General features: G+C 39.0%; 6 protein-coding genes and 1 non-coding gene across 10 annotated transcripts; 6 read left to right on the top strand and 1 right to left on the bottom strand.

The window, feature by feature from the left end:
• Positions 1 to 2164: 2164 nt before the first annotated feature.
• On the bottom strand, positions 2165 to 8092 carry LOC102704225 (polypyrimidine tract-binding protein homolog 1). Its single transcript, XM_006650071.3, has 10 exons — positions 7790 to 8092; positions 6426 to 6635; positions 5634 to 5696; positions 5479 to 5552; positions 5281 to 5376; positions 3659 to 3713; positions 3447 to 3551; positions 3283 to 3364; positions 2869 to 2981; positions 2165 to 2714 (listed from the first exon to the last, which is right to left on the bottom strand). The coding sequence occupies exons 1-10, from the start codon at positions 7985 to 7987 to the stop codon at positions 2310 to 2312; spliced, it is 1401 nt and encodes a 466-aa protein (XP_006650134.1). The 5' UTR covers positions 7988 to 8092; the 3' UTR covers positions 2165 to 2309.
• A 3263-nt stretch (positions 8093 to 11355) lies between these two features.
• Positions 11356 to 15910, top strand: LOC102703946 (KH domain-containing protein HEN4). 4 transcript variants are annotated; one of them, XR_005811342.1, is made up of 9 exons: positions 11356 to 11628; positions 12168 to 12743; positions 13032 to 13454; positions 13549 to 13806; positions 13894 to 14160; positions 14242 to 14300; positions 14496 to 14568; positions 15369 to 15436; positions 15545 to 15910. XR_005811342.1 is itself a non-coding variant. In XM_040521741.1 (8 exons), exons 2-7 carry the CDS (start codon positions 12171 to 12173, stop codon positions 14542 to 14544), a joined length of 1629 nt encoding a protein of 542 aa, XP_040377675.1. In that variant the 5' UTR covers positions 11356 to 11628; positions 12168 to 12170; the 3' UTR covers positions 14545 to 14568; positions 15369 to 15908. The 4 variants fall into 4 exon arrangements, 2 of the variants coding, with proteins under 2 accessions (XP_040377675.1, XP_040377674.1); XR_005811341.1 differs by having other exon boundaries at positions 15539 to 15910; XM_040521741.1 differs by having other exon boundaries at positions 15369 to 15908.
• A 39-nt stretch (positions 15911 to 15949) lies between these two features.
• Positions 15950 to 16023, top strand: TRNAI-AAU. The gene has a single exon. It is a non-coding gene; the product is annotated as a tRNA-Ile (tRNA).
• A 3635-nt stretch (positions 16024 to 19658) lies between these two features.
• LOC102703663 (RNA-binding protein CP29B, chloroplastic-like) lies at positions 19659 to 22439 on the top strand. The gene is made up of 4 exons (XM_040522131.1): positions 19659 to 20089; positions 20609 to 20710; positions 21827 to 22108; positions 22214 to 22439. The coding sequence occupies exons 1-4, from the start codon at positions 19754 to 19756 to the stop codon at positions 22277 to 22279; spliced, it is 786 nt and encodes a 261-aa protein (XP_040378065.1). The 5' UTR covers positions 19659 to 19753; the 3' UTR covers positions 22280 to 22439.
• An 11099-nt stretch (positions 22440 to 33538) lies between these two features.
• Positions 33539 to 37080, top strand: LOC102717509 (cystathionine gamma-synthase 1, chloroplastic). The gene is made up of 11 exons (XM_015834430.2): positions 33539 to 33996; positions 34098 to 34201; positions 34294 to 34367; positions 34473 to 34641; positions 35232 to 35291; positions 35381 to 35584; positions 35658 to 35744; positions 36134 to 36241; positions 36333 to 36428; positions 36521 to 36639; positions 36718 to 37080. Exons 1-11 carry the CDS (start codon positions 33591 to 33593, stop codon positions 36836 to 36838), a joined length of 1548 nt encoding a protein of 515 aa, XP_015689916.2. The 5' UTR covers positions 33539 to 33590; the 3' UTR covers positions 36839 to 37080.
• Positions 37081 to 39055: 1975 nt separating this feature from the next.
• On the top strand, positions 39056 to 42576 carry LOC102703379 (transmembrane emp24 domain-containing protein p24delta9-like). Its single transcript, XM_006650069.3, has 3 exons — positions 39056 to 39828; positions 42057 to 42133; positions 42225 to 42576. The coding sequence occupies exons 1-3, from the start codon at positions 39373 to 39375 to the stop codon at positions 42367 to 42369; spliced, it is 678 nt and encodes a 225-aa protein (XP_006650132.1). The 5' UTR covers positions 39056 to 39372; the 3' UTR covers positions 42370 to 42576.
• Positions 42577 to 45360: 2784 nt separating this feature from the next.
• On the top strand, positions 45361 to 49117 carry LOC102717232 (probable polyamine transporter At3g13620). The gene is made up of 2 exons (XM_040522806.1): positions 45361 to 46451; positions 48182 to 49117. Exons 1-2 carry the CDS (start codon positions 45551 to 45553, stop codon positions 48772 to 48774), a joined length of 1494 nt encoding a protein of 497 aa, XP_040378740.1. The 5' UTR covers positions 45361 to 45550; the 3' UTR covers positions 48775 to 49117.
• Positions 49118 to 60948: the final 11831 nt, after the last annotated feature.

The raw sequence follows: 60948 nt of genomic DNA, 5'->3' as shown, positions 1-60948 counted from the left end.
TTTCATATTTCCTTAAGACAGGCACGTGAGAAATTTAAAGTCCGTTTGGAAGAGCCGAAGATTCTAAGAGAGGAGAGTACACTGTACTAGCAGTGTACAGCAAAATGATTTCCACTTCAGCCTTTTCTTTTCACCGATAAAAAACCTCTCTTTTCATATAGGCATATCCAAAAGTCACAAGAAATATTTGCTACAGTCTTTGTACTAGCTCTCATGTTGAGATTTTATTGGGTTTGATCATGAATCCAATTCGAGTGCAGAGAACACGAGATAGGAAAAAGAAAATGCATTGTCACCAAGCTCTGGCCATTGACCGAAACTTAAGTTTGGTGACAGATAGACGTCCCCATCAAATTGGTTGATCCGTATGGTTAGTATCACAAGATTCTGTCTAATGTAACCATGTACTGAATTCAAGTTTTTTATTTAACGACATTAATTTTTAGGTCATGTTTAACTATTCATCTTATTAAATAATTAAATAATTATTAATCATTTTGTTATGATTTAATTTATTATTAAATACACTTCAAACATAACTTGTAATTTTATATATTTATAAAAAAACTGAATAAGACAAATGGTTAAAAGTAAATCAAAAAAGTCAATGAAGTTAAAAAAGAGAACAGAGAGTATGCAGTGACCTACTACTCCATGACAGTAGGCCGGCTGTTGTCTCCTCAACTGTGATTCCTGGTTATTTTATAAAAATATTGTGGTGTTGGCATTGCTAGGTCTTCAAAAACCGATGAGGATGCAAATACACATATTGACAGATGTAGATTGCAACATGACATGATAGGTTGGGGCACGGAGAAGTCGTTCTTTTTATGATGTTTTGTTTGAAGATAGGTGAGATAAGATGACCCTAACATATGCGAAGTATCCATCCGATAGGAGTAGGAAGTAACCGACCGTTGAGTGCTGCAACAATATGCCACATCTCTAAACAAATGGAATCATATGTAGTACTGTACCACCTGTAGTACTGCCACATATCAGTGAGCAGTACTGTACCTTACTGTAGGATTTAAACTCATGTTCGGTGAATTTGTCCAAATGAATATGTGGTGCATATGGTCAATTCGAAACACAGCCGTCCATAACACGTGCATGCTCATCCCTATAAACACACGTACATGTGTCTTGAAGTTATTATGAGTGCACATATCTGCGTGGTGAAGTCATTACATATGCACATATATACATCCTAAAATTGGATTGTAATAGTATATGTTTTGATCGCTCCCGTTTCTTGTTTCTGGTATTACGGTATGGCCCAGAAAAAGAAGAGAGATCAGGTACAGAAATTTTTGTTTACATTTAAGACGGTCGACGACAAAATTATGAATTGCCCGGTGAATCTAATCTGCAGTTCTGCACTCCCTTTGTTCTTGTTCTAAAATATAGTAAAATTGAAGCTTTTTTCGAGAGAGAGCAATGTAGAATTGCGCCTCACTACACTGGGTGAGGTCAGGTGCAAGAGCCAGTAGGGTTGGAGTTATGTGGGAGTTTTGTGGATCTCCTAAGTAGCTATATTTGGGGTGAATTTAAACTATAAATGTAGCTATACTTTAAGGCAGATAGAGTATTTGACACCCCATTCGTTTCCAACTTTCCAAGTACGTCACTAAACTAATAAATACTCCAGTTTCTGTCCTCATTTTTTTACCCTTTCCATTTTAACAATTAATAAATTTACAAATACTTCAAAAAAACTGTCATATTATCAACCTACGCCCGATATAAATATAATAACCATGTGAGTTTTGTTCAATTTAAAATTTATCGAAGGTCACAAGCACGGTGACAAGTATGGAAACAGAAGGAAAGCTAAATTCCAAGGAAACAGACCGACGAGCTGGAAAGCAAAAATTTGAATATTCAAACTTATGTTTAGAGTTGATTTTTGAGGGTTTTTTCCATTATAGTTTATTTTCTAGCATTTGCTTTTAGATCAAAAAACACGTATAAAATAGTTTTACACATAAACTATCTTTTAATATTTAATAAGTGGTTTCACTTATGCTTATAATCAACAAAGCAATGACGTTTGATAATTCCCCTAAATAATATAAGGCCTATACCAAGTTACCTTCGGAAGAGAACTATGTTGAGTTTCACCGCAATTGAAACCCCTCATTTTGTGATGCGGATGAAAACTGATGAAAAGTTTATTTATAAATAAGGTTCCATAAGAAGGGAGACAAGGAAAAGCAACTGGTTTTGCCCTATTGAAGTATACAAATGCCAGATCAAACTTACTAATTAGATAGGGCACAGTACCAGCTGTGAATGGGAATCTAAATTTAACGGTAATACGGATGTGGTTGCCCGGTTCCAGGTGCACCTGCTGATCCAGGCTGATTTCCATATTGAGGCGGCGGCGGCATCTGCTGCGAAGTATGCAGCTCAAGTGGTGGAGCAGCAGGAGGAGCGGAGAAGGCCCCTGATGCGCCATACTGCACCGGAGAAGAGTATATTTGCCCTGGATATGCTCCTGAAGCTTGAGCATACCCAGAGTTCCCAGGATTCCAATTCGGCAATTGCCCTGTTGTGCCGTGGTTTGGAGCAGCAGCTCCAGGTGGCGCATATGCGCCAGCTGCTTGAGGATTACCTTGCCACCCAGTGGATGTTGGTACACCAGGCGGTTGTGGTACTGCTTGCATTGCACCTTGTGGGATTGTGTAATCCCTGCTCTTGTCACTATGTGCCTGAAGGACAAACAAACACATGTATTCATAATTCATATGATAGGCAAATCTGAGTTTGAATACAAAACAAAGGGTTTTATGATGGTAGTTAATCATATCGTCTAGACAGATTCCATGCCCACAATGCACTAAAGAAAATGCACACCTATTATACCTTTACATTGAGATCAGTATGACGAGAGTATGACAGGTGGAGCTTACAGTAGCCACCATCGTAGATGCAATGCCCTTCCAATGCTTCCTTCGCAACTGAAGCTGTAGTTACATCTGAATGGTAACATAATGAATGAGCCAGATGTATGGAGAATTGTAGCTGAATTAAAAAACACGAACTCATAAACAGAAGCAATCGCATTTATATCAGTACGGTAAAGCTTGTTTGCATTGGTTACTTTCCATAAATACTGAAGATTTACATTTACTTCTTCAGTTAGAGAAATAGGTAAATGATTTCGGTAAACGAAATAACCAAATCAAACTTTGTTGGACGGTTGGTCAAAAGTTGAAAATGAAAGCAATAATTATTTGTTAATTCAAAATCTAAGTTGACATATTCCAAGGTTCATACCAGGGTACTGAATCAAAGCTTGTGTTCCACCATTCTTTTCAAAAATAGCTATTTTCTGGACTGTACCAAATGCAGAGAACACCTGGAATTTATTAAACTTATCAGCAAAAAGTAATTACACGACAATAAAAATCTTCAAATAAGTTCATCAAAATTTAACTTACAGTGTGGAGAACATCCACTGTGACAACATACTGCATATTTTCAATTGATGCTAGAAGAACATTGCCCTCAGCCTCAACTTTCCTTCCATCAGCACCAACAGTAGGCTGTAAAGGACATCAAATGACAGTTCGTGTCAATAGGCAGGTTCAGATAAATGGAGAAAAGACATGAGTACAAGATTCAAATGTTGATAACCATTCAATAGTAGTACCTGCAACGTATCTATAGCAGATGAATTAACCGGGAGGTAAGGGTTGGTGTAATCCCTGCCAAATACAAAGAAAAAATTGCTTAACAAGGTACAGACTAAGAATTTTGATCTAGGATAATACAAGCCAAATAGGATAAGGGACGCAGATGGAAAAGACAAATCCGCTAACAAATGTAGACTTATAACTATACACCACTCCCTCCATTCAGATTTATAAGGGCATGTAGAGATTAAGATTTGTCCAACAATATAAGGACGTCACTGCCTACTTCCTCATCTCAACCAATCAAAATCATCACTTATTCAATTTTTCGACTGACTTCCCCCTCTCAACCAATCACAACATCCCTTCCCTCAACCATAATTTCATCAAAAAGCTCCAAGCATCCTTTTATTGTTGAATAGAGGAAGTACTACAAATGGAAGTCCCCCCCAAAAAAGCAAGAGGTTAAAAGAAAAGGAAGTACTACAGATAAGCATGCTCTCAACCCATGAAAAAGATTATTTTGCTTTAGCTAATAATTAGATTTCAGGTGCAAATGAGCAAATCTTGAATCTGGCGGTTGAGGGTCACTATTTTACGAGATTTTCAAAGTTGCCACATCTGTCAGTATGCAATGGTAGGGGGGTTGGTGAGAAAGAAGATGGTCTATAACCAACATCAACTGGTTGCGGTATAATTCTAATAGAATTCAAGAAGTTTTCATATCTTCCCCTGATAATGTAAATCATTAACTGTTGACAATCTGTCCACTCTTTGGCACGTGATCTATGTATGGTATGGATTCATTCACAACTGATACAATTTCCCAATGAAATAGGGACACACCTTCAGGCTAAAAGGGGTATTTACATGTTTTGCCACACCAAAGAGTGACATTTAGTGATGTACCACTGTAGAGATTGCAATTAGTTATTACCACTGCAAAGATCAAGAAATTCATCTGAAACCACTTTATAACCATAATTCTCCCTCATGTTCTTCCTGTAACTCCTTCTCTTTGGCCATTGTTTGACAATAAGCAAGTTGCTCTTCAGGCTCCCCAGGCATGAGAGCTCCATCCCCAACTTCCAAATTAAGCCTTCCCTCAATGATGGCATAATAGCAATTTTCTCTCCCTTTGAATGTCAATATCCTTATGACCCCCATGTTACCTCCTACTCGACAGTCGACCCTACTATTTTTGTTTCCAGCGAGTAGTGGAGGAATCGCTGGCTATGCATGCAACCTTGATGAATCTGAGGATGTGGATCCTTGTAGGGAACAACAGAAATAATTCTAAGAAAGTTTTGATCTCTATCTTTCCATCAATCATCACCACACTTATCCTTTGGAGAAACAAAACCATCTCTGTCACTTAGCAATTCGGAGCAGCAGGATAAGCGTGGAATATGTATAAAGGTAAAATGACCACAATGTAGCAGAACATGTGTTTCTTAAGTGTATTGATATGAGTGACAATCTTCCCATACCTACGCATACATTTTAATATCTAGAAATCCCACACAAAATAACCGGTAGTGTATTGATTGTACAATCTTCTTAGACACGTAGAGAGCCATCTACAACCATGAAATTTAATCTTGCAAACCAACTCAAGCCAAAAGGATATAAATGATACCTGCTGCGGTGTGACTGGAACTTGATGTTCAGATCCTTATGTGCAGAGAACGAAATTCTCAAACAACAGGATGTTACATGCTCTGGAAGCAAGTACCTACATTAAATTGAAGTTTCAGAAATTCAGTTTATGAGAGGCACAATCGCACAAAGCACGAACATTATCAAGCGACGGCATACAAAGAACAAAAGATGTCACCTTGGGATGCTTCTTCCATCTAAGGCTTCTCTTGCTGCAGAAGCTGTTGCTGCATCTGTGTACTGGATCAGTGCCTGAGGGAAAAAAAAAGTTACAGTCGGAACATTGCCTTTGTAAGAAATCAAGTATTAACAGAATTAAAAAATTTAAGTAACCTGAAAACCAGCAGCCTTCTCAAAAGTGGCTATTTTGTGAACAAATCCAAAAGCCGAGAAAACCTGCAATATAACAAAAGGGTCATATATAGGAGTAAAAGAGAAAAGTAGTCCGGGAACTGTCAGCTGATCTACCGCGAACAAATGGCACATATAAAAATCCTGTAGTACATAAAATCAATTATTGAATATTATTGCCTGCAGGAAACTATTAAAGATTATCCCTTTTCAACCAAAAATACAAAGAAGATCCTAGACGTATAAACCAGTGACAAATGAAACTAAACTGCATTGCCAATAGCTGGAAAAGGAGCACCACAAAATGATCACAAAAAGAAGCACCATAGATGTACTAACTTTCTAAAGGTTGGGAATTTAACCTTTCATCAATAACTTGGATAAACAGGGAGGTGCCCTACACCGTGGAAAAGCGCGATGATGAAGGATAATTAGAAAAGGGCATCCCCAAGGACTCATAAAAACTTCAAATGTAATAGTTAGAAGACAGAGGCAGCAAAACAAACATGATATCTCTCCAACTGCAGTTGTTGATAATGACATTTTCTCCGTGTTAACATGGGCCTGCTGATTCATGCAGAATACGTTACTACGAGATGAAAAGCTATGTAAAATTTTTGATTTACAAGGATCAGGTCAGGTAGACTCCCTTGGATCCATTCGGTCAATGGCAATCAATATAGCAACAATCACACTTTAAATTTGTCATGATTTTACTAATTCACCCATTGAAATACTTTCATGGCAGAAAAGTAATTAAAATGTAGAACTCACCAGATGGATCACATCGATGGTGACATCATTTGCTTGAACACCCTCTATAGTGACTAGCAACACATTTCCAGCAGTCTCTCCAGGGCTCTTGTTGTTAACTATTTCTTGTCTATTTGAATACTGAATATAAACAGTTTTGCCTCGGATTTGTGCTGGTTCCGAAGATGATGCAAAGTAAGAAACCATTGAAATAGCTTGATTAATATCGGTCTGCAAAGAAGAAATGGCTTTGCATAAGTAATATTCATACCCCCAATCTTTTCGCTTATGCTTATGCTTATAAGCCATAATTTGAATTTTCAACCTTAAATTTGGAGTTGATTTTGTGGTTTTTTCACCGAAGTTTATTTTCTAGCCTTAGCTTTTAGATCACTAAGAATACGTATATAAAAGTTTTATTCACAAATTATTTTTTGTTTGCAAATATGTCGTTTGGCTTTTTCCATTAAAAAACCAAACAATCACCCCCATGTAGTATAGTAGCATTCATTACAAAGAAAACATGATTAAAGGTAAAAAAAATAGAATTTCTAGCAAGAGAAAGATAACAAAAGCTTTTCTCAGAAATATAAAGATGCACCGACGTTTACTAATAACCAAATAACCAATCTCACAAATAGAATTTGCTCTAAAGTTACTAATGACGCAGAATGGAACTTTTCTGCAGTCATTTAAACACTCTCGCCACCATACATCTAAGTCCCAAAAGATCAAAACCTTGTAAATGTAATAGAAAAATAAGTAACTAAATTCTGCAAAGTATCCTATCACCGAACAAAATAAATAGCACTACAGAGATCCAGTCATGTAGATAGATGGCATATCTGAGTATGACACACATAGATTCTTGACAGATTGATAGAATATAGCATTCCACTATCATAAACTAACCTCGATTGAGTCCAATCATAACCCCAACAATTCACCTGAAAGTCCAACCCACCCAAAGACTTAAACATTGTTAAACAATGGTGCTGTTAAATATCCAGTCTAGCGTGAATCCTACAGCCGCATCTGATCAATCCTAAAACCAATTCCGTCTACACCATTCGCGTAGCAAACCGCCTAGAACTAAGCAGTAGATGTGAAGATGGCATGTGATCCACTGACCCATCTGTCACCCTAATTACGACTCCACTACTCCAACCCATAGCCGCCGCAGCGGAAACAAAATTCCCTATTCGACGAGTAAAACAAGGTGGCTAGATCGGGCGATTCACCCGCGACCAGATCGATAGATCCCATCGATTCGACATGGCAGCACAGCAAATCGGCTAATAATTCACCCCCGAACCGCCCGGATCGGATCGATTATGAGATGGGAGAGAGCGGGCTAGGATGGGAGGGCGGGGTGGGGGGCTTACGAACTCGACGAAGGCCTGGTTGCGGTTGGCGCCGACGCCGCACTTGGTATTGACGATGCGGCCGAAGGGCTTGCAGAGATCGACGAGCTCCTCCTCGGCGCACTCCCACGGCAGGTTCCGCAGGTGCAGCACCTTGGACGGCGTCTGCGTGTACCGGAACTGCTGCCCCCCGCCGCCGCCGCCGGCCGACGACGACATCTCGCCGCGCGCGCTCGCGTGGAGAGGCAAAAGCTAGGGTTCGAGCGTACGTGTGGGCGTGGGTGTGGCTGCCTAGACACAAGATGAGGAGAGGCGAGGTCCCGAGGAGCTCAAAAAAGACATATTTAGCAATCGTTTGGGCGTCTGAGTTGCGTGCGAACACTTTGGCCCCATTCGTTTTGCCCCTTTATTCCGACATTACCTCGTTTTTCACGCGCCCACTTATCAAACGGTTAAATAATATGTTTTTATAAAAAAAATTATATAAAAGTTATTTTAAAAATTCAGATTATACCATTTTTAATTTTTATAATTAATAATCTATTAACCATGTACTAATCTATTACCGTATTTTTCACGCCGGCTAACAACACTCACACCAAATACAACCTTTATCTTGGATTGCATATACATCTATACTCCATATTTATTAACATAGAAGTACATATAAATCTATCTAGTTAAAAGTGAGAGGTCATAACTATGTATTGGACACTATACGAGGAAACATTGTGGGTTAAAGATGTGGCCTTACAATAGGAATAGGGTCGCATTCATTTTAGGTAGTTTTTAGGTAAGTTACCTGGCGCGAAAACGTAGTAATAGATTGGTACATGATTAATTAATTATTAAATTTAAAAATTTTAGAAGTATATTAATATGGTATTTTAAAGCAACTTTTCTATAGAAAATTTTCGCAAAAAACACTCCGCTTAGCGGTTGGGGAGCGTGTGCCCAGAAAAAAAAAGGAATCTGAGTTATTAGTGTTACTGTCGAATGCAGCCTAGGTTAGGTTATGCTAGGAGACAAAAGAAATAAAACATTCCTCGATCTTGACTTTTCAAACTGGTTCATACAACACGAGAGAAAAGAAACATGCCAAACAATACTCGCTCGGGACTAACCTATCATATGATGGTTTAGTTCGTACTAGAGATGTGCTTGGGTACCATACGGTCTAAAAACCATTATTGTATATGGAACTGTATATAGGCTACTTCCATATTTGCCTTCAGTATTTTTTTTAAGTGGAGGGTGTAGTTATTTCTATCGGGCATCCTCTCTACATGATTATTACCACATTTGCATAATGCGCTAGTCGGCTAGTGTATATAAATCTATTCGTCCCAATTCCACCCTAACAAAGTGGCACCGAAGAAGAAACACTCCTCATAATGACGAAGGTGTAGTTCATTGTCTCGTTCAACAATACTATTCACTACACAACAAAACCATCTTGATGATGATCTGACTGTTCCTTGCAAATGTAATATTGTATGTCGTCCGTGGTCCATGTCTATATGATGTCGTATGCTCTAATAAATATTTGTCATAGATGATCCCATAACTTCAGATAACTTTCTATTATGTTCTTTTACACGCACATGCTTAGATTGAATCTTGGTCAAAGAAAAATCCAAGGCAGGATATATGTTGCTTAGGTTTAGTTCTGTGACATTGGCCTCATTTGGAAGTGATGAAGATTTTGGTTTTTTGGATTATCGTTTTTTATGATAGCTATTTGAGGGTATAAATAACTAAAATTCTAGTAAATAGTAAAAATATTGCTTTATAAAGATTGGATGATATACTTTTATATAGAAATATTTTGCACAAAATGTATTGTTCATGAGTTTACAAAGCATGTCGGTAAGAAACCGTAGTCTAGCATCTATCTCAAACACAGCATTTGTCCTCTTGAGCAGCCCTCGTGATCTCAACACGACTTGTTGTCATCACAAGGCCTCTTCGAGGCAGGGCCGACATGACTTGCTACCTAGAGAACATCCTGTGCACATCACACGTCGATGCACACTAAGTCATATAAAAATTGTTGCACACTAAGTCATATATAAATTGTTGGACCCTCTCCCTTTTGCTGCTCACAGTGCGTTGCATGTTGCATCTCTCCTTCCCTCATCAGTCTTCGTCATCTCTCATCCTCCTCTTCTACTTGCAGGACTAGTAGTAGGCTGACGGTGGCAGCAATAAGTGCCAAATTCTCCCATCTTGTCTGGCTTGCACCCGGCCCTCAACTTGGCGTCTGGTCGCATAGACCAGTTCCGTAGGCACTGTTATATGTTAAGTTAGGTTGTTTCAAATGCTATCGGATGTTGTTATGAAGTGGAGAATAGAGGTTTCATGGGTGTTTGTATGAGTAATGTTTGGTCGGGGGTGATGCTCATGTAACGAGAGTGGTATAGCTGCTCAAAAGAATCAAGAGTACTTTTAAAATTGGTTTTAGGCTTATTTGTCTTCTTAATTAAGACTTTTTAATTATTTTTGGGAAAACTTTGTTTGTCATTAAATTGTGCGGAGGCTCAACGAAGTAGTAATCATGGACTGACCTTTTTTTGGTCGGCAAATATGTACCCCTCTGTTCCTAAATGTTTGACGCCGTTGACTTTTTTATACATGTTTGACTATTCGTCTTATTAAAAAAATTACATAATTATTAATTATTTTTATATCCTTTCATTTTTTGTTAAATATTTTTTATGCATATATATATAGCTTTACATATTTTACTTAAACAAATAAATAAGACGAATGGTCAAATGCGTATAAAAAAGTCAACGACATCAAATATTTAGGGATTGAGGTAGTAGTTCTTAATGGCAGACCTAGAATTAACGGGAGGTTTAATTTGTTTTAGAAAATGATACTATATCTAGTGATTATTAATATTATAAAACTATTTTAATATTTTTATTTATTATTTTACTTCTAAATAGATATTGAACTTAAAACACATCTTATAATTTTATTTATTATCTACATTCTATGCTATAAGTTACTTAAATTTCCATCCTAAACAAATCTCACTAAGTTTAATAAAGTTAATAAAAACCCACCAACATATACACTATCAAATTAGTTTTATTAAATCCACAATAAAATATGCCTTGATGATGCATTTATTAGTTACTATGAAATATTTTATATAGCATAATTATAGGAGCTATATGATTGGAAAATGTATATATTTATATTTTATAGGAAGTTTCTAATATAAAAATAAATTTGTGTATTCATGACAATAAGAACGTAGAGTCGATATAGGTCATTTAATCGGTGTAAATGATTCTAAATCGTATGATTTGTCACGGGTAGATAACAAATCATCATGGGTTACCTTTAATTGGTGTAGATGAATCTAAATCGTTAGATTTGTCATGCGAGACCATGAGTAGTCACACCTAGTGCACGGGTAGATAGTGAACTCTCCTATTTGCAACCGTATCAACTTTTAGTTAATTGTTCTAGAAAAAAACTTTTAGTTAATTTTAATTAATTACGCATAAACTTTCCAGTCATGAAAAGACCAAAGTACCCCCGTCCTTTGCTATTCAACGTCACCAGATCAATCTCCTCGTCATCTCTCCTTTCTCCGTCTCCTCTCTCACGGACGCGGCACCGCCACGGAGGGCAGCGCCTCGCCACAGCCGGCCGGCGAGCTCCCCCCCCCCAACCCATCCGCGCTCTCCCTTGCGGCGACCCAGGTCGGGCTCCTCCTCTCATCCAGCTATTCTTCTCGTCGGCGTTTGCTTCTGTCTCGTTTCCTCCCGGCTTCGCTCGCCGCCCGAGGCCTGCGCCCGATCTCCCGCGAGCAGGGGCGCTGTCGTCCTGCGTCCTCACCGGTGAGCATCCATCCATGAACGTCCTCCTTCTCATCTCTCTATCCACGCGCTTTTTTTATTTCTCTTCTGGAATTTGCAGCATGAACCCTAGATAGGTTCTCTTCTGGATCTGGCTTAATTTCCCTTGATAACCTGAGATAAATAACATGTTTTTTGTTCCCAAAAGGCTGGGGGTAGATCCGCCCCTGGTAATTCCCTAGTGGGAAGAATCGGAACATGATTTTTGTTGGTGTGGTTTAGGGTTAATTTTTTTATGTCGATTTGGTTGATGTTGCCCATGATGACATTGCCATCATGCAGCAAATGACAAATGTAAGGGATGATTAATAGGCGCTTTCCTTAAGAATATGAAAGGGTGGTACATGTGCTTTTAGTTGGTGTACTTTGGTAAATGAGAATTCCATTAGGGTTTGATGCGGAAAAGCATTTTTGAATTAATTATTGTGAAAGGTGTCCTTCATGCCGAAGGACATTTTATTTGGCTTCCATTTATTTCACCCAATACTCCCAATTGCTGACTGTTCTATCTCTGATTGTAGATAATGGTTGGTCCTGGGCATAGGAACAGTCATGGAAAGCGGCATTCGGATTATGCCGAAAATGGAGGTGGCAAGAGAAGAAATCCTGGTGATGATACATATGCTCCTGGTCCAGATGACACTGTCTATCGCTATCTTTGCCCTTCTAGAAAAATAGGGAGCATTATTGGGAGGGGTGGAGAAATCGCTAAGCAGTTGAGGGCCGACACTCAAGCTAAGATAAGGATTGGTGAGAGTGTCCCTGGCTGCGATGAGCGAGTTATCACAATATTTAGCTCAAGCAGGGAAACTAATACCCTAGAAGATGCTGAAGATAAGGTTTGCCCTGCACAAGATGCCCTCTTTAAAGTTCATGAAAAGCTCTCAAGCGATGATGATATTGGTAATGAAGAAAATGATGAAGGCTTAGCTCAAGTCACTGTTCGGTTACTTGTGCCATCCGATCAGATTGGGTGCATTATTGGAAAAGGTGGGCATATCATACAGGGAATTCGCAGCGATACTGGTGCGCAGATACGAGTTCTTAGTAATGAAAATATCCCTGCATGTGCCATCAGTGGTGATGAACTCCTCCAGGTTGGCAAAAGATCTCTGTTTCCATTTTTGTCCTGCGTTGCATTTATGTCTGTTACGGCGTGGGCATTTATGTCTCTACTTGGTCTTTCTATGACAGTAGTTTTTGTGACATGTCTGCAACAGTTTTTTTTTGGTGCAGTCACTTATTCAATGATAACTATTTCCACTTCTCATTTAACTGGGAAATAACTATTTATTGGTTTAATTTATTATTCACTTGACTTTTTACTATGTCATATGTCAAATAGTCAATATTGTTAACCAACTCTTTTAACTTTTTGGCACTAGATATCTGGGGACTCAACAGTTGTCAGAAAAGCTCTTCTTCAAGTGTCATCACGTCTCCATGACAACCCATCTAGGTCACAACATCTTCTTGCATCCAGCATCACGCAGCCTTATCCAGTGGGCTCCCACCTTGGTAGTTCCTCAACTGCACCGGTTGTAGGGATTACTCCTTTAATTAGTCATTACGGTGGATACAAAGGTGATGCGGCGGGAGATTGGCCTTCTATATATCAACCACGGAGAGAGGATAGTTCTCCGAAGGAATTTAGCTTACGTCTTCTTTGTGCTGCGTCAAATGTGGGAGGTGTAATTGGGAAAGGTGGTGGAATTATCAAACAGATTAGGCAGGAGTCTGGAGCTTTTATCAAAGTTGATAGTTCAAATTCTGAAGATGACTGCATTATTACTATTTCTGCAAAGGAGGTAACTTTTTTCTCCTAGAGTTCTCTGCTCATCTAGTATCCATGCTAATATTCTATTTTAGCCCTGATCAATTCGCTCCCTCTTTCCCATGCAGTTCTTTGAAGATCCTGTCTCCCCATCAATAAATGCCGCAGTTCATTTACAGCCAAGATGCAGTGAGAAAACTGATCCAGAATCAGGGGTCCCGTCTTACACAACACGCTTGTTGGTGTCAACATCACGTATTGGGTGCCTTATTGGCAAAGGTGGTTCAATCATTAGTGAGATACGGAGAACATCAAGAGCAAACATACGTATCCTTTCTAAGGAGAATGTTCCAAAAGTTGCAGCAGAAGATGAAGAGATGGTTCAGGTATAATTTCAATGTATGTCTTACATTTTTACTGGTCTTTTGTACTGTGGTTAAGTTCACCATTGTATTTTTTTTCTTGTACAACAGATCAGTGGAGACCTTGATGTTGCAAGACATGCTCTTGTGCAAATAACTACTAGGTTGAAAGCCAATTTCTTTGAAAGAGAGGGTGCTTTATCAGGTTTCCCGCCTGTGATCCCTTACCATCCTCTGCCAGCTGGTGTTTCTGAAGGGCCAACTTATCTAGGCAGAGACACTAAGCCTCTTGGGCGTGATTATCCATATTCAAGTGGATATCGTGGCTCAGATGATATTGGTCCTGTTGACAGCTATGCAAGTTATGGCAGCTCCCAGGTATAGCTTTTCCTTCACTATCTGTTCTTCCATATTCATACCAACAGCTTCTTATGAAACCTTAAACTGAACTTTATCCAGGTATCTGGAGGAGGTTATGGGGCTTACGGTGGGTACAGTGGTCGTTCTGGCAGCAGTGGGTAAGCACACCTGTACTTTATTAGTCAGCAGCATAGGTGGTCCCTTTCATACTAGCAAATATGAAGGTTTCTGTACCTGAGGAAATGATTCTTTCTAGAAATTAGTGTGTGCTAAATTTGTTTCAAGCCTAGTCTACATAATATTTCATTAACATTATATCATATGTTTTACTCGTTTAGCACATTTTTCACCAGGTTATCTGGCCCTAGTTCCTTTTCCTATGGAAAGCGACATGGCTATTAGGATTTAGATTGTCATATACAACAGGTATGGTTCGTCCACCTTGTCTTGAAATGAAAAGAATGATCATGTGATCAGACTTTCTCCTTACTGCACTGCCTTTTAAACACACTTAACCCAGCTCAGCTATCTTCTGATGGTCCTGCTCTTTTCGCCTTTGCCCCCTGCCCACCTCCCTTACTAAAAACAGCCAAGACAAATGAATGCCAAGACCAATGAAGTATGGAGCCTGCTTATTGGAGCCCCTTCCCAAACCAGATGACCAAGAGTATGACCCCAACCTGGAAGCTTTACTTAAGAGGACCTACCTGGATGCCATAAACCATCTTAATTTCCCTAGTATACAACATTTGCTTATATTTTCCTCCGGGACTATGTTTATTCCCCGTAATACATGTTCTGAACCTATGTATTGAAAGTTCACAGTTGAGACTGCGTGTATGTGTTATTGTGCAACCTGCTTCATCCTATTAGTTTGTGTGGAAGGACTTGGTTCCCTATTTACCATCCAAAGCCCACATGCTACTTGCCCTTGCTTTAAAGGTGTGGATTACGTCATCCTTGGCACTCATTCCTATCTGCACATTAATCCCCAGAGAAACTGTACCTCCTCAATGAGCTCAAAACATGCAAACATAAGCATAAGTTTACCCGTAAACCAATCTCAGCATGATCTTCAGTATCAACCTGTCTGGTAAGCTGTTTGACTGGTAGCATGATGTTTGGTAAGCGATGACTAAGTATCGTGAACTGCATTTAGCTGGAAGTTGTTTTGCTTTTGTTGATTTGTATAGATCATAAAAGCGCTAACTATGCAATTGTGCAAGGCATGTACATGGTCTTAGTGGGGATCTTGGCTTGATGTGCATGTGATCTGATGCTCAATCGAGCGCGGGTAAGTTTACAGAGAAGCTCTCAAGTTTAACAGGGTCGAGATTCTTATCAAGTTGAGTTCCTTTTGTGTTTTGGAGTCGCCTTCTTTACCCTTATCATGAAGGTGCAGGAGCATACACCGTGTGCAGCTATTGCAGACTTGTTTCACCGCTAGATGGAACGACTGCTGGAGCTAGATGGAACGACTGCTGGAGTCACAGAACGTTGCTAGGCGGAGTCACAGAACGTTGCTAGGCGGTAGCAGGACAGTGTTGTATCGTGTTGCTTTCAGATGTTTGTCCCATTTAGTTGGTTTATGTATGTAAATGCAATTCTCACCATTATATTCGAACAGATTGGTCGAAATAGCTGATTGTGCATCTTTCCTGGATTTACCCTGATATTCACTGTTGTTGGGGTACTGTGATTGGCTGGTTACTTTTGTTTTTTTCTGTGATTTAGCCAGATTGTGTCAACTAATTGTTATACAGAGCTGTATCGTATTAGTAGGAAAAATATGCAACAAATATCACATGGCCTATTAGCTCAGCTGGTTAGAGCGTCGTGCTAATAACGCGAAGGTCGCAGGTTCGAGACCTGCATGGGCCATTTTTTTCCTTTTTTTTATCTCGCGTCGCAGGTTCGAGACCTGCATGGGCCATTTTTTTCCTTTTTTTTTTCTTGAGATAGATTCTTGGCTATATAGGCCCTTATCAGCGATAAGATTTCTTGAGTAAAATTTTAGCGTGTGTTTGTTCCTTTTTTAAAGCCTTCTTGAGATAAATTCTTAGCGTGAGTTTGTGAGGAAAGGAAACATGAAAAAGATATATAGACCCTCATCATTTTTTTTTACTCTGAAAGCCACTTTAACTCTGAAGGTCAAATGCCATATTTACATAAAAAAAGTTTCATGAATAAAACTTTTATATATTTGCTCTTAACGATAAAAAAACAAAAAACAAAAAATAAACTACGATGAAAAAACTCTAAAATCAACTCAAAATTAAAGGTTCAAAATTTAAATTTTGGCTTATAAACACGAATAGAAGCGATAAGATTTCTTGACTAAATTTTTAGCGTGTGTTTGCTCTTTGTGAAGTCTTCTTGAGATAAATTCTTAGCGTGAGTTTGTGAGGAAAAGAAACATTTAGAAGATATATAGACCCTCATTTTGTTTTTTACCCTGAAAGTCAAACGACATATTTATGAACGAAAAATAGTTCGTGAAGGTCTTAACGACATATATATATGCTCTTAACGATTTAAAAAACAGAAATAAAAAAATAAACTACAATGAAAAAGCTCCAAAATCAACCCAAAATTGAAGGTTAACATTTAATGGCTTATAAACATAAATAGAAGCGATAAGATAGGGTTGATATAAAACAAGGTGAGTCTTTAGTGTATGACTAATTGAGTACTAGTTGTTTTAAGTGATTAATATGATTTTAGAGCAAGTATTATATGTATTTTTTTAAATATACACCGTGTAGTAGTTAAAAAAAGCATCCTAATGTAAAACGAGCGATTGCGAAAGGGCCTGTGACCTAGTGGTGTTAGGTGCTGGGTTCGACTCCTGGTTGGAGCGAATATTTCAGGATTTTCTAACGGCTTTGTGCTTTCTGGGGTAGGCGCCGTCCCTGTTGATCAGGCTTCGGAGATGGTCATAGGGGTAGGGTGAGCGTCTGCGTTGTTCTGTTTTCTCTAAAAAAAGCTATTTTCTCTCGATGCTTTTCTGCTAAACACTGTCATAGGGTGAGTTTGCCTATGGCAGAAATGAGAGTTTTCCCAAATTATAAAACAATATATTTTTAAAAATTCTACAGATAAGTTGCTTTAAAAATTAGATTAATTTATTTTATTTAATTTAAAACAACCACTACTTTTTTTTGAACTCATACGAGTAAAGAAAAATATACATGTCATGAGTATTTTTCGACACCGAGGATTGAACTGCGTGCATCAATAGTTTTACAAAGAGAGTCCTGGAAGATGACCAAATTAATCTAGGCTCATGACTTTTGCCTCATAGGACTTTAGAAGAAAAAAAAAGCAATCAAGTCCTTCTCCGCCTGGACAAAGACACCTACGGTGACGGCGATGGTGATTTGAAGACCACAAGCAGCTGCAGATGAACGTCAAGGAGGAAACCCAAACAGGGCATCCGATGAAGGTTGAAGCTTCATTGACCCCAACAAGAAAGTTCAGTTACTCTTTGAAGATTCGTCTCCGTAGACAAAAAAATGTCAACGTTTTTGTGAATGTATTGCCGGAGATGAAGCTGAAGACCGGCACAACCCACTAAAACGCAATCCTACAATACATCCAGTTGAAGACGCCATGAAAAAACTCGAAGTTGTCACCATGAGAGATTAAAACCATGGTTTTGCACCGAGACAAGGGGAAGCGACGCTGGTGACCTTTTGAACTGCACAGAGAAAGAGAAACATAAACAAAACAAAAGGATTAATTCTACTAAGAATATACCCGTCTACCTGAACCTCCCATCGCCGACGAGCGAAGCCGCCGGAATTAGAAGGGAAAGGGGGCCAGACGAAGGCCGCTCTCGCGGCTGGCATGAGCTCGGGCGAGCCGGCAGCGCCGGCACCACGGCACACGAATAAAACAACCACTACTTAATCAATCATGTTGACCTCGTTTCGTCTGATATTTTTCTTCGTTCTTTTCCTTCACGCCCAAACCGAGCTTTTTCTATGAAGCTCGAGGGATTCGGCTGGCTGGCTTCCATCCCATTGCACACCATCTTTTCTAAGTATTTCTCACTGTCCCTTCACCTTCTCCTACAACTATTTTTTCTCTATCTATCTCATCAATATCTTTTATTGAGTGCTAATTTATATACTGATATGCAACGAAACATGTTTATGAGGCTCCTCAGAAACTTCATTAGTGCCGAAAAAGCAGCAAGGAAGGTGACACCAATGGCATCTATATTTGATAACCATGGCTACAACAACATGATAGATAGTATAGATGGTGCCCAAATTTGAGATTGTGATCTTGGTTGATGTTGAATCGTTGATAGCAATAAGGTGAGCAATATGAATGACACATTTTAGACTAGACACTCTGCCAAATATTTATCGATACGTAGAAAGACACAACTGGTCACATTTAGAAAAAAACACAACTGATATCTAGAAAAACACTATTAGTCGTGAGGCTTGGAGGGTGTCCTTAGGTTCCACATTGTTCACTGCAAGTTATTGAGACTATTGCAAGCACATTCTTGATATGCTGTATGTTGTTAATTTGCTTCGGATTGGACTATCACGTTTGATCTTGGAATCTTTTGTTCTCTGATTTCAACATGTTTATATAGATTAGAGATATACATATGTGCTATAAATAAATACATCTAGAACCAAATTTCCATCATTTATAATATGAACACATGGTAAGTCCATTTAAAAAGAAAATCTCTAATAGAGATTAGTAAATGTATGTATGCTCCTCGGAGTGGTGACGGTGGTAAATCTGCCACTTATCCTATTATCAATTCCCTCTTTTTTTTTAAAAAATAATTAAGAGCTACTCCCTGTCCCAAAAAACGAATTCTTCGGTTTTTGTGTCCAACGTTTGATCATCCGTCTTATTTAAAAATTTTTCAGGAAATTAGAAAAAAATTAGTCACACGTAAAGTACTATTCATGATTTATCATCTAATAAAAACAAAAATATCAATCGCAAAAAAAGTTAAATAAGACGAAAAGTCAAAAATTGAAGGTAAAAAATAAAAAATTGGTTTATTTTGGGACGGAGGGAGTACTTTTATTAAGGTGGTGTTTGGATGTGGCTTAAAAAATTTTAGCCCCCTGTCATATTGGATGTTTGGAAATTTATTATAAATATTAAACGTAAACTATTAATAAAACTCATTCATAATCTAGGACTAATTCATGAGACGAATCTATTGAGCCTAATTAACCCATGATTAGCTTATGTGATGCTACGGTAAACATGCACTAACTATAGATTAATTAGGCCTAAAACATTTATCACAGGAATTAACTCTCATTTATATAATTAGTTTTATAAGAGTTCTACGTATAATATTTATAATAAGTCTATAAACATCTGATATTACTGAATTAAAAATTTTTAATTTCGTTACAACGCAGGGCGATATGCTCAAAATATCTGGCCATGCCATTTGGGCAGCCCTACATCAGGATTGCCGTTGTTATATAAACCCCACGACTCTGGTTACTCTCTCTACTCAGTTTGCTTCTTCTCTTCTCTTCCTCGCTCAGCTTCGGCCACATCGCCTTATCCCCAAAACCCTATCGATCCACCCAACCCAACCCAACGCTCACCCATGGCGGCCACGCTCTTCTCCCTCTCCCTCTCCCCGCAGCTGCTCCCCTTCCCCGCCTCCTCCAGGCTCGCCCCCTCCTCCGTCTCCTTCCCCTCCAGCAACAGGACGCGCCCGCCGCCGCCGCTCGCCGTCGCGGGGTGGCGGAGGTTCCCCTTCCTGCCGCTGGCCGTGGCCGTCTCGGAGGATGTCGAGACGGAGCAGGAGGAGGAGGGCTCCGAGGCGGAGGAGGAGTTCTCCGAGGACCTGAGGGTCTTCGTCGGCAACCTGCCCTTCAGCGTCGACAGCGCCCAGCTCGCCGGACTCTTCGAGCAGGCCGGCTCCGTCGAGATGGTCGAGGTATACGCCCTTTTCCTCGCCTTACAAGCATTTCTACCTCTGTCGAGTTGGGGGCGATGCGGCCGTCATCCGCCCATTGCTAGTTACTTACTTGCAGTGCATTTTACACAAATTCATTAGGATGCTAATTGTGTTTTCGTCCATTTTTTACATGAATAATGTGCTTAACTGAGGGAAATAATAGTCGGTGTTTTCCAGCCCTCTGGTTTACTTCTGTTGTAGTTTAGCGGAAACAATGATAAAATTCGGTCGCATGTTCTAGTGTGGGCTGGTTAGTTCTCATTCTGGTAAGGAAAAAAATATTGGTTGTGCTCATTGTGAAGTTAACAAAGGAGATGTTCAAGAAAGAATGCAGTAAGCCTGCTACTTTTAAGGTTATATTAAATCTGTCTTATATATTAAGCCCCGACTGGCAAAAGATTCAGGAATACATTTTTCATGTCAGTTGATACAGTTATGCACAGCTTTGGTTGCTTTTTCTTACATTATACTTTAGCATGCTCAACTGCCCTGTCACAGGTCATCTATGATAAACTGACTGGAAGAAGTCGTGGATTTGGATTTGTGACAATGTCTACTGTTGAAGAAGTTGAGGCAGCCGTCGAGCAATTCAATGGCCATGTGAGTATGCTTACGTATTTTTGAACTGCTGCAATTTTTCTTTTGTTCCATGTTGGTATATGGTCTGGCTAAAAATGTTGCATACAGTGCACTCATATCTCGTCTCTGCAGTTTGCATATTGTTCCTTCCTCAATATTTACCTGCTTGCCTGTCTTGGTCCTTATTTTCTTCAGCTTTTTCATTAGTAGAACTAGTCATCAACCCATGCACCCGCATGATCATGCCTTTTGAATTGGTGGAATATGCCAATATCAATACATTTTGTTAATTTTAACGATTTATTTATGATTTCAAACGGTATTTTTGTCAAAACTTCAAATAGTTATCCATTTATTATCTCATTTTAAAAATATTTTGATAGATTTAATCCTGAATATGATCCAACCTTTGCATTTTCTTGAATGGATATACAAATTTGAACAAAAAGCTTTTATAGACTGTCATTTATAATTTCATCCGAATTTGCATATATTTGTGTGAACTGTAAAATACATTTTATACCGCTGATCTAGTATGCGTAAAATTAAATTTATGGACCAGGAGGGGCTGTAGGTCAGTTGACTTGATGTCACTGATCTAGCATGCGTGCATAGAGTCTGTTGACCCATTCACAACCTTCCCATCTTTGTTGTATGAAGTTTATCAATCTGTCCACAACCTTCTCAATCTTTGTTGTTTGGTTATCCAAGTCTAATTAGGTTTTGGACCCTCGTTGTTGCTTTCCTTTGCCCAAGGATGATCTATTCTTGTTTATTCGAATCCTTTTTAAGCTCCATACTTTATTTTTTTGCATCCTATTCGGATCTAAGAAGAGATGTACACAAACTCCAATCAAAGTCCTACGTTAAATAAAATCTACACCGTTAATGTTTTTCGATATTCTGTTTGGATGGATACGGTTTTTTCTTTTTTCTCGGAGTAATGAGAGAATTTCTAGCATTTTATTGTCTAGGATTAATGTGAGGGCTCCCAGGAGAGCCTCAAATTAGTATATATAAAGGTTTGAAGTTTGATTTACTCTTTGCTGGAGTGTCGCTCAACATATATTGTGTTATGCCCATTCATCATCATGAAACTGTGCTTAACTTATTTGCTGATTTCATTTCTTAATACAGATACTTGATGGGAGATCTTTGAGGGTTAACTCGGGGCCACCACCACCAAGGGAGCAATCATCGCCAAGAGCACCCAGAGGCGAGGCCAATAGGGTCTATGTGGGTAACCTTTCTTGGGGTGTTGACAATGCAGCTCTTGCAAACTTATTCAGTGGGGAAGGGGAGGTCTTGGAAGCTAGGATCATCTATGACAGGGAGAGTGGCAGGTCAAGGGGATTTGGATTTGTCACATATGGTTCTGCTGAAGAGGTTGAGAATGCAGTTTCAAATCTTGATGGCACTGTGAGTTTTCACTCAGAAGCCTGGTTGCTTTCTTATGCTTATATGCCTTTCAGCATCGTTGTTTGTTTAGTGTGCGCTAAAGCAAACTTCTCCATTGTTCTGCAGGACTTGGATGGCAGACAGATCCGTGTCACAGTAGCAGAATCTAGACAACCTAGGAGACAATATTGAAAGCCGATGATTTGAAGCCTATGGTTAGTCCAGATATGAATTATACCGTCGCCATGATTTGTTCTACACTATTGATGGAAACTCTAGTGGTCACTTCCACTATGCGGATTCAATAGATTTTGGTTTGGTGATAGGATATATTTATATGATTTGGCTTTAACCTTCGAAATCCATCTTTTGTGTCATATATGTCTCATCCCTTGAATTATATGTCCACGCCTGCGTTTCTATATTCATCTGCACTTAGAACTTGCCATCTCTTTGAATCTGGTATTGGTTTCAATATCTTGCATTTGCACTTGATTTGTGTTGGGAACATTTGACTGGTGCCACTCTAGTTGGGCCACAACTCAGAGCATCTCCAACAGCTTATCGATCTCATTCTCCATCATAGAAATAGAGGATAAAGAGTAAAAATTGAGCTCCAGCAGATCATCTATCTCATCATCTATTTTTAGATGCCATCCATATTAGGAGAGAAACTCTATATTTAGATGTTCTCTCTCCAATCCTCTAAATAGATATAGATGATGCCATATATAGATGATTTGCTGGAGTACAAAGGGAAGGATGAAAGTGTTCCAGATGATCATCCAAATAAAGATATGGATGACCAAATTTAGATGAGCTGTTGAGGATGCCGTGGATGCTCTCACAATTAGGCGTGAAGTCTGCCTATGATTGCCTGCTGCCTAAGATGGGCCAATATTACTATCCTGACAGGTCGAAATTCGTCCATCGACGGCCGAATCTACGCGCACTTTGGGCCGGGTTGCATTCATGCTGAATCAAGCTTACCTATGGGCTGAATAGACGCTCATCGGCAGGCCGAATTCTCGCGTAAATACGCATGTTTGAATTTAACACGGATGCTTGATGTTTTCTCCGCCTCCCTGTCTTTTCTCTATCTTATCTTCTACTCCACCTGAGAATCCAACATGTACAAGTGTCAATGGTCAAACGAAAAAATATACTGTAACCCATTTTTGGAGCTAACGTTTCAATCGAAGACTTTCTTACATGGATCCAAATCCTTGAACAGAATTCCTCGTTGAGCGCAATATATTTGGATTTTGGCAATAAGATGTACTTATGGCTAACAATGTGCACAATGCAAGCCACATCTTACATTGGGCTCGGGAAAAAAATGAGTATGTTATATAGGACGAACTGTATTTAAGACACTTCCCTAGATAATTTGCAAGTCAGTCCTTATCTTATTCATTGCACACCTTAAGATTATTTGATATTTGTTTTTTGAAGAAATTTGTAGTTGTCCAAACACTCTAGGTTGAAAACAATTTAGTCCAAACCCTGACATTAAATATCAGCTACACTGTAATGATCTTACCACCCCTCCTCTCGCCACTCTCTCTCTCTCTCTCGTATATTTCTCTCCCCAGCTCTGACGGCATCAACACCACTTCCACCATCCGAGGTCACCGATGACTCAATCAACGACTCCTCCCTCTGAGCTCATCGACGCTGCTTCTTGCCCCTTCCATTGCTGCTCCCTCCACTACACTGCCCCCTGAGGTGTGGGTCGACGAGCTCCTGAGCAACAATGCAACACAAATCACAATGATTGTGGGTTGGCTAGCTCTCTAACGGTGCAGATCAGGGGTGGCATGGGCTGACCAGTTCTCCGGCAATGAAGATTATGTGCGGTGTGGGTTGGCTAGTTCCCTCATGATCCCCTTAATTTCTTCCCCTGGCCCTTCGTTAGTGTGTCTCCCTCACCTCACTATCTCCTCCTTCCTCCCTCTCTATCTTTCTCTTGCTGCCTTGCTAAGAAACGTCACATAGGGCTGGGAGCGAACGAGTCGTGCGAGTGCCAACACACCACACTCAACACCCCTTATGATATACGCAATGCTCCTACGTGGCGAGTGGCTCCGGCTCACTAGGTAGGAGCCACGGCTCCAGCTCGGCTCAGCCGACAGACCTATAGAGCTCGTCGTGACCTACAGAGGACATACGAGCCTCGTTTTATGGTGTAGGTGAAGCCGCTCAGGTTTGATGTTCGCTCCGCATTGAAGGCGATTGTGGCTCCAGCCTGAGCTAACAATGACAGTCCCTAGAGGAAAAATGTCCTCTTTCGCTCCCTTCATAGTATGGGGAAATCTTGGCGCGAAGCATGTGCCTTCCCTCCCCAAATCGTCCCCTTCGTGCCATGGTGAAAAGCGCAGAAGACCGATGTGGTTGCCATATCTTGGAATTTGTCGTTGCCATGGGTCCCATGCATCCCCTTATCATGTTCTTGCATGCGGCGTCGTCAGGTGGTGAAGGAGAGCAGCGACGAACAACCTTTCTTCGTTGGCACACTGATCAGAAGGTAAACCCTAGAAACTCAAGTATGCAAAGTAGTCAAATCCATGATTTTTTTTCTCGCCACTATCATCACCTGGTACCTCCGCCAACCCAGATCGGCCCACAAACTTCCTCCGAAGCATGGATCCATGCCACCGACCTCACTCTTCATGCCCCCCTTGTTTGCTGCGACCTCCTGGACTTTTGCGCCTCATATGAATTCGGCATAGACAACCCGCTCCTTAGCCGCATTGTTCTTCCTTCTCACTCGAACTCCATCATGGGGCACGACGACGACTTAGCATTAGATTGGATAAGAAGCCGAGAAGGAGAGGGAGCAAGGAGGTGAGCGAAGTCTTATAGATAATACAAACGAGCAAAAGGGGCTTGGGGAGGATCTGAAGGACTTCAATACCCCTCCTGGCGAGCTAAAATGGTAAAATTACTTGTCCGACAACTTAGGCTAGGGGTATTGCCGCTTCATATCTAGAGGTACTTTCTTCAGTTTATTTGGGCTCCATCGAAAACCATAAAAAATTATGGGGGGAGTGGTACCAATAAATCGGAGACTACTCGTTTTTTTGGTTAGCAAGAAACCTGTTTCCTGCCTTACTGTGCATGCCTAAAAACTGAAGCAAGGATCGGATCAGAGGAGAGGGCAGCCGAGGATTGGATCACAGTCGTTGAGGCGTCACGCTCGTCAACAGGCGCGAAACAGTGGACGGATATAGTACGAAACAGCAACACAATCCTCTCGCCTTTTTTTTTTTCAATTATTGGAGACGACAGATTTACATCACCTGAAAGCAGCCGAGCACCCTACTACTGTGCTGTGCTGCCCCCATTTGCTCCAAATTGCATACTTTTCTACTACTCGGAGAAACGAAACCGTTCGTGCGTGCCTCTCCCTGCCCTCTGCATCAGTCAGCACCCAGGGCTGAAACCGACGGGCACATATCGGCGAGCATTTCTGCCTCGACATCCATCCAAACACTAGTACCCTTCGATGAGTATTGCAATTTGCAAGTGGAAGAGGAGCGAAATCCGATCTGTCCTCCTCCTCTTCTTCTCGCCCCGAAAAAGAAACGATTGGGCCATGCATGGCGGCGACAGGATCTGCCGCAGAATCTCGTATATATATATCATATTTGGTTGGCAGATCGGAAAAGGAAGGGGCTCTCTTTTTGCGTTGATGGGTGCGTGCAGTGTGTGCTTTGCATGGATGGGTGATTTTTTAGATTCGATAGATAAGACTCCAAAAATACACCCGTATCTCTTTGATTCTGATCTTGGTTTAATGTATTATCGGATGTCTAGAGTTTTAGTGTATATGTTGTACCTCGGATTATTACATCGTGTGGTTGTTAACAGTGGCGAGAATTTTGCATTTACACAACTTCGCTACAGCATGTCTTAAAAATCGGCTCTCATCACTCTTAAATCTTACTTTGCTATGGACCTAAGAGCATGTCTAAATGTCGAGTCTAACATTGACTCTTCTTTCATCCACATCAGCAACACTACTGATTTATAATATAATCGTTTGTATAAAGGTAAAATCGAGTATAATTTCTTCATTAACATTACAAAATATACTTTTATTATTCTTCTTTCCTTTTAATCTACCTCGTGTGACAACATTTTTTAAATAAATGTGAAGAGTCAGACTCTAAACTGTTGTCATGCATAACATCTATTTTTCTCTCTTATCATCTTATTTGCTCCTGTGGTAACAAATAAAGTCACCTAATAATCACCATTGTACGTGTCCTAATAGTCAGCATCTCCAATCTAATTTGAAAGTGATGGAAGTTAATCTACAGATATATTGTAGCGGAGACGTCTAAATACAGAACTATCACTAGCTTGGTTAGCCACATACTTGCCTAAGCTACAACATCTACGCTTCAGACCTCGTGTGATACATTAAACTAAGATTAAGGACCTCCATGTATATTTTATTATAGATTTAGATAACATCTCGATTTAAGTTTAAAAATATAACGTGCCGTAAACAATTTGCAGCTGGTGGTTATAGGCGCATATATGATATATGCTATTGGTTAGTGAGCTCACACACACTGTCCTTCCTGTGCTGCGAGCCGACGCGGTGGCCACTAAACAAATTAATCATGATTAGTATATGAGTAGGGTTATCTTTTGGCTCGATAGAAGGAAAAAAAAAGACAAACTATATATTTGTAACTAAAAATATTTATGAATACAACCTTTATATACGTGCTTTTAACATCTAAAAATATATTGTGAAAAATAACACACGATGAAAACTTTGGAATTAACATTAAATTTAAGATTAAATTAAAATTTATGGCTTATAAGTACAAACATAAGTGAAAAAATTGATGTATAAGATAGCTGATATCCGGCTACTAGTCAATCTCCATTTATCATTGTCACTGATGAATCATGCATGCCGACGCATAATCTATCTTGTTTGCTGCTCTAGCAATCTTTCGTCTTTATTTTTCAGCTCGCCTTTGCGTCCATCTCTTTGGTTAGCATCCATTTTCTTATTTGATGCCGTTAAAAGTGTATTTTTTATTTGATGCCGTTAAATTTTAAATCTATATTTAATTATTTATTTTATTTAAATTTATATAATTATTTATATATTACTATGATTTGATTTATTATTAAAAAACTTTAAAACATGATTAATGTATTTACATAAATTTTTTATGGTCAAACATATATTAAAAATGAATGGCGTAAAAAAACACTAAAGGGAGCGTATATTGCGACCTTTCGTGAACTTGCTGGTGGCCGTGACTCCCTGAGGCTCTCATTCCGAGCAAAACTCTAAGGGTGTGTTTGGTTTGTGGAATAGGTGGGATTGGTTGGTTCCATCCCCGGCTTCTAGAATGGGTTGATTTTGTTTTTCTGTTTGGTTGGTGGGATGAGTTGGACCCTGTTTTTGTTTGGTTGGAGGGATGGGATGGGATAGAGTGAACCCATTTCTTGTTTGGTATAAGGGATGGAACCAAACAATCAAACAATTGAGAGCTCCCCCTCCCCTGACGTGGCGCGGCAAGCTCCCTCCCTCCCGGTGGCCACGGCGAGCTCTCCCCCGGCGCCGCGGCGAGCTCCCCCCTCACGGCGCCGTCCTAGCGGCCACGGTGAGCTCCCCTCCTCCCAGCGGCCACGGCAAGCTCCCCCATCCCCTCAGCGCGGCGAGCTCCCCCCCGGCGGCCCAGCGAGCTCCCCTCCTCCCAGCGGCCGCGGCAAGCTCCCCCTCCTCCTAGCGTGGCGCGATGAGCTCCCCCCCCCGGTGGAGCGGTGCGGCAAGCTCCCCCTCCCCCTGGCGCGGCGAGCTCCCTCCCTCCCGGCGCGGCGCGGCGAGCTCACCCCCTCCCCGGCGGCCACAACGAGCTCCCCTTCCCGGCGCGGCACGGCGAGCTCACCTCCTTCCCCGGCGGCCACAGCGAGCTCCCCTTCCCTGACGCGGCGAGCTCGCCCCACCCCCGATGCAATCCTAGCCTGTCCCGGGTTGCCCTCGTCCCACCCCGTCCCACTATTTTGGTGAAACCATCCCACCCAGCATATTGAGGGATTATTTCCTACTGGGTCCAACGCAACCCACCTAGTCCATAAACCAAATACTACCTAGGATGGGATGGTTTTATCCCATCCTTGCAACCAAACACATCCTAATGTGGTTGGTTTTACAAAATCACACGGGTACCCTACCAACTACCAGATTAACATCATGCTTCAGAGCAAGTTCAATAGCATAGCCAACTACTAGCTCCAATTTATAGCCAACTACTAGCTCCAATTCATCTATAGTCAATCTAATAGCCAATTCATATAATAGTTACCTATAAAACATCGATACATAGTCCCACATGTCATACACACATGTTGTCTTCGAGCCCGTGTGTAGCTGGCTACAAATTAGTAGCCCACCTCTCTTCAATCTCTTCTCTTATCTCTTTAAAATATGTTTATAGTTGGCCTATACCTGCTCTCATGCAGTAACCATCTTAATTTTTGAAATATCTCAGTTGTACCTCCTTTTCAAAAAAAAAAAAATCTCAGTTGTACGTGGTTGATTTGAAGTTTTCGCAGTAACCATGATACTACCTGTTCTTGGTAAGAGTCGCGCATTACTCAGTTGACTACCGTAGCCATCTTGCACGTAATCTATCCAGGTTTAATCTAAATCATCACAAAACCCAGATGTTCCACCAGCGGCTTTGTATATTCAGTTGATGTAGGGGTGATTATTTATTTTTTAAGGGAAAAAGTCAAATGCCGTATTTGCAAACAAAATATAATTTACGAATAAAACTTTTATATATGTGGTTTTAGCAATAAAGCGAAGGCTAAAAAAAAACATCCAAATCAAATCTAAATTTAAGATTTAAAATTTAAATTTTGGCTTATAAACATAAGCATAAGTGAAAAGATGAGAGTTTTAGAGCTCAAGTTCTAACCTTTTTTTTTAAAAAAAAAACCAATTCTTGATACGGTTGTTCAATAATACTAGCAGGGTGACATGTTTGCTCTCGTAGCGCGAGTAATGAAGGCGTATTATAGGTGGATGAATAAATATATTAGGGATAGAGGAAACTTTTGCCATATGAATGAATTGAATATTACAGTATAAAGCTAACTTAGAAAAAATATCTAATCAATAATGTTATGGTTTCATTGGAGTAATCAATTTTTTAAATGTATGACATGAATAATATATCTTTATTAGCCGTTTATACAGTACACATGACTAAGTTCACCCATGCTGTATCCATGTGTGTCCTCTAGAGAGGAGATGACGAGGCACAATCTTAAGACTAACGGTGATATTCCATACCATCCTTAGAGTATCCTAACAGCTCATCTATCTTATTCTTTATCCTAAAAATATAGGATGAAGACTACAAATTGAGCTCCAAACAGAATGACCATTCTATCATCTATTTTTAGGTGTCATCCATATTAGAAGAGCTCCTTCATACTTGGATGATCTCTCCATCCTTTAAAGAGATATAGATGATATCATATATGAATGATCTAGTGGAGTAAAAAGAGATATTAAGGATGAAACTCTTTTAGATGATCATCCAAATGAAGATATGAATGACCAAATTTAAATGAACTATTAAGATGCTCTAAGTTTGTTTGGGATAGGGGCGGATCCCATCTGAAGGAAGAGGCCATTGCCTTTTTCTTCCTCTTGTTTTCAATAGGGATCTGATGGGAGGCGGGAAGGGGACTGAAGCCCTCAGCCCTCACATTGGATATGAAATTTCAGGTAGCAAATCATCTAAACGGTACTACTAGTACCATAAATACACAATTTTTCATGCTCACCTAGTTAGCCTGGTCGGATGAGTTAACCTCAATTTTGTAAGTAAAGATGAATGAAGGGGATGACGAAATGTAACTATTATAAGTTTATTAAAAATATTTTAATTGCTAGGAACACGGAGAGAGAAAATATTAATTATTTATATGTACAACCTCATCGGAAACAATCAAGTTCAATATATAACAACCTTTCATAGCTGTTGGGTACGTGGTTTATGAATATAGGCTATGCAGGTGCGTTGACTAAAGACACAAATATATTCTCTTTTAATTTTTTCTCATAATTTTGGAATATTCGTATTGTGATAAAGGCGGAAACAAATAAATCGAAATGGACGTCGAAGTCAGCCGACGATTTACGCTAGGAAAATGACATTCCTCTCCCCCTATATATTTTCATGCCTTTCTGTGGCTGACAGTGCAGGCGTAAATGTGGGCCCGAGAGTGAGTGGCAAGGCTGCCAGCTGATAAGTCAAAGTTAATAAGGAGATAATCGCATCGCCTGAACTGAAATACTGAATCCACTGAGGAATTATCAGGTAAACTTGATTGAAATTAATTTTCCAAAGAAAAATCTGCTTACATAATACTTCTGGATCATACTTCACACATATTAATATCGTCGTACCAACTAACCAATTTAACTGATGCCATCGCAGTCGCAAAAACTACCAAACTGATCCGTTAACTGAAAGCCCGAGCTTTATTAATAAGTTAATTACGGTTGATAATCCATAAAAATAACGAAGCAACAAGAAATGACTGATGGTAAAACTTTGATAACCCTTCTACAGGATGTGACAAAAGAACCATAAAAACAATTTAAAATTCGAAGGTGTGGACAACAATGAACTTAAATTACGATAAAGTGTAAACATAAACTAATTTTGGGGTCAATCGCACTCAATACCAGCAAATGAAAGGTTAAATTCCAAGGTGCCGTAAGGATGTTCTAAGTACAAGTGTTTTTAGCGATGTAAAAACATATATTAAAAATAAACTACTATAAAATACCATAAAATTAACTCTAAAATTAAGTTTAAAATTTAAAATTTCACTGACTATAAGCTAAAGGGTAAATGATGGGAAATGGCCCACCAAATAGTCAATAATTCAACGAGAGGGGCTATGTGAAATTTTAAATTGACTATTTATTATTTGAGAACGGTTTAACGCCTGTCATTTTACATATGGGTGGTTATACGTAGGTAGAGCAATATAAGCGGATATTGCTTTTATTAACAAGCCTAATTATATTAAATATAAGAGATAAAACATATCAATAATGATTAAACATATTTCACACCTTGAAACGGCTTAAAATATGCAAGTAAATGATGACATCCTTACACCCTCGTTGTTTGACGATATATTTATAAATAAAACTATATATATAATGATAAAAAATTAACGACTAAAATAAACTATAATAAACCCCTAAATTAACTCTAAATTTATAATTAAAAATTAAAATGACTTACCAGCATCATTACAAGTGAAAAGACGTGGCTTAGAGTGCTGAACAACTCTGACGTGCACAAAAATATCTAAATGAGCATCGCCCATCATCTTTACTCATTTTGACTACCTGCAAAATAGCATCACCACCAAAATAATTGGCAATATACACCCTAAACTAGCGATCATATTGTTGTCGGCAACTCCACGAAAATGTATTTATAAAAGAACACAACTAAACGGTTTAGATCCACTAAACAATAGAGCAGAGAAGGCACTAATACTCGGAAATATCAGCTAAGAAAACCGATACTGCCTAAGAGCACTTCTAGCTGCTTATCTAAATTTTATTATCTATATTATTATTTAGATGACCATCCATAATAGATTTTTTTATGTATAACATGCATCACTTCAACAAAACATCTATATGTATCATACAAACGTTTTCAACCACATTAGCTCATGTTAATATTGCTCTATCTTTTTTATCTTTTGTGATTGGATGTTGAGATATGAATAAATGTGAGGAAATATTCATATTTGGAGTTTTTCTTTTCAATATGAATGATTCTCTATTTTATGATGATAAGATAAATGATCTGCTGAAACCTTTTCTTCTCTCACGTCATCTATTTTCACGGTGGATAACAAGAGAGATGATATGCTAGTTTTGCTCTAACACGATGAAACATGTGGACATTGCTAATATTACCACGACACTTGCATGCAACCAAATGTGCTTGAGAAAAATGTAAAGGTTTTGGTGGAGGCATGTGTGCTTCAAAAGAGTAACAATCCATGCCATGTCAGTACCTGCCCCCTGAAAAATCCTGCAATGTTTGGCAAATTATAGCAGTGAGACCACTGGAGGTCTATTTGGTTTGAACTGAAAACAAAATTATTTGGATTCCTAATGATTAATTCCCGTAAGTGCTATTCAGTTTATATGAATGAGGTAAAGGAAAACGAAAGTAAATTTTCTTTCCTACAAATTGTATGGAAAGACATATAACAATTTTTTCATCCACTCAAACTTTGTTCTAAAAAAATTATGCTTCCTCCGATTTTGTTTACCATTGATTTTTTATCTTCGTTTGACTATTCGTCTTATTCAAAACTTTTGTGTAAATATAAAAAAATATAAATCATTCTTAAAATTAATTTTATAATAAATTAAATTATAATAAAATAATCAATAATTATATTGATTTTTAAATAAGACAAATAATCAAACGTAAATAAAAAATCTAATATATCAATTAAAAAGCCGAGGGGTAGAGTACATACATTCTTATGTCTCCACTTCTACTGTACCCAAACAGAATATGCCTGGAATCTACGGCTCCATCTTTTAGGCCATGTTTAGTTTGTAAATTTTTTTTCAAAAACATCACATCAAATTTTTAACACATATTTAAAGTATTAAACATAGTTCAATTACGAAACAAATTTTAAAATCCACATGGAAACTGCGAGACGAATCTTTTGAGTCTAATTAATCCATCATTAGCATATATTTGTTACTGTAGCACTTATGGCTAATCACGTTCTAATTAGGCTTAAAAGATTCATCTCACGATTTCCCGCATAACTGTGTAATTAATTTTAATGTTCATGTATATTTAATGCTTCATTTAGATGTCCAAAAATTCGATGTGATGTTTTTACGAAAAGTTTTTGCAAACTAAACGGGGCCTTAATTTTAGCTTACGCTTATAAGATACTACCTCCATTTTATAACGTAAGATGTTTGATTTTTTGTTGCAACATTTGACTATTCGTCTTATTTAAAAATTTAGTACAAATATAGAAAAATTGACAAGTCATACTTAAAGCTCTTTCGATAATAAATTAAGTCACAAGCAAAATAAATCATATTTATATAATTTTTAAATAAGATAAATATCAAATATTACAAGTCAAAAATCATTGTGAAATTACAATGGATGAGTAAAACTTAAATTTTTAACTTTAAATCTGCTTGTAAGAACGGTGTGGTTCATTCGGGGTGTACATAGCCACGGACGGTCGCGGCTCGCCACCCCGCCGCGTGCGTCCACCTACAAATAAGCCGCACCGCATTTCGAAAGGGCACACGAGCGCCACCCACCCCTCTCCCCACTCCTCCTCCGCCTCCCCGGAAGCCGCCGCCACCGCGACAGCGACCGCGCCCGCGCCGCCTCCCCCAAACCCTAGCCCCGCCGATCCGATGGCCACCGTCTCCTCCCTCCCGTCCCCGGCCTTCCTGGCCGCCGACACGGGAGCCGCGCTGCCCTCCGCCACCATCCTCCGCTTCCCGCCAAACTTCGTCCGCCAGCTCAGCACCAAGGCCCGCCGCAACTGCAGCAACATCGGCGTCGCGCAGATCGTCGCCGCCGCCTGGTCCGACCGCCCCGGGCTCGCCTCCCGCGCCGGCGGCGGCGGCGGCGGACGCGCCCCCCGCGGCGTCTCCTCCCACGCCGCGGCAGCGTCCGCCGCCGCCGCCGCCTCCGCGGCGGCGGAGGCCACGGCCGAGGTTGGCGCCATCCCCAACGCCAAGCTCGGCCAGCCTTCCGCCGCCGCATTGGCCGAGCAGGCCCTGCTCGGTTCCGACGCCAGCCTCGCCGTCCACGCGGGTAATCAACCCCACTCGCCTCTTCCCCCCATCTCAGATCTGCTGCTTTCTCCTCCCTTGTATCAGCTTTTGATCCATTTCGTTTTTTTTCACCTGCAAAAGGCGAGAGGCTGGGTAGAAGGATCGCCACAGACGCGATCACCACGCCAGTAGTCAACACCTCTGCCTACTGGTTCAACAACTCGCAGGAGCTAATTGACTTCAAGGTTCAAACGATCGTGCCCTTTTGCAAAAGAAAATTCCTACCATATTTGGCACATGTCTTTTGCAAATGTTAAAATTTTTCCTCTTTTCTCAGGAGGGGAGGCATGCTAGCTTCGAGTATGGGAGGTATGGTAACCCGACCACAGAGGCATTGGAGAAGAAGATGAGGTAAGGTTTTTGATTCTGCTACCTGGCTGCCGAAATGCTTGATGCTGTGTACGTGTGTTGGTTGCAGTGGATGGGGATTTTGATTGTTGTATTTCGATGTTGCAGTGCACTGGAGAAAGCTGAGTCCACTGTCTTTGTGGCATCTGGGATGTATGCGAGTGTGGCTATGCTCAGCGCGCTTGTGCCAGCAGGTGGTCATGTTGTGACAACCACTGATTGTTACCGCAAGACAAGGATTTACATGGAGACTGAGCTTCCTAAGAGGGGAATTACGGTAATCTGTGATAGACTTAGCTTATTTATTATTGTTTGTAGTAATGCAGACTATAACTTCTGCTGAATCTTTTCTAGTAGCTGATGTGACCTGTTGTTGTTCCACTGTATCACACGGCTTACAAATTAGAAATTTTTTGACCTACTTAAAATATTATCTTTGGACATGAATTTCCTGTCTGACAGTAGGAATATGCGACTTTATATGTGATACTTGTCACAGCAATTGCCTGTTGCCTTTCTAAGTTCAATTTAATGTTGTACATTAAATTAATTCAACATAATTTGTGTTCTCTGATCCACCACAAAATCATTGCTATTTTAGTAATCTGTAGACATTCCTGTGAGAGCCAGAAAGAGACATTTATAATTATACCAGTACTTCCGCATGCACACACTTGATTCTGCAGTTACTATTTGAGTTGGGCTTTTCTTAAATCTGTAGAAGCCAAAAACTTATAATGTTTTATTAGCTATTTTCATATTTCACTAACTAGTTGGTATTTGGAAGATGACTAGCACCTTTGTTCCATTTGTTTATACATAAATTTTACAATTTGTTGCTTATCTTGCGATGCATTTTGTGTCCAGATGACTGTTATTAGACCTGCTGACATGGACGCTCTCCAACATGCGCTGGACAATAATAATGTGAGTTTATCTTGTGCTATTATCATCTCCTCTAATGCTATCATTTGCCTATTTATTAACAGATGGCTTACTTTGTTATTGATACTTAGGTATCTCTATTCTTCACCGAGACTCCTACTAATCCATTTCTGAGATGCATTGATGTTGATCTTGTCTCAAAAATGTGCCATAGCAAGGGAGCATTGCTATGTATTGATAGTACCTTTGCATCCCCAATCAATCAGAAGGCACTAACTCTAGGTGCTGACTTAGTTATCCATTCAGCAACAAAGTACATTGCTGGGCACAATGATGTAAGCTTTTGGACCAAACTCACTGTACTCTTACAAGCATAGGTTGGCTTGATAACAATATCTTGTTCTTTAGGTTATTGGTGGCTGCATCAGTGGCAGAGATGAGCTAGTTTCCAAAGTCCGTATCTATCACCATGTAGTTGGTGGTGTTCTAAATCCGGTGAGTTTGGGTTGTTAAAATATCAATTCATTTGCATTGACTAGAGGTACTTACATCCTTTTATATGTGGTGGTAGGGAATTTTATAATTCTGCATGGCAAGTTAATTGCTATACACAGGAGTTTTTGTACAAGCCAGTTGCACCAATAAACTTTGTGTTAAAAATGAAATTGTCTATTATTGTGTGTGTTCCTAGATATATTCGAGTATTGTACTAAAGCATGGTTGACTTGAAGCTGTTGAAAGCAATTTGAATTGCAGCTGTGAATGTCTGAAAGCAATTAGAAGTAAAGTCATGAATGTCTCGCAATCTATTTCTGTATGATATGCTGTTGTGAATGCTCTGGTGGTATCTTGTGTCTTAACTTTCCATGCCATCATGATATCAGAATGCTGCCTACTTGATTCTTCGAGGCATGAAGACACTGCATCTCCGTGTACAATGTCAGAATAATACTGCAATGAGGATGGCCCAATTTTTAGAGGAACATCCAAAGGTTTGCAAACTCTGAGCCTACCATTCGTAGTACAAGCTAGTTCTTTTTGTCGTGCTGCTTCTTCCAGGGTCACTTATCTCCTATTTGTTAGATTGCACGTGTCTACTATCCTGGTCTGCCAAGTCACCCAGAACATCACATTGCCAAGAGTCAGATGACTGGCTTTGGTGGTGTCGTCAGTTTTGAGGTAATTTCTTCTCTTTAATCTATTATACTCTTCTCATCACGCCTTGGATATAACATCACCCGTCTAAACTTCTAAACTCCTTGTCTTTGTAGGTTGCTGGAGACTTCGATGCTACTAGGAAATTTATTGATTCTGTTAAGATACCCTACCATGCCCCTTCATTTGGGGGCTGTGAGAGCATTATTGATCAGCCTGCTATCATGTCTTACTGGTATGGACTCTGCATATTTTGTCACATTCAGATGTTCATTGAAAAGGAACCATGTTGCTAAGTTATGAATCATTACAGGGATTCAAAGGAACAGAGAGAAATCTATGGAATCAAGGACAACTTGATCAGGTTCAGCATTGGAGTGGAGGATTTTGAGGATCTGAAGAATGACATTGTTCAGGCCCTCGACAAGATCTAAGCAACCTGCTTGCATCCTCGTTACGAGAGTGTATCTGTCTGATCTTGCTTTGCTTGCCTTGGCATCACTTTGATATTCCAGCCAAGAACTGCCAATAAAATTTCTTCTGTAGTTCCTGTTATCTAGTCTTTAGTTTCATTTAAGTTTGCCTCTATTTTTCTCTCGCACAAAATGGCTATATGTTCAGAATGTTCATTTATTGTCGGTATCCAGAAAATCCATCGGTGTGTCGTTGGAAGAGAGAAGTTGCCTTGCATTGCGTGACCGTCGTTGGGGTGCATTACGCTTTTGTATGATGATGTATGTGATGCATATGGATTCAATGGAGATGCTTAGGGTTTGAGATCTGGTTACATTCCGACACAAACCTACAGGCATGGATGCTCCTGCTAGGTTTCAGCATGGAGATGACCAAGTGATCTCTGGTATTGGGGAGTCCAGCATCCTCGATAAGCTGCACTGTTCGAGGTACATCCAGATTCATATTTGTATGTAATGCTTGGACTAATAGCATGCATGATAACCTTAATAAGTTGACAATAGTATATGACAACAAAATATACAACATTTATAACAATAGTTACCTATTATTTCTCCTCCTTACGGTTCCCTTTTATTTTTTTTGAAAGATAGCTATTACATCGTCATTTTGTAGCTAGAAGGACTGGCTCCACGAAGCATATGATAACATCGTTCATAAATTCATCACTAATATGATTTCGTAATACTATCTTCACAATCTTCATTGCCGAAAAGCATCTCTCCACTAATGGAGTAGCAACAGGTAGAACTAACACTATTGCAGTATTGCTTGAAGCCTGGAAAGTAGATTAGAACTTAATTGAAGATGATGGAACATTTAGTTCACCATGTAATTGAAATACAATCAAGCTCTGAACATAACCTAGAGGCATGAAGAAGTTGACCTTCAGATTTGAATGTCCACAGACCACAAAACCAAAGTCTCCAATAGTTCATAGAGATTCAATACTCGAGGTCAATAGGTCATTAGAGTTCCTCTGGAGTAAATCAGATCAAATAATTAGATTGAAAATATGGAGATTTTGATTTAGGGCGAGACTTACTGGTGAGGTTGCGAGAAACGCAAAGGTCGTTGAGCTCATCTGTGATGAAAGCGGCGTTGTTGCTATTGTACAAGAAAGAGAAGGAAAGAAGCAATATGCTAGGCTAAAATTTATCTGGTAGTTGGTTGCCTTACTGTTTATTATCATCTTGTTCTATAGCTTAATTAGCTTGGGCTGCAACATATATGCCAGGTAGTGGGCTTGTGGCTGCATGTTGTACACTGAAATCTATTAGGCTCGCTGGACTGGTGTCATCGTATCTTTTTCACTAGTGTCAGGTGCAGAAATATAAAGGGTACGGGGTTGGCTTGGAGGGCTGCAATTTTGACAATTTTAGTCTTTTTAAAAAAACTTATTTTATAAATAGACTACTGAAAAATTTATTATATAAATAGATCATTTTGACCACGCCAATGTCATTAGCGTCGTCACGGCGCCAATGATATTGACGCCGTTCTCCAAGTGATAGTGTTATCTTCATGTGACGAGAGGTTATTGGTGCCGTGACGACACTAATGATATTGGTACGGCCAAAAAGTCTATTTATATAATAAAAGAATGTCAAAATTAGGTCTGGAGGGCGTGGGTGTCACCTGACGCCGGTCAACACCGTAGATCCGCCCCTGGTTTTAATCTAATCATGTATCGAGCAAAAGAGTTGGATGTTTTTGATGACGTTTCTGATGAGCTCCTCTTGGTTTTAAAAGAAATTATGGATCCTTTATTAATTATTTGGTATTGCTAAATAAACTGTTCAAATACCTATTTGGATGGAAAATTTTTAAGCACGATTCTTTTGATTTCAGAGCATCATATCATATCCAGATTTGTTTGGAGTGAAAAAAAAAGAAAATCCACGCGACATATTTTTTAACTACCTAAGTAAAAAGTTATATAAAATTTAGAACATAGTTAAACATAGTTAAAATATAATTAAATTATTATTATATTTGCAAATATCTTGAAACTTACAATAGTAATTACAGATGTTTGACTTTTTTCTTATAATATTTGACCATTTGTCTTATAAAAAATTTATAAAAAAATTATTTATTTTGCTTGTGGCTTACTTTATTATCAAAAGAACATTAAGTACAACTTTTATTTTTTTATATTTATACTAAATTTTTGAATAAGACGAATGGTCAAACGTTATAATTTAAAAAGGTCAAATATGTTACGTTATAAAACAGAGAGTTGGTATTTCTGAAGACAGTCTCTTAATTATCTCTAGCTATAGGAATACTCAAATCTTGCTAGAGGACTTTGATTCAAATGTTTTTGGCAAAAAAATCCAAAATAAAACAAAATGAGGGAAAAACCAGGACAAATTAGAAAATCGAACTAAAACGAATCCCGTTCGTTGCCTGCACGACGCGCCTCCTCGTCTTCTGGAAGGAACGAGCGCCACGGGCGCTTCTGCGATCTCTCCCCGCCTCCTCCTCCGCCATGGCCGCGCGATCCCTGCCACCTCTCCTCCTCGTCGTCGTCGTCGCCGTCCTCGCCGCCGGATCCCTCTCCCCGGCCGCCGGCCTGCGCTTCGACCTGCAGTCGGGCCACACCAAGTGCATCTCCGACGACATCAAGGTGGGCGCCATGGCCGTGGGCAAGTACCACGTCGTGGCGCCCGAGCCCGAGGGCTCCTCCCTCGCGGCGTCGTCGCGGCTCCCGGACTCCCACCGCATCTCGCTGCGGGTCACCTCCCCCTACGGCAACAGCCTGCACTACGCGGAGAACGTGCAGTCGGGCAACTTCGCCTTCACGGCGTCCGAGGCCGGGGACTACCTCGCCTGCTTCTGGGCGCCCGACCACCGCCCCCCGGCCACCGTCGGCTTCGAGTTCGACTGGCGCAGCGGCGTCTCCGCCAAGGACTGGAGCAGCGTCGCCAAGAAGGGCCAGGTCGATGTGAGTGCTCTCCCCAATCTGGATCCCTCCCTAATACTCGTAGCTCTTATCTACTTTGTTCCAATATGTTAGGATCAATCGATGCCGCACGGCACAGTCATTTTTCGAAGAATTCGTCAGATATTTGGATCTTTCACATGGATTATCTTTCTTACAATTTAGTCTGTGGAGAGCTTGGGCAATAATCAAGTCGGTTCCAACACTTTGGGGGAGGATCCATAGCAATGGTCGGGCATGGCCATTGTTGGTCCTCATTAAGCTGCAGTGTGCAGTTTAGTGAACTAGTAATTTTCTTATCTGTTACAGGTTTTTGGCTATGGATGTAGGTGGAAAGGATTGGTGCTAGTGACCCACTCTAATTCATTTGGTTTATGAATTTATGCATATGGGCTAGCAATTAAGAAAGGTGCCCTTTAGTTGGATATATAGTGGGTCAATAGATATGCATGGGTGGACCCATTTGCATACCTAGTGGTTGTACTTACCTTATAACTTCTTTCTTCACTTTATGCATATTAAAATGTGGTTATGTGGTGCATAATTTTGATGACCCTTAGACACTTAGACAGAGAGGGCATGATTTAGACTAATTTTGGTGAATATAAGGCATTGTTTATTAGATAGGCTAGACCAGAAAAAATTACACGTTTTTGGCTATGGATGTAGGTGGAAAGGATTGGCCCATGGGTGCTACTGACCCATTCTAGTTCATTTGGTTTATGAATTTATACATATGGGCTAGCAATTAAGAAAGGTACACTTTTAGTTGGATATATAGTGGGTCAGTAGATATGCATTGGTGGACACATTTGCATACCTAGTGGTTGTACTTACCTTATAACTTCTTCCTTCACTTTATGCATATTGAAATGTGGTTATGTGGTGCATAGATGACCCTTAGACACTTGGACAGAGAGGGCATGATTTAGACTAATTTAGGTGAATATAAGGCATTGTTGATTAGATAGGCTAGGCCAGTAAAAGAGTTCTCCCCTCGTGCTGCCACTTCCCTGCACCGCTACCTCCTCCGGCTCCTCTTTCATCCCCTCAGCACTCTTCAGCACTCCATACTCTCACTCCCTGGCACCATCTCCCACTCAGCGTCATCTCCTTGTTGTTCCTCCTCCCCAGTTTAGCACCTCCTGCATCCTTGATGCCTCTGTTCCCTAGACGAGTCAGCAGTGGTAGTGGCCAAGGATAGCTCTTCATGGTGTGTTGATGTCGTCGTTGATAGTTGTCAAAGGGAGGACAGCCATGTCACACTGAATGGTGGTGCATGTGCTGAATTGGGTTTATTATTTATGATAAGCTTAGGTAGATATAATTTACACACACAGTTCAACTACCATGGATGAAGCTTGAAAGGTTTCTCTTATCTTCAAAGCGCTAATGCTGTAATGACTCTGCATAAAAATGGTTTGCCTTTGCCATATTGCTTCAAATTCAAGAAGGAACTGGTAATCATTTTAGAAGGTATTGCTCCTCCCATCAAGTATGCCTCTTCACAATTCATGTCCCACCAATGGTGAACCATATCTTCTAATCATTTACTACTAAATTGTGAGGTTAAGCAATACATGTTGGTTCACGCTGTAGAATAGGTTATTTAATTGTATTTTTCCACTTTGGTTTACCAGGATTTGAATCCATGAATTTTTGGTTGTAAACCTGAAGAGGATAGCTATATGCTACTGAATTATTATGCTCATTTGCACAGCAGCATGGGTACCATTTATTGTTGCAGATTATTTGCTTCATGCTTCTAAATATAATATTTAAAAGAAAAACATCTTTTGCTGCATTGCTTAGACCACTTGTTCTAAACTATCTGTTAGGTTTATAACATGTACTATTTAATTCTTCACTATAATCAAGTTGATAATCTATCAGCTTTGATCCGTGAGTAATCTATTTTGAATGCTACCTACTACAACTATACCTTTATACTAGCATCTCACTTGCTTAGTACTTCTATCATTTACCCTCCCTTCTTTCTCTAACTGGTGACTGTAGCATCGCAATGGGTCTAATATCCTGCAATGCATCATCAATAGTAATGCAGTATTACACATTGTAAACTGATCTGTTAATGCAGACATGCAAAATCACCTCCGTATCAGTATTGCTAAAATTTTGAGAATCTGCAAGAATAAAGGTCTTGAATATTTGTAGAGATATTTGTGGAAATATAATTTTTGTTCACACATTTATCTTTTGATATGTGGTAGATGATGGAGATTGAGCTCAAGAAGCTGGAGGATACCATCAAATCTATCCATGAAGAAATGTTCTATCTTCGTGAAAGGTATGGTTCGTGCCTTGCAATGATAAATTTCTTTGTGAAATTCAATAAAATCTCTTAAATCATTATTATTATTCATGTGACGTTTCTCAAGGGAGGAGGAGATGCAAGAACTGAACAGGAGAACAAACACACGGATGGCCTGGTTCAGTTTCCTCTCACTTGCTATCTGCCTATCAGTGGCAGGGTTGCAGTTGTGGCATCTGAAGAACTTCTTTGAGAGAAAGAAGCTGCTATAATACTTTTGTGACGGAGAACATTTAGGCATAAAATCATGTGATTCTCTTTTGGGACTTGGCGTACATTTCCTATGAGGGACATATATTAGCATAGTTGAGAAATATTTCTTTTCAGTTTTCTAGCCAACTTAAATAGATGCAAAATACAAAGCAGACTCCAAATTTTGTTTCCTTGCTTGCAAAGTATGTTGTTCACACGGTCCAGAAATCAACTTTACATTCCCATGTTGTGTCCTGGCCTGTCCTGTAAAGGCCCAACCAAATACTCTAACCATCTACAGTTGTTTACAGCTGATTATGGCAAGTTAGAACAAACGTCCTTGTGCTTCGTGATATCAATGCATGATATTTATATTTCTAACACCAATGCCTTCTACTTCAATGCTTACATGTTTTTCTTTAGGCTTGAACTTGAATCATGAGTAATTTGTTTTCCTAATGCTTTCACTTCCAATTCTGTATAAACCTATTTCATGCTGCATACTTGCATTTCAACAATTTGTTTGTTGGCACAAGGCAGTCGGCGTGTATCTAACTAGTCTGACCAACAATATATCATGCATGTTACTTTTGTTGTTATATCAATATTTGATGGTAAATATAACTGGCGTGTGTTAACGCTATATTCTTGCGTGGCATTTTGGTCAGTGACGAACTAATGAAGTCGTAATGTCATTGTATTGAGAAGCTCTCTTTCTTGCAAAATTATCAGGCATCCAGTGCTGTATGGCTCTTGAATTTTGACTAATCTTTTAACTTAACGAATCCAGTTGCAGAAACTGATTTAGAAAGGTTTTGTTGCTGGTCAGAGTTATCAGGCTGGTGACGTAGTACCTGTATGGCTGTATCCGAATTATTTCCACTTGATGCTTGCTTATTTCGCAAATAGTAGGGACTTTGGGAGCTTAAGTCAAGGAAAGCCTGGTAGATAAAGATGTTACTGCCAAATATTTCAACGCAAATGGACAGCAACTTATAGTGTTAGCGCTGTCCAAAGATTTTCCTTTTTAACGAAATGACGTGTGCTTTTTTTGCAATATGCCAAGGCACCATCCGTGACAGATTCCCCGTTGAACGCACGCACGAGTTACAGTTAATATATACGTATGCACGCATACGACTCTTATTCACACCTTGTATTCAAACCGTACCGTGTATACCTGTATCATTGTCTTTTTATTTATGCTTATGCTTATAAGCCTAAATTTTAAATTTAAATTTACAGTTGGTTTTAAGTTTTTCCTATTGTATTTATGTTCTGGCCTTTGCTTCTAGATCACCAAGAACATGTATAAAAATTCTATTTACAAATTATTTTTCATTTGCAAATATGTTATTTTGTTTTTTTAATAAAAAATAAAAGATGACCTCAATAGACATCAAAATTTAAACCAGTATTAATGGATGGTGTCATGCAACTAAACTTCACCACTACGCTACTAGTTCTTTCTTCTCTTACATTAACGAAAATGCCACTAGTTCTTCTCTTAGAGTAACAAAATAATTATGAATTTCAGCACGAGTTTTTCTTGTAGGAGAACTTTGCTAGTATTCCGTATAAAACAATTCGCTCGCATTCAGGCATCACTATTTCTCCGTGTCTTATTTTCTTCTAAAATAGGAATACTATATAGTCTCTCAGTTATATATTATAAAACATTTTAGGTTTATTAAGTTAATCTTGTAGTGTTAGATTTTTTTCCATAAATTTGGTCAATTTTGACCAAAATTTATACAAGTTTAACTTATAATAAGTATAAAATATCTTGTAATATAAAATAGAGTGAGTATATTGCTAACATACGAGACATACATAAAAATTACCTATATTTTTTATTTTACATGCATGACTTGGATTTTGATAGCACCCGAGAGAGACCTAGTGTGGCAAGAGGTAGCACTCACCTGACCCTATGTTAGCCATGAGTACCTTTTTGTGCAAGGTAGTCTTGTAGAGAACCTATGTCTTTTAGCCATGATATGCATCCTTAGTAGACTCGTCGTTCACTTAGAGTGAGAGAGAAGAACGGGTCCATGTGATGCAAATAGAGCGATGCTTCCTCTGCTATTTTTATTGGACTTGTGAACTTGATTACGGGTATGTTTAGGGAGCTTCTGGTAGCTGCAGCTTCTTATAAAATATTCAGAAGTTAGAAGCTCTTCCAAACAGCACTCAATTTCTAAAAATTTGGATTTATAGACTCCAAAAAATGAACTAGAAACAAAAAGCTAGAAAGCCTAGCTTTTTTAGATTTAAAAAAATTGGCTTCTCATTAGCTGCTTCTCGTAATCTTCAACTCCCCAATCGCAATATACATTTACACAATACAGGCTCAGGGAATAAAGGTACAAAGGCGTGGTCAGGGATTGATGACCAGCAGTCCAGCAGCACTAGAGTATTGTGATTTCATCTTTGGTTACAATTTGGTATAAAATCAGTTAAATGACTAAAATTTTATCGCTTGATTGACATATTTGAATAGCTATTTAACCGGCATGGTACTGGACTTGTTACCGTAGAAGATTTGGGAGATATTTTAAGCATGTTTCAATATGGATTGTGATTTCTAGGTCTATTCAGCGCTATATAATCCCATTATCTTTACATTTACGCAGTTATCAATATTTGCCGCCCTTGGCCATTTTTTTTCTCGTCCTTTGCCGCTAGAGAGAGGAATGTATAAAATTGATTGCCGCCATGCTAGCCAGATGCTAGGCTGTGATCACAAAGTTATATTACAATTTTTTTTTCACATCATAAAATGTTCTATTTTTTATATTCATATATATGACAATAAATTTCGGTACATATAAAACATATTCATTAATCTATAGATACCAAATCATTTCTCACTATTAGATCTAACTGAGTAGGATATGTGCTGTTAGATCTAACGATCAGAAACGATTTGATACCACAAGGTATAAAATATAAAACGGGAGGACTACTAAAATCGCACATTTCAAATGTGACCAATTAAATTACAGAACCATATTATAACTCGATCAGTTTGCACGCACCAAACACATGGCCGAGTTTTAGTTGACTCCCATGTTCCACCAGTAGTACATAATCCCCGGCAATGGCGGCTCAAGAAGAGCGACCCCATCACCAGCCTCCTCCGCGACTCCGGGGGGCCTCCAATCATCCACCCTACCGCCGTCATCCACCCCGAGATTTATGGGTTCGGAAGGATCGATGGCGGCCGAGGAAGCCCACCTCGGAGTCGGGGACTCCAAGAACCCCGGCGTCGATGGCGTGACGGCCGGTGACGGCGGCGGCGGCGGCGGGCATGGGAGGGGGCCCCCCGGGAACAAGCTGACCCTGGTCCCGCTGATCTTCCTCATCTTCTTCGAGGTCGCCGGCGGGCCGTACGGCGCCGAGCCGGCGGTGCAGTCGGCGGGGCCCCTGTACGCGCTGCTGGGGTTCTTGATCTTCCCCTTCATCTGGGCGATCCCGGAGGCGCTCGTCACGGCCGAGCTGTCGACGGCGATGCCCGGGAACGGCGGGTTCGTGGTCTGGGCCGACCGCGCGTTCGGGCCCTTCTCGGGGTCGCTGATGGGCACGTGGAAGTACGTCTCCGCCGCGATCAACGGCGCCGCGTTCCCGGCGCTCTGCGCCGACTACCTGGAGCGCATCGTCCCGGCCGTGTCCGGCGGCGGCCCGCGCGTCGCGGTCATCGTCGCGTTCAACGCCGCGATCTCGGTGCTCAACTACACCGGGCTGAGCATCGTGGGGTGGACCGCCGTGGCGCTCGGCGTCGCCTCGCTGTCGCCGTTCCTCCTCATGTTCGGCGCCGCGCTGCCCAAGATCCGGCCGCACCGGTGGGGCGCCACCGCCGTCCCGGGCGGCAAGGACTGGCGCCTCTTCTTCAACACGCTCTTCTGGAACCTCAACTACTGGGACAGCGCCAGCACCATGGCCGGGGAGGTGGACCGGCCCGGGAAGACGTTCCCGGCCGCGCTGCTCTCCGCCGTCGCCATGACCACGCTCGGCTACCTGCTGCCGCTCATGGCCGCCACCGGCGCCATCGACGCGTCCCCCAGCGACTGGGGCAACGGCTTCTTCGCCGACGCCGCAGGTAAAATTCCGATCAATCACATCAACACGCCATCGATTCCACTAACCCCAATCACGTTCTTGGACATCGCAAACCAATCCGGATTCTCTCAAAAGAAAAGTAATAAAAACATACAGGAAAAGGAAAATGAACTTTAATCACGGTAGCTAATAAAGAAATAAAGAAACAATAAAAGTACTATAGCATATGCACTGTTTGTAGGTACTGTAGTGATTAGTATCGCACGGTTAGTTACGAAACAAACTGCTGAAAATACATTTAAAGTCATATTCATCTCTAACTTTTCGAAAGTCAGATAATCTCGTTTGATCGCAAACACCCCGCACGCGCGTCACGCTGCCGCGATTCTTTAAAGATTTGTATTTTTTTCCTCCCTAGCCATGGACAATGCTGCACACGATTCCATAAACTATGAAAAAAAAATGTTTTTTTAGTGGTGTTGTGCTTGTCATGAATCATGACAAGTTGATGTTTTGACGACGTGGGGAAGATGAGACCAAGCAATTGGTTTGAGAGAAACGATAAGATGATAATATTGCCTTGCAGGTTTTTTTTTTGTTTTTTTTTTGCAAAGACAATTCCCCTTGTAGCAATATGCCAATATGTTACACTTATTCCAATTTGGATATTAAGTTAGTCGGTAAACTCTGTACATCTATGTCAGTACAACTATCTCTCCCAGAGCCGTACATAGAAACAAAAGCTTTATGTCGCATTGACATGTAGGGCTGGTTTGGTTTCTGGCTTAAATTGGTGGCCTTACTAATATTTGGTAATTTAAATAATGCTAAGTATCTATTTGAATTGAAACCAAATTTTGATATGCCTAGAAAAAAATAGTATCTCTGTCTGTTTTGGCTCCAATGCAAAATACAGGAGTTTGTGCCAAAATTGGGCATGCCAATACTTGACAAAATGAGGTATTGCCAAAAATTGGTAAGAACAGTTTAAGAAACAAACTAATGCTGTACTTCCTTTAGACCCTGTTGAAAATCTTATTAATTAATGCTGTGATCTTTTCTCCTTGTAGTTGAAGCTTAGGACAAGATTCGATTAAAATTTTAATAAGTGTACGACACTACGTACTACTTTTCTTTAAGGCATTATTACGTACTACTTTTCTTTACGGCATTATGATACTACTTTTCGAGGCAAATCTACGGTGACCCCCAATACGAAAACAAGAGTCTCTTGCAAATTGCACATATGAAGTTAATTATCCTGCATATTCCCTGAAAGGAGAATATAGCCAACACTTAAACATTGCAGAATTAAGCTTCCTGTATTGCATTAATCATCAAAGGTTCATGTCTGTATAATATCATGACACTGCTACCTCCGTTTCATTACGTAAGATATTTGACTTTTTTTTAATGTTTGTCCATTAGTCTTATTCAAAAATTTAGTACAAATCTAAAAAATGAGAAGTGATACTTAAAGTTATTTTTATAATAAAGTAAGTCACAAACAAAATAAATAATATTTCTGTAATTTTTTGAATAAGACAAATGATCAAACAATGCAACAAAAAAAGTCAAACATCTTATATTATAAAACGGAGGGAGTACTTTTCAAGGCAAATCTATGTTGACCCCTGTACGAAAACAATAGTCTTGCAAATTGCACACGCGAAGTTAATTATCTTGCAGCATTGCATTGATCTTCAAAGATTTATGTGTGTATGATGAAGAAGAAGTGATGAACTGATGAGGTGTGGAGATGCAACGCAGGGATGATCGGCGGGCGGTGGCTCAAGTACTGGATCGAGGTGGGCGCCGTGCTCTCCACCATCGGGCTCTACTCGGCGACGCTCAGCAGCGCGGCGTTCCAGCTGCTGGGCATGGCGGAGCTGGGCCTCCTCCCGCGCGCCTTCGCCCTTCGCGCGCCGGCGTTCCGCACGCCCTGGGTCGGCATCCTCGCCACCGCCGCCATCACCCTCGCCATGTCCTTCTCCAGCTTCAACACCATCGTTGCCTCCGCCAACTTCCTCTACAGCCTCGGCATGCTGCTCGAGTTCGCCGCCTTCCTCCGCCTCCGCGCCGCCCGCGCCGACATGGCCCGCCCCTACGCCGTGCCGCTCCGGGGCCTGCCCGCCACCGCCGCGCTCTGCCTCGTCCCCTCGGCCTTCCTCCTCTTCGTCATGGCCATCGCCGGCTGGAAGGTGTACGTCATCAGCGCCGTCTTCACCGCCACCGGCGTCGCCGTCTACTACCTCATGGGCCTCTGCAAGGCCAGGAGGTGGCTCCAGTTCACTGCCCCCGCCGACGGCGAGGCCGCCGCGATGATGTACCGGCGCCAGGGGAGCACAGCCAGTCAGGTGTGAGGATCGTCGACGTCGACGCCATTGATGTATTTGTTCAACTTCTGGGTGTAATTTGGTAGGAACTAAGTTTCTGTAGCAATCTTAGTCGTAGCTGCTGATCAATTCAGGAGTTCCATGTTTGATCAACAAAATGGGCTGGATTACTTTGAAATTTAGGCTCCCATAGTTTCGTTTTTAGAGGAAAAAGCGAAAATGTGTTTTGCAAACGAAAAATAATTTCTAGGTAAAACTTTTATATACATGTCCATAGCAACTCAAAAACGAAATGTGTAAAACAAACCACAGTGAAACAATCACAAAAGCTTATAAACAGTTGCAACTGTGAAACGATGGGATAAGTTAAGTCATGCATCCAGAATGGCAGGTGCTTCTCATTGTAATGGAGTAATCCTGAAGCACAAATCAAATGAACACACAGTAGCATTGGGCTTGTCCTTAACTGCAAGAAACCATGGACAAGCTCAGAATCGGTGAACAGGGTTACTACTTTTAGTAGTAGGAGACATCCAAAAAAACATAAGGATCACAAATCTTTGGTTGCCAAAAGCACACTTTCATACGTAACCATGTACGCTCCGTTTCATAATGCAAGAAAATCTAGTTTTGTCTAGGTCTTTTTTGAAAGATCATTGAAGAGAAGAGTTTCTCTATTTGATACCTTACCTTGATTTATATAGAGACTAATAAATTTAGACATATATATAAATTATATATATCGATCAATGAATAAATCGAGATATATAATACCAGGATATCTTATAATATGAATCACAGATAGGGCATGATCTATCATGTTACATACGTGGAAGGTGAGGTTCCAGACCTAGATTTACATGGACGCAACATGGGTTGAACCATAGGACAATCTAGCAGCATGCCAACGGCATGAGCGGTGTGTGCTCATGTGCTGGCTGTCTCAATTTGGCCTGCTAATGGATTTGAATCCAATTCAAATCCACTTTAATTTATCTCTTTACTAGCTAGTCTACCAAATCAATTCACCCTAATTATTTTTCATTAGGATCCAATTCAACTTTAATTTTAGTCCAACCCGCACCAAACCATTTAGTTAAAATGGATCCAACCCACTCTAGTAGAATTGATGCGCCCATTTGATATGTATAAACTCGGACCTAAAATTTTAAAACTCATGTTCACACTATAAAAAATTATCAAATTTGACTGAAATTTGGTGGGATGATTTATTATGTGTAAGAGCAACTTTGTTCAAATTTTGATCCATTTCTTTTAATGTTTTGCTGTTCTTACTTTTAATCTGAGCATGCACATGCTATTCAAGTTTATGTGACCTTTACTTTACCACAGTCATGGAACATTCTGCTCAGATCGGATGATGAAATTCTTTTCTGTTTTGTTAGCTCAATGCTTAAGAGATGTTTTAGCTTCTCTTACTTTTCCTTGATCGTGGATCATCAAATAAACATATGGGGTTGAAAAATCTGTTTGTATTAGACCTTCTATGCTTTAGGTGCATTTTCTTTCTGAAAAGAAAGAGGTTATCCTGTCAGTAACTCAGTACCTATCAGTGACTAGTGATCAATCCAAGCGCTATTGATTTGTCAAAGGTAGTTGTCCTCAATCTCAATGTATTAATGACGATTGAGTATTAAGACAGCACGATTTGAAGCTTGACATGAGCACAGGAGATAGCCATTCCATCTTTTTCGTTTGTACTTAACCTTAAATTTATATAGTTGATTTTAAAGTTTTAAGATATATCTACGTATGGTGTGCAGTGATGTGTTTGTGTTTTCTATAATAAAAGGCAGGCTATGATTAGATTCGTACTTAAAAATTGATTCCTAGTAGATGGAATAAATGTATCAGTGTATGTTGAAAGGTAGAATATAGGATTGATTCTTTTCTTATCTGCATTAGCAACTAATAAGAACTTATTTATAAGGGCGTGTATACTGGCTTTTTTATTTTTTAAACCTTTTTAAACCTCCGGGAAAAATATTTTTACCACATGAACCTTTTGGCTATGCCATCAACATTGGCGTGGCCAAACGGCTTGCCACGCCATGCCATGGCAGAACAGGCGGTGTGGCAGCGTTGTCTTGCCACGCCACTAGCACTGGCGTGGCCAGAAGGTTCAGTTTTGAAAATATTTTTTCCGGAGGTTTAGTAATAAAATTATTCTTAAAAGATTTAAAAATAAAAAAAATTTCCGTATATACATGTAAAGTCAGGTATGGTCATTGGATCATTCTTTTTTTATTCACCCTCATGCAATAATTTTTTATAATAAATAATAATAGTTAACTCTAAACCATTGTCATGTTCATACATAATAATAGTTTTTCTCATTCATCCGCTCTCTTTACTTTATATCATCGTATTTACTTGTATGGCGAGGACTAGAGTTAGCTAATAAATAAATTCGGGCTGCAAGCAGACACACACAATAGCACTAGCAGTTAGCAGACGAACTGGGATTTATGGCCGTAATTATAACCGGAGAAGCTAAGAACGCAAGCTAGCACTCGCCAGCTTAAGGACAGATGGTTGCGTTAATTAACTTGTTTAATCTGGGCGTCAGATCATTTGTGTAAATTAAGCGTAGATGATAAGGTAGCTTATTACATGCAGGTGCTCAGCACCCCTGGCTGATTTTGTACTCAGGCTCAAAAAAATATAGCTAATTCTATAACTGAAATTTGTCTTGGAATACAAAACTTCTACTCTTAATCAATCACAACATTCCTCAGTTTAATTTCTTCGAGTATTTTCTAGGGCATTGTTATGGTATCTTATACTAGTAAGAGTATTAGTGTAAAGTTTAAATTTAACTATGTATTTTTATATGTATATTAAATATTTTATTTAAAACTTTGGTAGGATATATTTACCTATTCATCTATATTACACATAAATTTGACGAATATTATATATTTTAGTTTTAGTTTTAGCCTTTAATAAAAATTAAATCTATTGGATCCAAATTAACGTACGGCTCATCAGGTACCTTTAAAAACTCCATTTTCTGACCTTAAGCAAGCACGTCACTATTGCTCACTTTAACCTTGATTCCTATAATAAATAATATAATATGTGTGTTTTGAGATGGGGAAGTAACATGTAATAAGGGCGATGATTAATTAATAAAGAATAGATGTGTGGTGGCGAGCGTATGTCCGTCGGCATATGTATAGGCGGCGGTGACGAGTGCACGACGAACCACTCCAACATCACCTTTTGTCGTCTCAATAGTAGCCCCGTTTAGGTCCCATTTGAAAAAGGAAAAAAATCTATTTTACTACCCTAAACTAATGGATTAGACCACTTGACCCTTTAAACCTTTTTCCTCTCATTTTATTCCTAAATTATCAAAAATAGTTCACCTCACTCCATAACATTTCTCTTTGTTACTATTGTTAATACAAGCTGTATTTTAAGGTGATTTTTTTGAAGACATATATAGCACCATTATTAAAATTTAAAAGTGTTTTCAATATTTTGTAACTATTTGATTAAACTTTAAAATGTTGATGTTTAAATAAATTTAAGGTGCTTCCGACCAATGGAAACAGTTCTGGGAAACTATATGAAAACAACATTGGTGAGACGTAATTGTAATGCATTTATCATCCTAACAAAATTTCAGTGCAAACTATATGATATAGAGAGAAACAACAAATAGAAGTAGCAGTAGAGCATAGACTGATCCTTTTTAATAGTTTGGGATGCAAAATGAGGCCAAAAAAAAAAATAGTTTGGTGGCTAAGTGTTCCAGTGAAATAGTTCGGGGGATTAAAATAGACATTTATAAAATAAAATAAAATAAAATAAAAAGAGGATATATTTTTTTGTAGTTTTTTATTTTCTAAATTAGTAACCCCATCTTTTTTTACTTGTACTTATGGTTATAAGCCAAAATTTAATTTTTTAACCTTATTGTTTACTGTTTTTTATTGTAGTTTATTTTTAAGTCTTTGCCTGATCGCGAAGAACACATACAAAAATTTTATTCATAAAATATTTTTCTTTTATAAGTATGATATTTTTTTTTCATCAAAAAGTCAAATGAAAACATGGATGGAGGACGCCGGTTGGGAGGCTGCAGATGACGATGGACCGTTGAGGAGACTGGAAACACACGTGTTGTTAATTTTTTTATCCCTAATGTTGTCATGCTTAGTTTTCCTCCTTTTGCTCTGCTGTTTGGTAGGCTTCTGTTCAGGTGATATATATGAACTTGTTCTGTCTCCTTGATGGAAATTGGGGGCACACCCCTTGCTCAAAAAAAAAAAAAAAGAGAAAACTTTGCAACAAAATATTGGAAACCATTTAATCCCATGTAATTGTTTTAGAATAGCGGGATACATTATGATTTTATAGGAGAACTAGCATGAAATTTAACCTCAATTGTCCCAATAAAATAAATCATTAACATGTAAGTATATTATTTTAAATTAGAAAGTAGGTTAATATGATTTTTAAAGCAACTTTTTTATAAACTTTATAAAAACATGCATTTAACAGTTTGGAAAACATATACAAATGAAACAAAGGACATTTCATCTCAATCGCTCTCCGTCGAAACGCTCCCTAACTCAGCTATGCACTATGGGAGCTAATTCATTTAAGCATGCTAATTAAATAGAAAGGTGATGTTCAACATGCCATCAGGTACTATTCAATACTTCTTTCAAGTACGGTCGACATGTAATTTTTTTTAGGTTGACTTCCGAAAGTATCAGATAGGATCTCAATTGGCTTGACGGTAGGTATACGTTTGTATAGTACTATTAATGTATCTACTCCCTCAATTTCGGTCTTGTTCCGTTGGCAAAAATTTTTGGTAAAAGGACCATATCGAACGTTTTTTTGGATGTCGAAAGCGGTTTTAGCTTGAAAACCGCAAGACGAATTTCATAACTCATCTTGAAACCGCGAGACAAATCTTTTGAGCATAATTAATTCATCATTAGCATATGTGGGTTACTGTAGCACTAATGACTAATCATGAACTAATTAGGCTCAAAAAATTCGTCTCACGATTTCCCCCATATTTGTACAATTAGTTTTTATTTTCATCTACGGCCGCGTTCGTTACGTGGGCATAAATTAACTTATGGACTGGCACGGAAAACATAGTAATATATTAGTATATGATTAATTAATTATTAATTATCAAAAAAATATAAAATAGATTAATATAATTTTTTAAAACAACTTTCCTATAGACAATTTTTACAAAAATACACCGTTTAGCAGTTCGGGAAACGTGCGCACGGAAAACGAGGAGGCTTAGTTAACTAAGCCATGGTGCCGAACGCGGCCTATGTTTAATGCTCTATTTAAATGTTCAAAGATTCGATGTGATATTTTTGAAAAAAAAAATTGGGGACTAAACAAGGCCTCCGTATAGTTCAAGTTTTGACATTTTCTCTGAGTCAAACTTCTTTAAATTTAATCACATTTAAAGATATATATACATTAATTTTTATATTAAATATAAATTCAGTCCTTCATAAATACTTTTTGATAGTATGTCTGTGTTGAAAATTTTGCTACATTTATTTGTAAAGAGAATTTTTTATGGTACTCAAGAAGCACTAAAGGTATCATTTTTTTTGAAGTAAAATTTACACTAAAACTTTTTAATTGATACATCTGGGTACTTTCTCAAATATTGTAAAAAGCCTCTAATCTATAAATATACTTGATTTTAAAAAAGTTTAACTGAAAAGGTTAAAATATATTACAAGACGGAGAGTACCGTACTAAATTGGGGCAATTGCACGTTTGACTTTGACCCTGTTTTATAGCCAAACTACCATTTTAAACCTGTTTTTGCCAAACTTGCTTACTTGAGCATCTTTTTCAAAACCAAATTCACGATCGGATCCTTTCATGTTAAGTACACCCAACATTGTTAACTAAGGTTGAAAATGCTACTTCTACCCTTGCTTATTTGACCTACGTTCAAAGGTGTAGCCTAGTTTGCGCTAACTTTGTGTATAGTTTGATACATTTGTGTCAAATTCTAAAAAATTGGCTTCAATCTGATAAACTTTATTCTTTTATGACATACTTTTGATAAACTGAATATAAATAAACAACAAAATTTGACAAAAAATAGTGTAAAGTTATTCTTAATTTGACAAAATTATTTTTTAAAAATTTATTCGTATTTCAAATTCATCAAAACTTCTATCAAAGTGGAATAACATTTGTCAATCAAATTTGTCAAACCAAATAAATTAAGTGAAAATTAACACAAACCGGTCAAACCATGCACAAAGTGTACTAATCTGTTATGAATGTGTTCTGCCAAATTAACTATAAAAAATCTTTAGAAAGTAAGGTCAAATGAGCAAGGGGGAAGTGACATTTTTTTTACTTAAGTTAACAACATTGGTTGTACTTAATGGAATATTGTCAGTTATTGAATTCAGTTATGAAAAAGGGTCAAATAAGCAAAGTTGACAAAACGGGATCAAATTCATGGATTTGGATCCTTTGCAGCAGGCAAAGCTGAGCCCTCTATCGCAGTAATGGCCTGTGTTTACTAGACAGTGCGTCAATACATATTGTAAAATAGTTATCTCTATATATTAATTCCAGCAACAATGTGGTTGATTCACTGTACAGTAAATATTTTTGTATAGGAGTAAATTAGTACTATCCCCGTCCCTAAATCTTTAACATCGTTGATTTTTATACATATTTGACCATTTGTCTTATTCAATTTTTTTAAATATGTAAAGCTATATATATACATAAAAATATATTTAACAATAAATAAAGTGATATAAAAATAATTAATAATTATGTAAATTTTTTAAATAAGACGAATGGTTAAATGCGTATAAAAAAATCAATGACCTTAAATATTTAGAGAAAGAGAGTAATATTACTGCAGCGTTTCACTCGATGGAATCATTGGTGCTGTACTAAATTGAAGGTTGGAGAGAATAATAACCCCCAACATTACTGCAGTTTGTCGTAGCTCTCTGCCATTGCATATATATATATATTTTTAAAAAAAAACGGCAGGTGATCTGGGTCCACTTCTTCTTGGTCGGTAAATAGTTAAGTACTCGATCGATTTTGGAATTTGAAAGAAAATATCACGTTTGAAGGTTAACTTCGATTCTTAGTGGACTATTCACATATCCATTGGCAACAGCCAAAGCGATGCAATCCAATCTAATATCAAGGAGAAAATTGGTACCAACCGTGGAGGCATACCTCGATCAGTTGATATATATATATATATATATATATATATATATATATATATATATATATATATACACACGATGGATAATTCACAGTGGAGTTTATATAGGATAAAAGCTGATGTGACGGGTGAGTATACGAACAAAAGAGGTGTAAAGCATATTTTACGTGAAACATGGTTTCTACATTATTTCTAAAATATAAGACAAGTAGCACTAAATTCAAATATAAATTAGTATTAGTTGATTAAAATAGTAATGTTATGAAAATCATTAATGTCTTGTATTAGGATTAGACTTCGTTCGGTGGGCTAACATTATTTTTCATCTCTAACCTCTTTTAAACATTTGAGGTACGAGGTGATGATATACAAATCTATTTCACTCTTCAAACCAACCAAACTAATCGCTCAATCTTAAAAGACTTTATTTTTAGCTTATCTCACATCAATCCATACAAAGTGTAATACCCCAGTCCATTGATAGTGTTTTACCCCGTATATGTTCTCGTTCCTGTTCAGCTTGTTAGGCCCGAACGCTAGGCCCATGTGAATCCCAAGAATTCGGTGGGTGGGATTAGTCCCACATGAAAAGTTTGGATATGTTTGGATTAACTATATGAATATACCTAGTTCACCCCAAGTATAGTACCTCAGAGCAACTCCAAAAGGCTATGTAAACTGAGTTGGTAGTGTAAAAATAGAAAAACTTTAGAAAAATCTCAATCCAATATCCTCTTCATCTCATCCGGTCGCTATCTGGCTAGCAATATTTTCGTAATCGCTCGGTATGTTTCACTAGGCTGCTGTGCTCGCCATCCCCTTCGTCGTGCGCGTCCCGCACGACCGAGAGTTCGTTCGCGCATTTTTCCCCTCCCGCGCAGCACTCCTGCCCACAGGCTGCCGCCGCCACACGGCGTCCCGCGTGCCTGGCATCCCACAGCCACGCCCTCGTCCTACCGCCGCTCCGCCCTCCCGCCGTCGCGCCCTCGGCCGACCTCACCCTACCGCGCTGTCTCCCTGCTCCCCCCTGTCGCGCCTTCGCCCGCCGCCATCTGGTGTCGTTGCCCTTCTGCCATCGCGCCGCTCCCGTCCGGCCGTCGTCATCTCGCCATCTGGTGTCGTCGTCGTTGCTCGTTCAACAACGCATGAAGAAAGCAGCTCATGTAATGAATCCGCCGGGACTGGTATTTTTTCTCAGGTTGCAACAGCAAGGGTGGATCTAGAGAGAGAGTTGGATTTAACCGGTGTCGGCTTGATGTTCTCTCATGTGATTCCTCCCACAGGCTTCAATGGTCGGATGCCGAAGTATTCTTGTTTCAGTTTGTCCTGTTAGGCTAAGTATTTAGTTGGTAGGATATGTACCTATTTCACCAGTTCGATCTGTTAAGCTCAAGTGTTCAGTTGGTAGGATATATACCTAGTCCACCTCAAGTATAGTACTCGAGGGTTAACCTTTTTACCGAAGTGAGGATAAAAGTGTAAGTGAGATGCTATGTGAATGTGGGTTTAGTCGACGTGTAGAGTGAGCTATGTGGATTTATGAACTGAGGTGTTACACAAAATCGTAAATACTATTTGATCAAAAAAACTGTAAATACTAGAATGTGTTTCACTTTCAAACCCCAATGCATTTGTCCTCTCCTTTTTCAAAATATCATTACAATGATTACTCAAAAAATGAAGTTTTTATGCGACATACGAAAGGAGCGAAACATAGAGTCTTTTTCGGACCGAGGTAGTATTTAGAATCAAATGATCAATTGGCCATCTTATTATTTCTCAATCCAAGCATCCCTATATTAGATGCCTCCTGGTCAAACATGAACACATCATGGAGTAGGTCATGTCACGTATTAACATCATTTCGTATTACAAGATGTTTTGGCTCATTTGATCCATAAATAAATCCAGATAGAACCAAATTATAATATAATATAAAATGTAGAGGGTACATATATATATATATATATATATATATATATATATATATATATATATATATATATATATATATATATATATATATATATATATATTCACCTTAGACCACCCCCCACGGTAACTAAAACTTCTACCTTCACATTTTTTCATCGAGTTGGTTGATGTCCCATAAATTTTTGTGGGGGGTGGAGTACCATGTGGATCAATTAGATAAGGTATTATGAGATATTAGTAAATGAATGAAAAATTATGACGGCAAATTAAAGATTATTTAAGTAATTAGTCACCTTTATCAGTTGCGTGATAGCATAAATAATGAAAGTGTAGTTATACGATTAATATGTTGGCTATATTATAATTGTACAGTAGTTTATATTGAAACAACAATCAACATTATCTATAACGTAAAAGTTATGAATTTCTAATTTTATAAAATAAATAAATACTTAATTAACAGTTATGATAAGTTCAACGTTGTATTTTTTAATTATGAATTCTGCAATTATTTAATTTTATAAAAAGAACGAAATATCCATCTAAATTTTGATATATCGAATAGCATGCTTTATTTATCACGAATTCTAACTACTATCATAATATATTATAACTATTAATGTGGTTGATAGATAGATAGGCATGCACAAATTCTTTTTTCTATGACTAATTAATATTATTATAGATTGATTGGTTGGTTGATGGATTGATTGACTGACAGATAGATATACAGATAAATAGACAGACCGACAGACTGATCGATAGAGGGTGATTATTTGAGTTTTTATGTAAAAAAGTAAACGATATATTTTCAAATAAAAAATATTCTATAAATAATACATATATATATATATATATATTCTTAATGATTAAAAAGCCAATACTAGAAAATAAACTTCGGTGAAAATCTTAAAATATTAGATAAGTAGAAGCAAAAAAGATGGTACGATAATTTTAAGATTTTTTTGGTTGCATACCCTAGCTATACTAAATTCTAGATAAGTTATTGCATTACTAATACTAGAAAGATTTGGTACCAAACCAAACCAATATGTCAAAATAAATATTATTCAAAATACCCATGTGAAAACTTAGCATATTTCTACAAATATGATTCCATAAAACACATATTATCTCCTAAAGTAAATAGTGTTTTTATATTCTGTCTAAGCAAGTACTCCCTCCGTCAATGCAAACTTTTGGTTTTCGTGTTTGACCATCCGTTTAATTTGAAATTTTTTAAGAATTTGAAAAAAAATTAGTCACACGTAAAGTACTATTTATGATTTATCATCTAATAAAACACAAATGTTAATCATAAATATTTTTGAATACGACGAAGAGTTAAATATTATAGGTAAAAAATAAAAAATTGGTTTATTTTGGGATGGAGCAGTAAGCACGTGTAATAGTATATATATGACTTATCATACGACAATATAACATCTATTACACGTGGGTCTATTGGACGAATATTAACACAAGCCAACACTGTTGAGCTAAGCCCACTATGCTAGTCCATCGTAAAAATATATATATTTTGGAGAAAGTTTATACGTATAAACTTTATTCCAAATTTGATTCACATATATAAATTTCATACATATAAGTATTATAAATAATACTTTAGATTTAAAGATATTATATATTAATAAACTTTGATTCCAAATCAAAATCTAAACCAGATCCATATCTAGGTCGAATATATAATCTTTATTTGTGCGTGTGAAGTTTATATATATTTATGAAGTTTATTTATTAAAAAGTGTGTGTAAAAATTCTTCGGAATAGCAGTGGTCAGTGGGGGCCGGACCGTCCAGACCTAGTGCCGGATTGTCTGGTCGGCACTCTCGGGTTAGGCCGAGAGCTCTGACCGGACCGTCCGATCAGTGAAAAGAGTACACTCGAAGGTCTCCTTTCTCAGTGAAGTTCTTAGGAACGTAAAGTGATTGTGTGTAGAATATAAACGCAGAAAGATCATAGGAACAACAAGGATACAAAAATCACAAGAACGAAGACACGAGAGATTTATCCCAAAGTTCGGATATTTCGATCCTACTCTCTGTTGAGGCGCTCCTGCGAGGGGGATCTCTCTCGATCCTTTCTCTTTCTTGGACTCCTCCCACAAGGCCAACACGAGTCTCCGGATTCACACCTAATGACTAGCAACCCCTTCGATTGACCATCAAGGTCAAGATCAAGGGTGTCTTGCCCAACCTTAGGTTGCAATCTGCTCTACACTACAGCCCTCTATGAAGAAGCACAAGAATCCACTGAGAATCTTACCTATTTTCTTACGGAGGTTAGGCAACAACCTTCACAAGCTTGCTCCCGGGCGATCCACACGAATCGAAGGCTCACGGGCGACGTCTATCCGTCTAGGAGATCAATCTCCAAGATTAATAGGCCACCTTGACTCTGCATGTATCCATCAGCGTCCAAAAACAAACACTCCATCACTCACTGTACTAAACACTCATCCTAAGACATGATCTATCAATTAATCTCTCTAGAAAGTATTTTAGGTTAGTGAAGAGGCTTTCTGTTCGAATTCACTGGTGGCTAGGGCAAATATATGAACATATTGTACCTCGAAATCAACAAATTTATGTGTATGAAATCATTAGGACTTTAGATTTAGATCTGAATTAAACATGCAAACTTTTCACATATGAAGCTCATCATTTTTCTGCGATGCTTATACTTATAAATAAAAACTTAAAAATTATAAATTAAATTTGAAATTAATTTAAAGGTTTTTTTTTATCTTAGTTCATTTTCATTCAATGCTTTTAGATTCGTAAGAACATGTATATATAAGTTTTAATCAAAAATTATTTTTAATGGTTAATTAATAAGTCATTATGTTTATGCTTAATTTTATGGAAACAATGAGGCCAAAAAATTCAATATATAACTGTTTAGACCTAGTTTTTTTACATGGTGTATGTTGTACTAACGCGGGAGGACGGTGGGGAGATGGATTTTTAGCATTCCGTGCCTCGGTGGGCATCCACCCGTCTTTT

The sequence above is a fragment of the Oryza brachyantha genome, chromosome 3 (genome assembly GCF_000231095.2).
Source record: "Oryza brachyantha chromosome 3, ObraRS2, whole genome shotgun sequence".
NCBI lineage: Eukaryota > Viridiplantae > Streptophyta > Magnoliopsida > Poales > Poaceae > Oryza > Oryza brachyantha.
Note: the sequence above shows the minus strand (reverse complement) of the source record. Positions and strands in the feature narration are given on the sequence as shown.

Coding starts and splice junctions, on each gene's coding strand:
- LOC102703663 (XM_040522131.1), top strand. CDS start 19,754: ATGGCGGCCACGCTCTTCTCCCTCTCCCTCTCCCCGCAGCTGCTCCCC. Junction 20,090..20,608: donor GCTCCGTCGAGATGGTCGAG/GTATACGCCCTT, acceptor GCCCTGTCACAG/GTCATCTATGATAAACTGAC. Junction 22,109..22,213: donor TTTCAAATCTTGATGGCACT/GTGAGTTTTCAC, acceptor ATTGTTCTGCAG/GACTTGGATGGCAGACAGAT.
- LOC102703379 (XM_006650069.3), top strand. CDS start 39,373: ATGGCCGCGCGATCCCTGCCACCTCTCCTCCTCGTCGTCGTCGTCGCC. Junction 39,829..42,056: donor CCAAGAAGGGCCAGGTCGAT/GTGAGTGCTCTC, acceptor GATATGTGGTAG/ATGATGGAGATTGAGCTCAA. Junction 42,134..42,224: donor ATGTTCTATCTTCGTGAAAG/GTATGGTTCGTG, acceptor ACGTTTCTCAAG/GGAGGAGGAGATGCAAGAAC.
- LOC102704225 (XM_006650071.3), bottom strand. CDS start 7,987: ATGTCGTCGTCGGCCGGCGGCGGCGGCGGGGGGCAGCAGTTCCGGTAC. Junction 5,697..6,425: donor CCATCGATGTGATCCATCTG/GTGAGTTCTACA, acceptor GTTATATTGCAG/GTTTTCTCGGCTTTTGGATT. Junction 2,982..3,282: donor AGCTTTGATTCAGTACCCTG/GTATGAACCTTG, acceptor GTTACCATTCAG/ATGTAACTACAGCTTCAGTT.
- LOC102717232 (XM_040522806.1), top strand. CDS start 45,551: ATGGGTTCGGAAGGATCGATGGCGGCCGAGGAAGCCCACCTCGGAGTC. Junction 46,452..48,181: donor CTTCTTCGCCGACGCCGCAG/GTAAAATTCCGA, acceptor GATGCAACGCAG/GGATGATCGGCGGGCGGTGG.
- LOC102717509 (XM_015834430.2), top strand. CDS start 33,591: ATGGCCACCGTCTCCTCCCTCCCGTCCCCGGCCTTCCTGGCCGCCGAC. Junction 36,242..36,332: donor TTTTAGAGGAACATCCAAAG/GTTTGCAAACTC, acceptor CCTATTTGTTAG/ATTGCACGTGTCTACTATCC. Junction 36,640..36,717: donor CCTGCTATCATGTCTTACTG/GTATGGACTCTG, acceptor GAATCATTACAG/GGATTCAAAGGAACAGAGAG.
- LOC102703946 (XM_040521741.1), top strand. CDS start 12,171: ATGGTTGGTCCTGGGCATAGGAACAGTCATGGAAAGCGGCATTCGGAT. Junction 14,161..14,241: donor CAAGTTATGGCAGCTCCCAG/GTATAGCTTTTC, acceptor AACTTTATCCAG/GTATCTGGAGGAGGTTATGG. Junction 14,301..14,495: donor GGTCGTTCTGGCAGCAGTGG/GTAAGCACACCT, acceptor ATTTTTCACCAG/GTTATCTGGCCCTAGTTCCT.